We start from the raw sequence: 69,983 nt of genomic DNA, 5'->3' as shown, positions 1-69,983 counted from the left end.
ATCAGAAGGTTCCGAGAATATAGAGAAATCACTGCACGAAAGCGGCAAGGCTGAAAACCAATGCTTAAATAAGATAAGATAAGATAAGATATCCTTTATTAGTCCCACACTGGGGAAATTTACAGCCTCCAGCAGCAAGAATGTAGGCAGAAAGAAGAAGAAAAAACAAACAAACACCGTCCAATTAAGTGCAATATAAATACAAAATGGATAAATCGCAGTGCTATTTACAGTTGTTTTCCACATCATTCAATTATTAAATATTATTGTTGCTATTTTTTATTCAGCAGCCTGACAGCAGTTGGTAGGAACGAGCGTCTGTATCTCTCCTTCTTGCAGCGCGGGTGTAACAGTCTCTGGCTGAAGAAGCTACCTAGTGCTGTCAGGGCGGGCTGGAGAGGGTGGGAGGGACTGTCCATCATAGCTTTTAGCTTAGTTAGCATCCTTCTGTTGCCCACCTCCTCCAGAGTGTCAAGGGAGCAGCCCAGGACAGAACTGGCCTTCCTGACCAGTCGCTCCAGTCTCTTTCTGTCCCGGGCTGAGATGCTGCCTGACCAGCAGACAATGCCATAATGGATGGCCGAGGCCACCATCGAGTTATAGAAAGTCTCAAGGAGCGAGCCCTGAACCCCGAAAGACCTCAGTTTCCTGAGTAGGAAGAGTCGTCTCTGTCCTTTCCTAACCAGGTTGTCCGTGTTTGTAGACCAGTCCAGTTTGTTGTTCAGAAGAACACCTAGGTACTTGTAGGAGGTCACCCTCTCTATGTCCATACCCTGGATGTTCATCGGTGCCGGTGAGGACTGTTTCCTGCAGAAATCCACAACCAACTCCTTAGTTTTCCTAGGGTTGATCTGGAGGAGATTCTGCTGGCACCAGTCCACAAAGTCCTTCGTCATTCCCCTGTACTCCCGATCGTCCCCCTCTGTAATAAGGCCAACAATCGCAGAGTCATCGGAGAACTTCTGAAGGTGGCAGGTTGGAGTGGCGTGTCTGAAGTCCGAGGTGTAGAGGATGAACAGGAATGGAGCCAGAACAGTCCCCTGCGGCGCTCCAGTGCTGCAGAGAAGCCTGTCCGACTCACAGCTCTGCAACCTCACGTACTGCGGCCGATTTGTGAGGTAGTCAGTGATCCAAATGCGCATGGCCTTTGACCCCCTCAGGCGGCACTGCATCAAAGACCAAAATCAACGTGTAAAGGTTATCCTCACATGGGCCCAGAAATATTTCCCCAAAAAACATATCAGTAAATACAGTTTGGTGCTACATCAGTAAGTGCAACCTAAAAATTGGGAATTTCTCCATTGCGAGACTAATAAAGGGTTTCTTAAAACTCTACGATGCAAAGCAAAAGCCATTTATCAACACCAAGAAACACCGCTGTCTTCCTGTGAGGAGTTAGCATGTTCTCCCTGCATGAGTTTTTGCTGGGTACTCTTTTACCCTCACACTTCACAAACATGCATGGTAGGTTTATTGTATGCTCCAAATTGTCCCCAAGTGTGACCTTTCCATGAGTGGCTCCTGAATGTAGGCGGAAAAATGAGTACGATTTTGCACATCAGAAAACAGGAATTAGTTAGCAAGGGGCTAAAGAAGTCTTCTGAAGGCTGCACATCTTCCTCCACCTGTGGTCATCCAGTGGTTAGCCACCATCATGGTTGTCTTCCCATTTTCCCAGAGCATCGAAACCCTGTATCACCGGTCAGTGTAATCTGACATCTGACTTGACTTTACTGACTGTCAACCGAAGGGACGAAGAATGCATCAGTACGTGTGAAAAATTAGACTTATATGAATAATGCTTAGAGCACAGGTGTCAAAGTCAAGGCCCGCGGGCCAGATCTGGCCCGACACACCCTTTTATGTGGCCCGCAAACGCAAATGAAGCATGTCAAGTTCCATGATGTTTGCTAAAGTCTGAACCAAAATTTCAAATTGTCATATGTAATCCGCAATAACAGTCATTATTATTGACTTCCGATTGGAAAAATAGTTATTGATCAATTTAATTTTATTGTGTATGCAATATGGGGAGGGGATTAAACATTTATATGGTTTCCCAAAATTCATAACGGCCCTCCAAGGGAAAACGTAACTACATGTAGCCCACGACAAAAACGAGTTTGACACTGCTGGCTTAGAGAATCGAAAAAATATATTGTTTGTCTTTGACTCTCATGGCCGAGGGATTTATACGACAAACGGTTGCCTTATACACACACACAGACACACACGCACACACACACACACACACACACACACACACACACACACACGCACACACACACACACACACACACACACACACACACACACACACACACACACACACACACACACACACACAGTGTTTGAAGCTTGATAATGAAAGGTCAATGGGTTAATAAATGTGCACACTAAGATGTAAAAATGAGGGTCGTTTCCTCTCTCCCTGCCATCGGACACCAGTGGGAGTTAACAGAACCGCATGGCCGCAGAGCAAAAACACTGCATTGATATCTGCAGTGAGTGCAATGCTTTTTTTGGCCAGACTCTCTAAAAGGAAGAACCACGATGGAGTAACACAAGGGAACAATCAAGGAAGTGCCTGTCCCTGTCCAACAGAAACCTGGGTGGAGATAAAAATGGATTTGAGGGAAAGGAAACAAAGTTTAAAAGGGTGGCTCCTTCACCTCGTGCTGCAGCCAAGAAAGTCCTTCTGTGCACACACGTGGAAATACAATTACCATACACTTCAGGCGTAACATCATGGCGATAGGCCCCGGTCATTAGTCATAATTCCTCTTAAGGGTACAAGCCCAATTCCAATGACGTTGGGATGTTGTGTTGAATATAAATAAAAACAGAAAACGAATGCTCTTTAAATCCTGTTTAACCAATAATTAATTGAATATACGACAAAACATGATATCTAATATTCAAACTGATACATGTCATTGTTTTAGCAAATAATCCTGAACTAAGGAGACTGCAAAATTGGTCTTTTGGAGGGACAAGTAGTCCACCTTACCAGCAATACACTAACACACAGTGGCATGGCTCAGGTGGTCAAATGGCCGCCTCCCAACCTGAAGGTTGTGGGTTTATTCCTCAACCTGTGAGTGACTAAAAATTCTCCTTGTAAAATTTACTTAGAATTTCTGAGTGAAAATTTTTTTCCTGCCTGGTGATTTTTATTTTTTGCAAATACACTCATTCTGCAACCTGTGTACGACTTTTGAATGATGTCAAAACACCGTGGGGAAATCAATGCATTGAAGTTAGGCAGGAAGAATAAGTGGCAACGTAAGATGGCCGCCGGTATTTTCAATTCTCCCGATGGCAAGTGGCATTGTTCGTCTGTGGACGAGAGAGGGGTTTAATTCAAGTGGTGTGTCACAGTTCATTTCCAACCACAGCCTGTTTGCGACCTTCAATTTTAATTGCACTTGTGCATGAAAGACTACAAACCTGTTTTTGTTGTAATTCCTCGTTTTCAAAAATAGCATCGAAGAAACAAGTTTTTCCTGAGTTTGGGTAAAAATTGCAGCTGTCGACTAGTGTGGCAACAATGGAGAAATGCCAGTATTTTGAGGGTAATAGCCTGTAGTAATGTCTTGTAGAAAAAAAAGAACCATGAACAGATTTAGATTGAAGGAAAAATGTATTTATTATTATTATTATTTTTTTTTATGAACAATGAACAAAAAAAATTGTGAACTGCACTTTAAACTAATTTGTGTATAAAATACATTTCCCAACACTGAAGCTAAATCATGCTTCCCCTACAACGAGCACCACCTAGTGTCAAAAGACAAAACAGTACAATAACAAACAGAGTTCTGGGTCAGATATTGCACGTCCCTCAGGAATGCTCTTTCATCTTATTCGGGGAAGAAAACTAATGATACAACCATCAAAGCTGTTTTGCCCACATTACGCCACCCCCCAAAAATGATTCAACATTAGAGTCAGACTCTGCACTACATCCAAGAATGTTCCAAATGAGGTTCAGCTGGTGCTCCTCCTATCTCTTGGACTGTATTTGTCCGAAGGCGTCTTGGACCACGTTTAGTGTTGCCAGAAAGCATCCTGCTTTCATTACCCACATGCCTCTGCTTTATTTCATCCATTTCTCTTTCCTGCCCAAAGTCCACTGGGCTGTCGCTCCTTTTGTCCCGCTTTTCATTTCATATGGGCCAACACAGCACTTTCAAGTGTTTCATTTAGCCGATGTGTTGATGGTGTCATCATTTATCGGTCTGTGGTAAAATTGCCATAATGACATGACTTTGAGGTTGGCCATGTAACTTGCGTTGGACTGAACGATCACAAAGTTGGGATTTCCCTTTTTGTTTATTCAACTCCTGATACCGTCTGAGATTTATGGTCAACTCACGCACACACATCTCAGAACTCCATTGATTTGGCCTTATTGTTTTCATCGACGTGTGAATGGCCAGTGGTCCGGCGGGGGAGGAGGTCATCAAGTTCTCTGGAAGAGGGCCGTTAATTCCATCAAAAAGTAAATTAATTTTTACCACAGGGCGTCTGACAGGGAATTTGGCATGAAAAAGTCCATGCAGGTCTTTGATCGGGTGCCAGGGGAGAGTTCATTGAAAAAAAGCCATGAAACCCGCCTACTGCAAGAAGACGGCTGGGATAGGCTCCGGCATGCCCGCGACCCTCGTGAGCATAAACCGGTTCAGATAGTGGATGGATGGGAAAATTAGACGTCAGTCAGTGTCACTGAACTGATTGAAATTGACCTAGGAGATTCTAATTGTCTGAATTTTTAGATTGATCTTTGATTTTGTATTCAGGCTTACACATTGTAATTTGGAGAATTTGTGGGCAGCACAGTGAACTTGTGGTCTGCCCCACAGTTGAGAAACTCTAGCTTCGAATCTTGGCGCAGGCCTTAATGTGTGGACTTTATGGTAGGTCAATGGACCCCATGCATTCTTGGAATGAGTCTGTGTGTCTTATGTGATTACTCTGATCAGTTTCTAACCTTGTGTGATGAAGAAACTGCCCAATTGCTTGTTATCCCTGGAGTGTGTTTCTGTTGAACTTAACTTATTTTTTGCTACAATTTTCATGTATATTTTACATTTGTAACTTCTTTCGCACGCCACCCGTCCACTGACATGAATGTATACTCATTGCCCCGTGATGGAGTTTTTGCATCAGCTTGAAAGGGGATGCCATTTTTTTGTTGTATTTGTGCCCTGCTCATGTCAGGATTTGGTCTTAAGTTTTCTGTGTTGGCCCTGCTTTCGGGTTCAAAGTTCTGGGCACACGATTGAGACAGACACAACAGAGTTGGCTGGTGGAGCGATCCCTTTCTCTTTAAAAAGGCACAACGTTTGATGACATTTCCACCTGGAAAAGTGCCAGCACCAAGGAAATAAATAGACCAACAGTATTACACAAGCCCACATTATCTCTCATTTAAAGAATGAGACTATTTTTGCTCCAGATGGCACATCCCAGTAGCTTGAAACGAGGAGAGACTGGAAACATGTTCCGTACCTCACCTATCCACCGGAAATGCTGAATGTGTTGCCGTGCACACGGTCCATTGAAGATTCCAATTCAGAAAGTGACGGCTACTTCTTGGGTACTGAAAAATGTGAACAGCTTCATAAGTGTTACTTCTGAAACAAATTATTTGCGCAAATTACCTTCAATTATGTTATTAGGTGGCATGGAGGTTGACTGTTTAGCACGTTCGCCTCACCAGTGCAGCGGTCTAAGGGTTCCAGTCTGGCCTTCGTCTCCATGTGTGGAGTTTGCATGTTTTTTCTCTCTGTGTCTACGTGGGTTTTCTCCAGGTGTAAATACTCCGCTTTAGCTTACCCGCAAACCTAATGAGGAGAAGCGCTGCAGAAAATGGATCAATGTTGCATTTGGTGTCATGCGCCTACTTGTATAGCATTCTCAAAGCCCCTCTTTGATAGTCTGAATGATTAGAGTTGACATACAGTATTTATTCACATGATGACCCTTTGTTTTGTCCTGAAGACTTCATTTGCGATGTAAGATTACTTCAGAGTTCCCGGACTCCACTTGCACCTCTGCTCATAAAACGCAGACTACATGAGACCATGCATTTGTTTTAGTACAAGGCTTTTATGTGATTGAACCCCCCCCCCCCCCCCCCCCCCTTTCTATGTAATTAGACATCTGGAGATTATCTTTAGCCTGGCATCACAAGGCTGCTGGATGTGATTGAACGGACCCACAGCCAATTACAGCAAGAGCACATCTTGTCTTTTGCTTTCTTCTTAACCAGAAGAGTTTCCCATTTGTTTAAAACCGTGATAGCAGTTTCAAAGGTCTGTCTTTGAATTGAAACGAAAGGCTGTCTGAACAAGAGGGGGTCCAGATCTGACTGTGAGAGTCTGGTTTCAAGGCCAGATGACCTGCAACATCAGGTCCAAATGCTGACAGAGCATCTTGAGCATTGGGACATTGGAAGAGAGGCATCATTTGGTTCTCGACGATTCCGGGTGATGGTTGAGAAAAAGTTGAGCTCTTTTGAATGTGCCGTATGTGTTTGTGCACTTTGTCCCAGATTGCTTTACTGTGCAGTAAAGTCAGCATTGCATGCCAAACTAAGTCTTCGCAAACATTACATCAGGGTTGTGTAAATGCGGCTGCATGTCCTCATCTCAAATGGAACTATAACTTCACTGTGAGGACACGTTTCAACTCACTTCAAGTATAAACTCTCAATTTCAGAGATAAACGCTTAGCAGACCTCAGAAATCTGTAAAAATGTTCTTTTGTGAAATTCCTATTCCTTTTGACCTTCTTCCTTTCTTGTGCCAATGAATTGGAATGCTTAGTGTCTTGGTGGTCTTTCATTGCCAGGTGGGCGGTTCCACTCATTCAGACGTCAAACTGACTTGAAAATATTATTGGACTATTTTCCTTTCGAAAAGCTCCCACAACTTCACCCAACTGCCAAAATAGAAACAGTCTTGAATGTTAGATCTATTTCCCCCTGCAGCATATCTGTCTCTCTGGACTTCTCTTTCTTCTGTCACCTTCCCCTCTCGCACCCTGGATGTACAATGATTCTGTCCAGAGGCCGCACTTTGTTTTTCCTCACCTCCCTTTAAAGTCTTCTGATACTCCACAGCTGTCATGATCACGTTCCCTTTCTACGAATGCTCTCTACAGTCTAGATGGAGTGCAGAATTATGATTGTTTTTTTTCTTTTTCCCCCTAGTTTCATCAGATAAAGATGGATTGGATGCATTACCTTTTGTGACACCTGTCTATCAATATGTCAACCTTTGACAACACCTATTTATTGCGCTGTTTAAGGGAGAGTTTTTTTTCCCTATAAACTCTAAAGAGTGAGGATTGGTAGGTCAAAAGTTAATCTGGCTCTCGAGGTTTGTCATTTCTGGCAGAGCTCGGCAAGCCACTGGCTGTATTGATTCAAGCTTTTTTTTTTTTTGCCTTTTGAAAAGGAAAACATATGAATCCTTGAATGACTCGAGTGAAATGATGCGTACTGAACTGCAGACGTGTCTTGTATAAGAGGGCATGAAACATTGGCATCTGTTGGCTTTAAGATTTCGAGAGGGGAACTAAGTGCACTTCGTGTTGTGTTTGATGGAAATTGACCTCAAGGCCCAAGATCAACCTCTATGGGAATGAGTACAGTTGAGTGCATGTTCGCGAGTGCACTTAAAACTAGTCTTTGAACAAATGCCGTTTGTGGTTTGGGCAGACACGCTTTGAAATTATGTTCTTATTGTCATCCAAAGATTGATGGCAGGAAGTTGCCAGCCGTGTCACCCAGTCATCCGAAAGGAAGTGGCCTGGTGGACTCTGACACACAGCCACAAAATCCCACCTAACCCTAACCCTGTGCACGCTCTGACCGAAAGAGTGGAGAACAATCTTTTGGAGATGTAGGTCAGTGCTTGGGGGCAGTGGCCCGATCTGCTCGCAAAGCACCATAACTACCTAAAAAAAAAACACATCTAATTAAGCACCAGTTGACCATTGGATTAGATTAATTGAGAGCAGTTTTAGACTTCCTGTTGTTGTGGCTGTTTGTTCCTCCTGTTTCATTTGGTATGCATATATATATATATAATATATGCCACAACAACAGGAAGTCTAAAACTGCTCTCAATTAATCTAATCCAATGGTCAACTGGTGCTTAATTAGATGTGTTTTTTTTAGGTAGTTATATATATATATATATATATATATACTGTATATATAGGTGTGTGTGTGTGTGTGTGTGTGTGCGTGTGTCAGAGTGGTAGATTTATTCTGTCATCTAGGCTTGATGTCTCACAGTACATAAACTTGGATTACCGGTACTCAGTAACATGTTGTCAGTACATCGAGGTTTCTCCCAGAGTGTCAGCTCTCTTCCATGTCTTCTGCATCAGCCCTGCTCTCTGTAATTACTTTGTATTTTTGTAGATAAACACTTTTACTGTTTAACTTCTGTGTCACTTATTTGTCAGGGTCTTAATCCCGCCCCTCACGTGAAACCTGTCTTACAATTTGAGATCAACAGCATCTTTTGACAGACCAAAACACCAACGTCCAGTCTAATTAACATTTGAACTCTCACCTTGCTGTGCTGAGAAATTGCTCAGAGGGTTGAGGATGATAAGGCATTGTGTGCCTCAAACCTCTCTCTCTCTTCTGCTCTATTTTTCATGCCCACATATACACACAAATGTGAATTAACTGTATTTATGGTGAAGTGCCAGCTGGTGCGGAGGCCCTTTTGGAATTGTTTGTTGTTCTTATTATCATTCGTATTCGAAGTCACTGTTGACCATTTTGGGATAAAGTATCCCAACCTAATATGTCTGGTCACGCCCATAACCCAGCCCAGCTCATCCAAAATAACCAATGGTTGGTCCCAATTGAGGAACGTGTTGAGTTACCCAAATAAACCAATTTGGGTGGATTGTTTTTAACCCAGCATTTTCAAGGGTGTATGATCAATTGAATTGTTTGCCGTGTCCCATTTATTTCTTTTGTGCTGCCCTATGTGAAATGATGGATTAAATACTTGTATGGTGCTTTACATCAGCTGCATTCCTTTTGTAGGAGGAGGAACGTATATTGGTGGTGCGTTGTGAGTGGAACACACCTTTATGAAAAAAAAAAAGAACAAAGAAAACTGTGAGACGTCCTTCTCTTTGACCGTCTCTTGACCCATCTGACTTCTCCTTTGTTTCACTCTTTCCATTCCTCCATCCAGTCTGCTGTCTACATTCGGTGATCACGAGTGACTTGAGGCTGGAATGTGTTTTTGTGACCTATATTCCGGAACATAACGTTTGAAAGTTGCTGACTTGTGATCCCGTTCCATCCATGAAGTGCACTTTGAAACTATTTCCAGACCCAACGGCACCCTCCTCAAACCACCACCATACATTCCTCCCATCTACCTTTCCTTTATTTTCTTTTTGACCAAGACTCTCAACTGCCACTTATCTATCCAGCGCCCCGTGCAACAGGAAATCTAATCAAGAGGGAGTGTCTTAATAGACAGTTGAAGGTGAACCATGTGGATCATGGTTTCACCTTTTACACAAACGGCCCCTGCTGAATCTTGGTCAATTCTTGACAGATGGTCACTCCAGTGTGCACGCCTGTTCTCACCTCAACTGGGATGGGCTCCAGCACCCACATGTGACCTGGCCTCAACAGACTAAACGTTACAAAAACTACAACACTGTCCTGTCTGTGATGTGTTGTCACACACCCTCTTCCTTCTGTGTTTTTATTATGGCTTGCTCATTTATTTTGGCGAGTCCACTTCCGGGGACTTTCTGTCTGTCTCTTTCCTTGAATTATCAGGCTGGGCCGGAGGGTGTTGCCACACTTGCAGCTGATCAACAATCACCTCCTGCGTGTAAGACCTCTGCTGATATGCAAGTGGGTGCCAGATGATGATTGGTATGTAGGCCGTTACTAGTGCACACCCTTGCCGTTTTGGATTTTTATGCAGAACTAATTGATCTTGATTGTCTTTTTCCAGTGCCTCCCTGCCCAGCCTGGCTATGTGTTTTCCTCCACAGACCACTTGACCCTGCACCTATCCTCCTTCCCGTTTGCTTTAGGATCCATTGACGCCTTTACCTTTGCTTATCCTTAACACTGTCCCAGTCAAGGTTAGGAAAGGTCTCATGCAATTGCACAGACTTTTGGATACAGCTTTTATTGGACCGCACTAGCAAGTGACTACAAACCTTTGCCTGGTTCCTTTTGTCACAATAACTCCACTTTTGGAGAGAAATCTCATGAAGGTACAGTTTCAAAGAGAACATTCAGGGTTGTTTTGTTTGTTTGTTGTTTTTGTCATTGTACAAATACAAAACACACAATTGATTTTGATAATTGGAGTCACCACGGTGGAACATCCACCTCCTAAAATCATGACACTATCCACCTTCATCATCATCAATGAACCGGGAGGGAGCCTACAGTTTTATTTTAATTTTGTTTGCCTTGGTGGAGGCCTGTGTTCCACTGAGTGACTTGTAGTTAGATATGTTCATTGTAGAAACAATACATCTAATGGTACCCAATAATTTTGTGTAGTACTGTACTTACCGGTTGTATTTTTCCTTTTGTTTGACCATCGCCAACTGTAGCCAAATGAGCATTGAAGCAATGCTTTTGTGTGTCAAGGCAAACTTGGACCGACAAACCTAAGTCGCAAAATGAATTTCGATGCATGTACATGAACATAGAGCAGCCTGGTGGTCGACTGGTTAGCGTTTCGACCTCACAGTGCAGAGGTACCGGGTTCGATTCTAGCTCCGGCCTTCCTGTGTGGAGTTTGCATGTTCTCCTCGTGCCTGCGTGGGTTTTCTCTGGGTATGCTTGTTTCCTCCCAGTTTCCAAAAACATGCATGCCAGGCTGATTGAACAATTGTCCCTAAGTGTGAGTGTGAGCGCGGATGGTTGTTCGTCTGTGTGTGCCCTGCGATTGGCTGGCAACCAGTTCAGAGTGTCCCCCGCCTACTGCCCGAAGACAGCTGGGATAGACTCCAGCACCTCCAGCGACCCTTGTGAGTATAAAGTGGATCGGAAAATGGATGGATGGATGGTATATGATCATTTCTGGAAGTGATGGTATTTTACATTGATGTTACTGTCCTCCACAGGTCCTGCCAAAAAATTCCTCCCCACCTGTCAGCAAAACCCCAATAATTCCATTGACGCCCCCCCCCCATCTACACACACACACACACACACACACACACACACACACACACACACACACACACACACACACACACACACACTTGTCAGCACCTTTGATGAAGGTGCACGTTGGAATTCAAACCAAACATAAACTTCTTTTTTGATAACAAAGAGAGAGGGGATGGAAAAGATGACTGAGCACCATTCTCCACATTGGAGCCCGCCGTTCAAGTATGCCTCGCTGGAACAAAACAAGGAACGAAGCCAGGCAGACACACAGCAAGGTCACTTCATGGAGTGTGAAAGAATGCAGCCAGAAACTACACATCTCTCCGAATGAATGGCAAATAAAAAGGCAGGGATTGATGCGAAAGCACATGAACGTCTCTCCTCTTTGCGGGGACAGGTGGCAACCCAGACCTCCCTCCCCGATGCAAGCAGTGTGATCTTATTACTCCAGGATATATGACATGCTGTATTTGTTGACACACAGTTTATGTATTGTGGTCAGATGATGTCAGGGTGTGTGGGGAGACTAATCCAGTGGGAAAAGCTGTCTGTCTCTCTGAGTAACCTGAGCAAAAGTTACGACTGTGTTTCCCACTAAAAGCTGGGGAAAATGTGTGTAATTGAGTGTGTGTGGGTGTCCGTGTGTGTGAGTGTGAGACAGAAAGAGAGAGCCGAGGGTGGTGAGTGGCGGGAGAAAACCATAGGTCTGTCTGGTGGCTTTTAACAAATCTGTAGGATGAAATGATTCAAAGAGAGAACTTTGCTGGTGTAGCCCGTTTGATGTGAGTCCATCTGGGCAGGTGATCACTGTCAAGAGATACAATTTAAAAGCGCTATATTTATTGAAATAATCATTTCAATAGCTCCTGTACTTCCTCACATTTATTTTTACTTGGCGGTCTTTCTCAGTTCCCCTAATTATTTTCTGGGTGATACAGTCTACTGACTGTCAGAAGATCAGCGTCTTCTCATTCCAAGTCACAGAAGACAAACGTGATTATTTTCCAATTTGGTCTAGAGTCATTTGCAGTATGAATGTCTTCCCGGTGGCTGGAAATGAGCAAAGAGCTACTCATAAGTGTTGTGTTTGGTGGAGGAGTTTGGGAAATTCCACAAGAGTATTATTTCCTGCCTGCCTTGCTGTAGCTGCTCTTCTACTTAACTCTACTTGGCCTCCCTGTGGACAAAAATCCAGGTCTCTCCCAGTTTGTTTCAATGTGTGGCATCTAACATGATGTGTACTCTCTTGATTGATATACATTCAAAGCCAAGCAATGTAATTGCATCAAAAATGTATGGGAAAAAAAAGACACAGGTCCCTGAATGGATTGCATTTCCTTGGACACAGTTGTACTCGTGTTGGCTAAACGTCTGTTTAAGTTAGCATTAGGATGCAGCAGCCTTGCAGCCAGGGTAAGGGACAAGCTATTTTTTTCAGGCATACTGTTTGCGAAAGAAGCCCTCCAGAAAGAGAATTTCCTTTTTTACATAAAGAGTTGACTTGGAGGCACTGTGCGTTGGAACGCCGACTTGAATTGCATCAAGTAGTTACGAGAGTGGCTCGTCTTTCATCTTCTGGCTTTTACAAGCTGCTTTACAGCCGAACCCCTGCTGCGGAGACATTGGCCTCTCGAGTGGAAGGCTCCATGCAGATAGACGTACACCGCTCAGTAATGTTGATCAAATGTTCCGGAATCCAGAACTTGACATTTGGATGTCACTATGATTGCACTTGTTTGTGAGGATTTGCTCGGTGTGGGCAAGGCATGATTTGACCTTGCAAAGCTCGGCTTTTCATAAACAAACCCTGGGAGGGCCACTGCCTGCAGTTTCCATCCCCTCATTCGAATCTTAACTTCAATTAGTAAGGCCATATAATGAGTAAGGTATGAAATAAATTCTGGAGTGGGAGAATATGAATTGACTCTCACCTGACTATATATTACCTTTCCATTGGAACTGTGAGACCCATTCCGTTGTTTTTTGTTTGTTTATTTGTTTTGTGAACATATTTGGCTTTGACGTCAATAGAGGAAAATGGCTCGAGAGCAAACTTTTGGCTGGATTGGATACAAAACTTTTATATGTATTTTATATGTCGTCAAACAGCACATTTTAGATGAGCAAAAGTATGAGAACAGACTTGAAATAGATTCAAGTGAATAAAACTGAACTCAATATTTCTGGACTAGTTGCAAATGCTTTGCTTGCACGAACTACATCAAGCAACCTTTTGCAATCTTTTTTATGATGCTTTTCCAGGCTTTAATCGCAAGGTCTTTCATTTACTGTTTGTTTTGCAAACCTTTCTTAACGCTTTCCATCGTTTTGGGTGGGATTCATCTTTGTGCTGTTGGTACATTAAACTTTTTGCCAGAATTTTCGAGAATTCTTTCTCTCTCTCCGTCTTTAGTTTCTATAATGTCTTTCATGTCGTTGTTGAGTAGTTTGCATCCTCTGGTGTCACTTCTGTCCTGTGGGTTCATTAGGTACTCTTACAGTACATTGTGAAACCTTCATGAGAGGAACTGGGTTCAATGGAGCCTCTGCCATAGAGGGTAAGACATAAGCGACTCAACATGTTAATTAGTTATGACACGGCCGCTTGGCCATCACTGGCTGCAGATGATCGCATTACTGTACATTGCTTGTGTCATCAGTGCAGCAGGAAATTTAGTTCGCTCAGTCGTCAACGTGTGACCGTCGTGTGATTGTTTGAAAAAAACGTTTTAATACATGCTAACCATGTCAAGCAAAGAAAGAAAGTGGTCAGACGAATATGTACCACATGGATTAACATGCATCACAGACCGTGATGGGACTCAGCGTCCTACCTGCAAGATTTGTAATGCCAAATTGAGCAACTGTAGTCTCACACCGGTAAAACTTAAGGAACACTTCTTGAAACTGCATGGAGATTCATTTTGTTCACAATTTAAAAAATGTACAGGTACTGTATGTCTCTTTCTGTTGTTAATAAAGGCGTTTTTTTATGTCTTGAATTTGTAAAAAATAAAATAAAATAACAACATTTTAATTTTGCTCTGGAGGTTTCTGTTCACCAAGAGAAGTTGGGCCTTGTTACACCACTCAAAAGGTTTTACTCTTATTATACCTTGTTGCATCCATCCAATTTCTAATCTGCTTATCCTCACGAATGGCGCGGGTGTGCTGGAGCCTATCCCAGCAGTCTTCCTTCGGGCAGTAGGTTAGGTACATCCTGAACTGGCTGCCAGCCAATCACACATTTACAAACAACCATCAACGCTCACATTCACACCTAGGGACAATTTGGAGTGTTGCATTTAACTGCCATGCATGTTTTTTGGAATGTGGGAGGAAATCGGAGTACCCGGAGAAAACCCACACAGGCCCAGGGAGAACATGCAAACTCCACACTGGAAGGCCAGAGGCCAGAATGGAACCCCAACTCTATGCACTGTGAGGCCGACGCGCTAACCAGTCGGCTACGGTGCTGCCTCATGTGAAAGAAAGGTGCGTTTAAATAATAGGTGGCCTCTTCTCATGTGTGTGTCACGCAGATATAAATAATTCATCTTTTGATGTCAAGTTCAAGTGTTTTCAGTCTACAGGAAAAATGAGTGAACTTATGTGAGCTGAGTTGACAGCTTTTCCATCACATACATCCAGTTAATTGTCTGATGGAATGCTCGGTGGTGGCGTAATCGCTGCTCTTGCCCACTCGAGACAGGATTTCTACTTTGCACAGGAAACACATCTGCTTGATGGGTCCCTATTAACTCAGAGTGGAAGTTGTTACTGCAAACAAGACAAATTTGAATTAGTATGAGTGCATGAGGTTTGAGGTCTGTATTATTGAAACAAAACAATACAACACATCTTTATTTATATCGCACTTTCACAACAAAGTGTGTCTCCGTGCAAGGTCATGAGGCTGACGATGCACTGTTTCACAAACTGTTCTGCTCGAAGACCATTTAATGTTTCTGAAGAGCCCAGCAAAAGTTTCAAAATCTCCAAAATACGACATCCTCACAAATGTTCTTGTATGATTTACTCAGGCGGCCGCAGTCATCTGTTGTCTCTGCAATCAATCAGAGGACCAAAAGCGACTGACAGAAATGGTCACGTGTGAGTGCATCGGAGTGTAATGTAATCTGGTTTAACGGGCAACTTCCCACAGAGCAAAGTCAAAGCTAGCAGGTGCATAAGATGAAAACCAGAAATGTTACCCCATTAGGCCGTGATGGCTGATTGACTTTGAATGGTCCTTGGAAGCAGTTCACTTAAAAAAAGGCAGAATTTATTTTCCTGTTTGTTTTCTCTGCTTACAGGTGTGTTTCGAAAATGCTGCTTGGTCAGAGTGGGGATCAGTTCCACACCTTTGCTTGGAAAAATGCAATGTTGGTTGTCGCCTTGTCAAGATCAACGTAAAGAGCAAAACACGTTTTATGCAAAGTCATAATTGTTGTCTACCTTGGTTAAGGACAACCAATTGTTGATCTTACACCCCTCACACCAGCTGGTACCTGACATTGACATTCAACCTTTTGATTCGAATGTGGTTTGAATTGGCTGGTGACCATCCTTGACTTTGGCTTTAGTTTCAAAGTTTTTATGGAGCAGGGAGTCCACTCACCATGGAACTTTAATCCAGGCCCACGTGTTTTTGTTTTTTTTCCAGTCGCTCACCTCAGGTCAACCCAAATCTATGGGAATGTGATGTGGAAAATAAAAGTGTTTATTTTCTGACACCAAATGAATGTCAAGTAAATGGCTCATCTCGAATACCTTGGGTGGTTTCGCTGGACTGGCAAGGGGGCTGATGTCAACACGATAATGAGTGTAAGTCATAGTATTCAGTAAATGTTTACAGTGTTGGGAAAGTTCATTTTCTCTGTGAAGTCGTTCAAAGTTCAGCTCACAAATTGTCAAATGAGTGCAGTTTAAACTTTGTCATTGAAAGTTTGTTTCAAAGGTTGACTATTCAATGGGCCCCCAATTTTACTAATCAAAGTCAGGCACACTCAGCAGTTCCTGCCAGACTTCTGTGAAAAGTTTAATCGATCGCCCAAATACTTAATTCCAGTGTTGCACATTTTCATGTTATTTTTATCTTAGCAATTGGCATGGCTTCTCAATCTTCTGTTTACATTACGGCTTGTCATCCCTTTGTCGGAATGGCACTTAGAAGTGCAGCTTCTGCATTGCCATGGAGGCTACGATTACTGATTTAGGAGTGACTCAGTGACCTGTTTAGCCACCTGCAGCTCGTTGCTAGCTAACTGGTATGGCGGAAGCAGCACCAAGCTTGCCTCGATAATATCCGAACAGCATTAAGCAGTGAGGATGGGTGACTTTTATTTATTTATTTTTAAACAAGACTGTGTTGATTTGATCACATTTATTTTACACTGCTGCGATTGGCTGGCAAGCAGTTCAGGACAGCTGGGATAGGCTCCAGCACCCCCCGCAACCCTAGTGAGGATAAAAGCGGTTCGGAAAATGAATGAATGAATATTTTACACTGGCCCGTTTGGGCCATCCAGATGTAACATCTGGATGGCCCGACAAAACACTGTACTGACATTTGCTTCCGCCTTGTACCTCTCACGCTTAGATGACAGTCATGCTTTTTGGGAACATCTCTGCGGGACGGAAAATGATTCCAATTTGCTATTCAATGTGTTTTAAAGAAGCACAAAATACAATTTTGGCCAAACTGTGATGCAGAACGTCTTATTTTGAGCTTTGGTTTAAAAAGACTCAAGTAAAACATCGTTTTTCATTCTACTCTCCAAATGTAGAGGAGATGGTTTTTCAGAATGACCTACTCTCACAGATCTGGTCCATTCATCAGGTCGGGCCCCTCGTGGTCTGATCCCCTTCTGTTTTGTGGCATGAATTTGCAGCAATTCTTGGTTTTGCATCATTTTTGTGTTTACAGCGTTTGACTGTTTGCAGCCTGCTTCCCCCTCACAGAAACGTAGCCACCATCTTGCCTTGTTGTGTTTCGGAATTCTACATCTGACACCCTCAGGACATTCCCTGGCTGTGAGAAACTGGCTCATCTATAGGGAAATTAATCCCAGCCGTTTGTTGTGTTAATAGATGGTGGAGCCAAGTTTCTCAGGGTACAAAGTGTGTGGTCCGACGTTTCAATTTCTGTGTCAGGTGTGGTGTTGGCCCTGTAACTCTGAAAGCCTTTGGCACTCCGGTTTCCCATGAGAAATGCAGACTTCTATGCGCAACAGCGGCACTAATGTGCAATATATGCACAATTGAATGAGGGACAAGAAATAATGGGGGAAAAAGACTTTTCAATATGATTCATGAAGTCATCCAAGTCAGAAATGAATATTGAAATGACTCCACTTTGACACTCATGTTCAAGAGATATCAAAGGCACTAATAGGCAGACAGAAGTGCTAATTACCATGTGATTGGAATGGATTCAAAACCATTTGGGATATTGTGTTTGTTCAAAATAAGTGAATTGTACTTGGCATTACTGTAGGAAGGGCGGCCCGGTAGTCCAGTGGTTAGCACGTCGGCTTCACAGTGCAGAGGTACTGGGTTCGATTCCAGCGCCGGCCTCCCTGTGTGGAGTTTGCATGTTCTCCCCGGGCCTGCGAGGGTTTTCTCCGGGTGCTCCGGTTTCCTCCCACATTCCAAAAACATGCGTGGCAGGCTGATTGAACACTCTAAATTGTCCCTTGGTGTGAGTGTGGGCGTGAATGGTTGTTCGTCTCTGTGTGCCCTGCGATTGGCTGGCAACTGATTCAAGGTGTCCCCGCCTACTGCCCGAAGACGGCTGGGATAGGCTCCAGCACCCCCCCGCGACCCTAGTGAGGATCAAGCGGTTCGGAAAATGGATGGATTACTGTAGGACTTTGAGTGTGGCATAAAGGTGGCCGTGTGAGGCTGGTTTGTTTTGAAGGCAGCTTGATGGGTGACATATGTCCAGACTGCAGAAGTCACAAATACATTTTATCTATGTGTTGCTGTTAGTCGAGGTTGCTAAAAGCGGTACCAGCACCCTGAACAAACCTTAAAAAAGGTGCTTCCACTTGCTCTTGTGGTGTGTGTGTGTGTGTGTGTGTGTGTGTGCCTGCGTGCGTGTGTGTGTGTGTGTGTGTGCGTGTGTGTGTGTGTGTGTGTGTAAGTGATTATCTGACACAAAGAGAGGTGGTTCACACGGAAGTACCAGAGGAACAATTCTGGCTTTTATGAGAGGAAATGAATCTCTATTTAACACTGTCATGATTCGGTTTAGGGACCAACAGGACTCCCAGCCCGAACATTCAGTGTCGGGTCATTGTTGCTCTTGCTACTGTCATGTGTGTTGCTTTTTGCTACTGTCATGTGTGTTGTTGTTTGCTTCTTGCTACTGTCATGTGTGTTGCTGTTTGTCGTGGTTTTGTTTTGCTACTTTGGATTAGTTTTGGTTGTTTTAAATACAATTCTTCAAATACACCCTGCTCCTCCCTCCTGCCTGCTTTTTGGGGTCCACCAACACCTCACAACGTGACAGAATGACCCGACCACCTGGACCCCGCAGGTACTAAGGACTGGTCCCTGTTCCACCATGTGCCTGGCGGAGCGCGTCTGCGGCCGACACCCCTTTCCCCTTTCAGGCAGCGCTGGGGATGCGGCTGTCCTGTTTTCGTCTCGTCAAGCCACGTCTACGGTGGGCCGAGCCCCGTCCGCATCTACGTTGAGCCGAGGCTCGTCACGTGTCTGTTGGAGCTGAGTCGCATTCACGTCGACGACAAGCCGTGCCACGTCCACGCCCACGTCCGGCTGTTCCATGTCCCCCGTTACGTCGAGCTCCGTCCACGTCAGGCCATGCCCAGCCAAAAGGATTGCCGTCGCTTTTGTTCCTGTTCCCTGGCGAGGTGAAGGTCACCGTCGCTTATTGTTATTGTATTTCGGCGAGGCGAAGGTCGCCGTCGCTTTTGTTCTTGTTCTGCGGCGAGGCAAGGGTTGCCGTCGCTTTTAATTCCTGTTCCCCGGCGAGGCAACCCTTTTGGACAACTTTGGGACGTCTGGGATCCGTCCCTTGAGGGAGGGGTGCTGTCATGATTCGGTTTAGGGACCAACAGGTGGCACTGTAGGGCTCCCCCGGCAGCTGCACACCTGTTGGTCATTTGGTAATTAGTTGTTTAAAAGGACTCCCAGCCCGAACATTCAGTGTCGGGTCATTGCTGCTCTTGCTACTGTCATGTGTGTTGCTTCTTGCTACTGTCATGTGTGTTGCTGTTTGCTCTTAGTTTCTGTCATGTTTAGTTCATTGTTATGTTTTAGCTTTAGTCGTTTGATACTTTGGACTTTGTTTGTTTTGGATGTAATTTTCTTTGTTTTAAATACAATTCTTCAAATACACCCTGCTCCTCCCTCCTGCCTGCTTTTTGGGGTCCATCACCACCTCGCTACGTGACAAACACTCTTTTTTTTGGATGGTTCATGAGAGCCACTGGGAACAACACGCTGTTCAAGAAAAGCTGAAACTGTTTTTATTCCCAGCTATGTATCCCGCACACAGGAAGAAACCCCACCCCAATTTAATGTTGCTTGCAAATAATGGGAATAAGTGGCTTGTTTACTGGGTCCACATTACAGTAACCATCAGAGTAAGGTAAAAAAAAGTTCCATTGGTGATAAATTTGACTCCTTCTTAAATATAGAATTATTAAAAGGTAAACTCATGAATAAAACTCCTCTGCATCAAGAGGAGCCAGATGAGGTGGCTCCGGCACCTTATTAGCAGCCCTGCTGGACGTTTCTCCCTGGTGAGGTGTTCTGGTCCACGTCCCGTGTGGGGGAGGTGCCAGAGACGACTGACGAGAGACACAATCTCTTGGCTGCCTTGGAAAATTCCTTGGGAAACCCCCACCAAAGTAGCTGGATTAAGTTGCTGAGAAGGGTGGAAGTCTGGGGTTCCCTGCTTAGGATCTTGCCCTTGCAACCCTGACCCCGGAGATGTGGAAGAAAATGAATGGATGGATAGCGACATTTCTGTCAATTGCTGTCTACATGTGTCAGAGATTTTCTCGGACAAAGTTAAAGAAATGACTCGGCACACAGGAAAATTGTCTTCAATATCGGCGGAAGCGGATCTCTGAGAGCGAACGATGGTTAGTTGCTCCGCGATCACACTCGAGCTCCCTTCCCGCCAATTCAGACTTTTATTGTAACATACAAGGAAAACACTGCCCCCGATATTTGCATATCGCACCCCCGGTCCGGCCCCTCTGTAGTGATTGGTTACCTGTTTTTAAACATTGAACCACCAGTACGTTGGCGCCTTTTCTGTCTGGTCTACATTCAATTAACATGTTGCAGACTTTGCGGATGGCCAATGTCGCCTGGGCGCGACGGGTGTTCTCAACTCGTCTTTTGTTGTTCAACCGCTGTTCCCGAATTATTCATTCCCCTTTTGTGACCGAGTTTCGCCCTCTCCCCTGTGATCGCCCACCTGTATTGACGTGCTAATTGTGGACTTCAACAGCCCTCCGGCTTTGTGCACAGGAATTTGGGGGTGCTGGATACGCACCCAAACGTTTAGATGTGCCCAGATTAAATGAAACTTTAAACATGATAGAATTTTGCTCATAGATTCCTCTAACAACATGCCGGGATTTGGTAGCTGAAGCAATGTCCACTCAAACTGACTTTTTAAAGGATGAGAGACCCCACACATGATGAGGGAAAAAAATGGTGGCTTGTGTTCTTAAGATCAAGATCATGTTTCACTGAGCGGTCAAGTTTTGCAAGCAGATGTTGCTTTATCGTTAGGGTTCGTTCAAGGTTGCCAAAGGTTGAAAAGACATTCACCAGACATTCGTAAACAGTTTTTCTTGTTGCAATGAAATTTTGAATATGTACACAATTGAATGGCTGCCATTGAGAGAGGCAACATGTTACAAGGGAGGCACCAAAACATCTGGAAAATACAGAAAGAAGAAAGCAGGATTAGAAGAAAAAGCTAGGCCAAATGTTTCTCTGGTACATTGCAAAGGCAAACTCTTCTCCCTGTCATTTTCATTGAGTTGTATGACATTTGAAACACATTCTACAAACGCTCAACACAACCAGTTACTGTTCTATCCATGTTCGATAAAAGCGGCAGCTCGTGATCGTTTCTTAATGTACAGTCACAGAGTCCGTGTTGACAACACTTAGAAGGGTTTGCCTTCATAAATACTGAACAGGTTTTTAACATTTACGGCCTGCTCATTTCCAGATCAGATTGGGGTGAAATACACCCGTCCCCGCAAGGTCAGGACAATCTTTTAGAGAAAAGGTGGGAAATTAATTTGATGAAGAAACTGGAACGGTTGTCAAGGTCTACGCCGACAAGCGAACCATGACAGTGTTCCATAAATGAATGCGAGCGGAGTGCAATCTGTCTCCCCGAACACCTGCAACTTTCAGAGTAGTGCACGGGCGTCAGGGTGACTTTCCAAACACGCCAGTTACGGGTGTATTACTCATGTACAGGCTACAGTGAAGGACCCTCTGTGTTTTTGCATTCACTTTTTCATTAATAAATACATCAATTTCATCTCAATACCGTGCTCATAAAGGAATGCTAGGGAGACGGTGCAAATTGCAAAATGTCACATGGTGTTGTTACGTCGTGTGGACCTGATGTGGATTGTTTTCAGCATTTCGGGCCACGATATTCGTCAAAGAAGAAGAATCTGTGCTTGGCGGTTGCACCTTCTCGGGGGCACGCGTGTACCAGCACTGATTTTGATTGGGAGGAATGTCGGCGCCATTTGACCGTCGTCGCTGGACGGCCCTGGGGCGCTTGTGTTTTGCACCTGTAATGGGCAGCATTTTCACAGCCCCGCTTTGTTCAGCGAAAAGGTTGGTGCCGATGGACAGCCTGCGGCTGGATGGATGCATGGCTTGAGGAGCCGACGATGAGAAGAACGGAGCGTCAGCGCAGAGCGCCGATGCGTCTGTGGAACTGGGAGTCGCGGCTTGCTTGGAATTGAAGCCGATTTACATGGGACAGGAGATGAGAGCCAATCTCTTTTTCGTGAATGGACGCGACAGCTTCTTGTTGCTTTCAAACTTAGCTCGTAGCAGACGTGTGCACATTTTCAGCATGACATCTTTGATCCACTGGTGAAAATGACACTTTGATTCGCTCCTCTTTCATCTATAACTGCTTCAAACAACTAAGTGTATGCAGGAAAAGTGGTTATGATTGAACGCCTGTCTGTGTCTTATGCATTGTGTTGTATTATTTTGTCATTTTATGTTAACTGTTCTTTGGATGGCAGCGTGGGCACACTCAGCGGCTCCTCTTGTCGTCTTGTTGTCTGGTTGAGAGGGAAGACATTTAATCTGCGCTGTATGTTGCACATACAGTGCATTTGAAAATAAAGTTGAACTTGACTTGACTTGACTTGAATTGAGAGTTGACCAGCTTGCCAAGCAACACACTGCGCGCGTGGCATATCCAATACCAACCCCCCAAATCTGTAATTTGTGGCCCATTATTATGATGAGCATAATGTTTGTAACCGGCAGTTCAACCTATAAGTCCCATTAGCATGTGAAAATACTCACAGTTGAAGAGGAAAATCCGCAGGCATTGAGCTGGCCGATAACTCCTCGGTGCGGAATGCATCCTGTGGAGAAGACATGAAGAGGGACGAAATGCTGAAGTAAAGTGAACTCTTGTACATGTTCGTTAGAAAAGAAATGTATTGATTGAATGATTCATTGATGTAGATTTATGTAATCCCATGTACACCGCTTTGTTTCAGCTGTGTGTGTTTTTTTCAGTGCTCTATAAATAGAGTTGAGTTGAGACATTGAACACAAAAGTGTTGCTCTGACTCGCTTGTAGCAGCTAAACACGTGTACACCAAACGAAACGCATTTCAAAATAAAAAGTGCCACATATTTTTCATTCTATTTTGACCTCATAAAGACTGCGGGGGCCAGTCAGAGACTTTAGGCTTTGTATGTGTCCCACGAGCTTTACTTTGCCCTTTGATGTGTCTTAAATTAATGCACACAGGTGCTTGATTTCTCCAGTGACTGATGCTTCACCTGACTTGTTTGTTTACTGTAAAATCCAGAGTCCAGTTCCTTTTCTTGTCACGGAATATAACACCATCGCCAACAAGGCCTTTCCAAAATACCTCATTGTTTCTCTGCGTTCTCTGACAACCTTGATCGGAAGCCAGCTGGTTCCAGTCATGCCCAGGTCATCTGGTGTGAAGGAGGGCTCGTGGGTGGGGCTACATATGCTGAACACAGAAAAACACGGGGTGCAGAGTTCAGTGTTACAGCCGGTGAAGCTTTTTCCTCGCTCCTTGCCAGACGGCCTTTTCAGCGAAGTCAGGTCTTTGTGTGAGCATGTGTTTGCACAATCGTGATCCAAGGCTGTGTTCATAAATATACCTCTTCGGGGTGTTTTCGTCTACTTTGCTTTATCGTTCCCTCCTCACTTTAGTCGTTCTTTCTTCTGTCCTGTGGTTTGACAGAAATGCATGGATCCGACTCACTGGATTTCTTTCGTATAAATACAAAACACGTTTTTCTCACTCAGAGGAAAATGGGAGCAGGCCCACTTTTGTTTCTTCTTCTTTTCCACCTTACTGTGGACACTCTAAAATAACAAAGCATTGAAAGCTATAAATGTGCTAAACGGACAAATTTTCACTCTTGCCATGTTTTCTTTTTTCTTTTTATAGCTGGATGTAGTAAACAGACACATTTATTTTTGTGGGCACTCTTGTTGTAGAAGAACACACCACTGAGTTAGGAACAGTCCAGTTTTGTTTTTTTTTTAGCATCGAATAGCTTTCAATTAAATCACAAAGGTCGTCCATTTGTTTGACAGTTAACTTCTTAATATTTCAAAATGCTACATAAAATCCATCCATCCATCCATTATCTGATCCGCTTGTCCTCACAAGGATTGCGAGCATGCTGGAGCCAAGGCGAGCTGACTTTGGGCAATAGGTGGGGGACACCCTGAACTGGTTGCCAGTCAATCACAGGGCACACATAAACGAACAACTGTTCACGCTCACACTCACACCTCGGGACAATTTAGAGCGTTCAATCAACCAGCAATGCATGTTTTTGGAATGTGGGAGGATCCAGAGTAGCCAGAGAAAATCCACACAGACACGGGGAGAACATGCAATCTCCACATAGGAGGACCGCAGCCCGGATTCCAACCCAGGACTTCGGCACAGTGAGGCAGACGTGCTAATCAGTCTACCACCATGTCACCCTACATAAAATCAACCGAGTAAAACTACTGCAATGCTCACTAATGGAGGAGGGTTCTTACAGCCGTCAAGTGCAAAAGTGAGCGCATAACCTGAGTGCAGCGAAGGGTGAGATGATGTAATTTCCTCACCACAGCAAAGACTTGTCACATTCACCCCACAGCTGCAGAGAAAAGGGTCTATTTACAGTAAATGCAGTGGAAAACACACCACACAGCACAGTCTGCCTGTGAGCTTTCTGACCTCACTCGTCTTTATCCAAATGTTCATATGCTGCTTAATATACTGTATCTCAACGACGACCTTGAGCAGCAACTTTCTTCTCACGGTGGGATTCGGCGGATAAAAAAGCAAAACTGCCACAATGGTTTCATTTGTGGGTGCGGAGGTGGAGGAGTGTGCAGCTCAGACCTGTGTGAGACTACCACAGGTTGTGAACTGAGGCTAAGGCCAGGTGGTCCCAAGTCCTGCCAGATGTGAGGGTGTAGCAGGCTGCACTCGGTGATCCTGCACAGCAAATGTGTTTGTGCTTCAAACATGTGCAAGTTTTCTTCTGTTCTGGGGAGGTGCACACAAGCGCTACATGACATGGAGATTTATTTATTTATTTATTTATTTACCAAGTTAGATTTGCCAAGAAGCATATGGACAAGCATGCATTACGCATGGAGTGTGTTCATTACAAGCCAAGCAGACAGTCGACCATGGGCAAGTCGTTGAATGTCTGTGAGCGTCAATGGCCTCGTCTGTCCCCCCAACATGTTGAATCAGAGTTGGCTGTTCGTGACAAATGATCACTTTGATTGGCTATTGTCTAGTGAACAAGTGCATGAAAAGGGAAAGAGAAGTGACAAAATCAAGAGGCAAAGCTAAGAGGATATTCATGCACTCTTTTAGCTCAGTCTATTGAATAGTGATCTCAAAGCATAATCATCATCATCATCATCATCACCACCTTTTGCTGCTGTCTGCAGCCATTTAGGCCATAGGTGTCAAACTCAGGTCCTGGAGGGCCGCTGACCTGCATGTTTTCCAAGTCTCCCTGTTGCAACACACCTGATTCAAATGATCAGATCATCAGCAAGCTCTGCGGAAGCCTGACATTGAACCTGTTCATTTGAATCAGGTGTGTTGCAAGAGGGAGACTTGGAAAACATGCAGGACAGCGGCCCTCCAGGACCTGAGTTTGACACCTATGATGTAGGCATTGTAAGTGACAATCTGTTCTTAATAGCCTTATAGCAGGGGTGCCCATGGCGTCGGTTTGCGATCGACCAATTGCTCGCAAAAGGGGTGTCGTCGCATGTCGCATGCTAACTGGTAAAACCATTTTCTTTCTAAACTTAATCATAAAGTATAAAAAGCATTAGGGAACGGAGTAAGCCAAGTATTTCCATATAGAGTAATGGGAGGATTTTTGTTTTGCGGTGGGCTCGAAGGCAGGGCATCTCCAACTTGCCACAGAGCGGGCAAGCTGGGGGAAAGCGGACATGGCACTTGGGCGTATGCGCGCGTTTTGCCAGAGACTGGAGATCGACCTCTGGGATCGAAGAGCCATCAACCGGCAAGATGCCAGGAGCCGTTTGGTGTGTTGGTGGTGGTGGTGAGTGGGACGTCCAGTTGACTGGTGTGAGCAGCATGAAAACATTGCAGGCCTAGGACCTTACCAACATAACTGATGTTCATTGGGTGGTGTGTGTGCATGGCTTGTCATCAGCAACTCTTGACTATACTCCACCCCTTAGCTGATTCCATTCAGTGATCAGAGTAATGTCATTCATTCATTCCCCGATCCGCTTTATCCCCGCAAGGGTTGCGGGGGGTGCTGGAGCCTATCCCAGCTGTCTTCGGGCAGTAGGCGGGGGACACCCTGAACCGGTTGCCAGCCAATCGCAGGGCACACAGTGATGAACAACCATCCGCGCTCACACTCACTCCAAGGCACAATTCAGAGTGTCCAATCAGCCTGCCATGCATGTTTTTGGAATGTGGGAGGAAACCAGAGTACCCGGAGAAAATCCACGCATGCATGGAGAGAACATGCAAACTCACACAGGAAGGCTGGAGCCGGAATCGAACCCTGCACTGTGAGGCTGACATGCTAACCAGTTGGACCACCATGCTGCCCTATTGTGTGTGTGTGTGTGTGTGTGTGTGTGTGTGTGTGTGTGTGTGTGTGTGTGTGTGTGGAGCGGCTGGATAGCTCAGTTGGGAGATGGTGGTTCGAATCCTGCTTGGGGCAAAAAAATGAGCACATAACACGATCCAGTGTGGGTCCTTGGGCAAGACCCTTCACGCTAATGCCTACCTCATACAGTGATGAGAGACAATAAAACGTATGGCATGCCGACTCAGACGTCGCCTGGCCAAACAAGGTCTGTGTCAGGTACTGGGGAACCAGAGCACCTTGATGAAAAATGGGCTACTGCAGGGGTGTCCAAAGTCCTCAAGGGCCACTGTCCTGCCTGTTTTCCAGCTCTCCCAAGAGCAACACACCTGATTCAAATAATCAGGAACTTTCTAATGCTGCTTCAGAGCTGGCTGATGAGCTGATCATCTGAATCATGTGTGTTGCAGCCGGGAGAGCTGGAAAACAGAAAGGACAGTGGCCCTCCAGGCCCGGAGCTGGACATGCCTGGGCTACTGGAACAAAGTGGAGATGGGTGAGATGCGATAACATGGCTCTGTTGGAATGCTACTACTCAAGCAACCCTAGTCAGAGGGGTTACATGCAGAGAATGTGGGCTAAATGGTTACTTCGAAACCCACAGTCACGGTTGACCACGAAACAACGAGTAGCTCAGTGTTCCAACATCCACAAATGGCAACTGCTGTCACAACTTGAGATTGATGAGGTACAACGCAGGTTCCATGGTAAAGGGCCCCAGGCTGCCAGATCAGAGGAGGAGGTCATACCAGAGATTGGGAGGCAAGCCCCAATGAATGCAGATGATGAGATTGGGAGGCCAGCCCCAATGAATGAAATGCTGAGCGAAGCAGCAACTGACCTGAAAGCTAAGATCATGGCGAGAATGAAAGCTGGGCAACCTAGAAACCGATTACAACGGCTATGTGAAGTACCACCTGAAAGTCTCATGGAAAGTGTGAATGCAGCACTGAGGACGATCCCAACCGTAACGATCACGGAAACCAATGAGCTGACATACGCTTCAGCATCAGTGATCCTAGAGATGCTTGGCTAAAAGAGCAACCATGAGATACATTACCAACCATGGAAAAGAAGGTTGGAGGCTCAGATCAAGGCGGCTCGGAAAGATATGAGTCAATTGACGGAGGCCCAGAGAGGTGTGATGAAAAGGCCAATACCCGAGAGGTACATCCAGATGACCATACCTGAAGCACTCGAAACTGCCAAACAAAGGCTCCAAGCCTTGTTCAGCCGCCTAAAGCTGTACACGAAAGAGAATGAGACCAGACGAATAAACAGGCTGTTCACAACACAACCTGCGAAAGTGCACGCTCAGTGGCAGGGTCCTAACAACAGAGTTGACCCACCAAGACTGCAAACTGAAAGGTACTGGAAAGGCATATGGGAGAAGGAGGTTGCACATAACAGCAGTGCACAATGGCTGGTGACCCTGAGAGAGGAGCACAACAACCTCCCTGAACAGAACCCAGTTACCATAACAGTGGCAGACTTACAGGAAAGAGTCTCAGATATGAAAAAACTGGACAGCACCAGGATCGGACATGGTCCACACAGGACCCTAAGAGCCTTCGTTGCAAACTCGATGAGGATGTGGAAAACCGCACTTGAAGCCAATGGCAAGCCACTTACCCAAGTGTCATGTGGCATATACCAAGGTGATGCACTCTCCCCACTGCTGTTCTGCATAGGACTGAACCCCCTAAGCCAAGTAATCACCAAGACAGGCTATGGATACCGCCTCAGAAATGGAGCTACGATCAGTCACCTCCTCTACATGGATGACATAAAGCTGTATGCTAAGAGCGAAAGGGACATAGACTCCCTGATCCACACAACGAGGATCTACAGCAGCGACATCGGGATGTCATTCGGGCTTGAGAAATGTAGTCGGATGGTGACTAAGAGAGGAAAGGTAGTCCGCACTGAAGGGGTCTCACTCCCTGAAGGAACAATAGCAGACATTGAGGACAGCTACAAGTACCTCTTGAGATATATATACAGGTATATATATATATATATATATATATATATATATATAGATAGATAGTATATACTGTATATACTTCTTGAGATAAATATACTGTATATATATATATATATATCATTGCTACATATACATATAACATATGTATATAACATGTTTTTTCCGGGTACTCCAGTTTTCCTCCCACATTCCAAAAACATACGTTCCCCCGGAAGAGAGGAGAAGGAGGCGACTACGGCAGGGTCCACAGGCCGAGGAACTGGCCGATGCTCGGCCAAGTTGGCTGTGCATTGGCATGGTTATTTAACGGCTTTAACTACCCTCCTCCCCAACACACACACACAACCAGACTATGTTATTGCAGCTGTAACTGGACAACTCCCCACCCACCTCTTCATCCTTGCCTGACTTACCCTTTAAGGTGCTTTCCAGCTTCCTTTACTTCTTCCCCAGTCTTCTTTTGCTTCAGTTCCTAATTTTGTGTTCACAGACCATCTCACACAGGGTTTACATTCTTTGAATTCTGGCCAGAAAAATGACTGGAAGCCCCTTGTGGTTACCTTCTGACCCCCTCATTAACCCTCCACTCCCTTTGGTCATTACCATGACAACAGCTAGACTGAGTGGGCCCACATACTTTGGCCTGCTAAGCCAACATGCAATTTCAGGGTGTGTTTTGTGAACCTTCATGCATGCCTGTGACTGTGTGTGTTAGCTAACCAAGAAGGAGAGGCCACTTGAACTCTGGCTTGTGTTGATACTGCTTTAGAAAATGGGCATATTTTCTGGAATTCTCAGTTGAGGAATTTGTTTCTGAAGATGTTATTTTTTGCATTGCATGTAAAATATTTGAAGTTTCCTGCTTTTCAGAACATCTCCATTGCAGGATGTTCATTATATCCTTCTATCAATGGCCATAACTCACTCACTGGAGGACTTCTACTAGAGCTGCACATTTTTGTCTCACATTTAGACGGCCAAAAGCCACACAATAATTCCTGACCAAACCAGAACAATTTCAAAACTGTTTTGAGCAAAACTACTGGCCATGTGCTGCTCCGCACCAGAAATGCAAAGACTGCCTGAGACATCCCATAAACCAAACTTAGATCTCCAGACAAAACTTTTTCTTTTTGTTCTTATCTTTTGGTTGGAAGTGATTCTCAAGTTTCAACCAGTCTTCCTTTTCAATGGCCCTGGATGGATTAAAGCCCCCAACCAGGGTTTGATGCTATGCTGGACCTCCGAGTGATAAGTACCAGGCGTACCAGGCATCAAGTCATGTTTTATGTTATATTGCAGAGAGAGAGAGAGATTTTTTTTTCTCGACATGCTTCTTGAAAGAGACGCTCAGTGTGACTCCATATAACGAAAGGAAACTGGCAACCAGACAAACATACTGTATTGTCCCACTGACCCAGTGTGCGTGAGTGTGTGTGAGCTTGTGCAGACTGTGGAATGTGAATGTGGGGGCAGATTTGAGCACACCCAGCTCCAAGCTGCAAGGCCGCAATGACAGACGGAGGCCAGACTAGCTCTGCGTGACTCTGAGTTGAACTACAACTTAAGGCATATTTAATAGGTTTATGTTTGCATTTTTTGAAGCTTAGCCACTGTGATGAGGTCACATTACTGTAAAGCAAATTTATCTGTGGCATTATTTCAATCAAATTCAACATGTTACACACACACACACACACAAAACTGTTTCCATTACTAAGTAGTCATGTGTTTCTCATTAGCTGAGATAAACGTGCAAGTGAAGGCATTTCTCCTGTTTACCAGAACTTCATTCCATGCAATCATCTCGCAGTGTGTTGTATGTACCAGCTCAGTCTGTGAGATGGAAAATACTGGAGCATATTTATTTTGTGTGCACTCAAACCAAAATAAATGACAAATCGCCAATCAGGGGTTGAAAGCACACGTGGCAGAGCAAAAGTGTGTCATCGACCTGCTTCTCATTTGCTCAAACACATTGCCTCACGCTTCATCGCACAGATGTTTTTGTAGCACAGCATGTGTGTGATGTTTTAGAGTCAAAACAGAGCACTTCTAGTTGGCCAAATAGGAAATCAGTAGGTATGTAGTTGAACCAAATTCTCTTCCAAATGCATCCAACAGGTAGGCTCCTCAATTTCCTGTAACTTCACATGCTCACATACTGTCTGTGTGCTTAGAAGCTTTTGCAAGTGTTAATTTACTGTGTACTGATGTACAATATGCTTTCAATGCTAACTGCTAACATGTGGGTCTTGAAATTTTAGTAAAAGGGAAAAACAGAGTCATTTGGGTCCCATGACATTTTCAGGGCTTGGATATATGCTGGTTTGGACCACAAAATAGGTCAAATATTCCAATAATTTGACCATGAGTTTGGCCTACAATACGTCACACTACACGAGGAACACATCTGCACACACACAGTTCAGTCTTTAAATTTGTGAATGCCTACCTCTTCTTTTTAACCTAATTCTACAGTAATCGCAATGTGTTGCCGTACATACACATTCGGAGTGACATTTTCCCCTTAGCATACCATCAATATTTGTCCTGATGACACTCACATGTATATCACAATTCTCTCTATCATAATCAAACATTTTATGATTAGTTTAAGTGATATGATACAAGGGACATCATATTTTTCTCTTTCCAATCTTTTGTCATGCTGTGTTGGCAGGCACGGCTTCAGGATTTGTTTATTCCCCCCGGTGGCTCAACGGGGGCTTGTTGACCGATGCACAGGGGCTGAAAAAATAATTCTTACATATATTTAGGAATATCATATAAATTCTGGAGAATCTTAACTAGGGCGTCAGAGATTTCTGACGACGTTATAACACCCACAGTCCCAGTGTAGCGTCATCCCTGTGCCCTGGCCAAATAAATGTCGTATCATCCCACTTGTGTCCTATCCAAGGCAACTTTGTGGGAAAACATTTTGTCATCGTGCTACTTCAAGTCAATCTGAGAAAGTAAACAAGGCAATTAAAGGGATGGTGGGGTGGGGGGTTAACCAGGGGCAGTAGGGGAATTTTCCCAGAATTGTAACTCTGGCTATGGCGCTGACCCGCGAGCAATCAGTCTGTCCAGTGTGTACATGCGGGTGAATATGCTTGTTATCCTGCACTCATGCATGAGGAGGGGCCATAGGTAAAGTAGGGCTGACAAAGTGCCAACTGTCAGGCGTGATCAAAAGGAGGGGGGTTCACCAGTAGTTGCCATCAATGTGAACCACCTGGGTTTGTTTAGTACCCATCTTGCTACCAGTTTGTATCATCCCTAAGTGCGCAACTCCTGATGGTGGCCTCTTACTTTGTACAATGCAGTTAACAATTCAATTGACTGCCTCACTTTTAATGAAAACAAATCTGACTGATGGGGTTTCTTAGCTTCAATGGTTTGAAGCCACTTCATCCCAGCTGCAGTATTTGAAGTCCAGTTGGACCTCCCACTTCACGATACTGTATGTATAAGTCCAAACCACTAAAACAATGACGACAAAAAAGTGAATATAGTTCAGGATCTGTGGTTCTCTGTGCCTGATCATTCAAAGACTCTCCCCACCACAATAAAGAAAAATGTTGGACAGTGTCAGCCTCTGTGCATCCCCCACCCCATTTTTGTTTCCACAACAGCGTCTTTTCCAAAAATGAAAGCAATATGTTTCACTGTGGAACACGTTGTCTGGCTAACATCCTCTGCAATCAAATACTGCTGCAAATGGGGATGGAAGAAAAACTCCCTGATAAAACTTTTATTGTGAATACGATAATGCTTACTAAACGATACTGATTTGTAACCTTGGTGTTATGATCCCCTCACTGTGCCAGCACGAGTCGTCTTTGCTGGAGATAACAGAGGCCCTTCGGAGCGTCTCGTCCAGTGTGGACGTGGGGACATAGGTGGATCTGACCTGTTCCCAGCCAGCTGCAATTGCTACCCTTGCGAGCACGAATGCCACTCCATCCTCCTCTGCAGTTTCTCCAATGCAGCATCTCAAGGCACATTCAACCACAACAGGGAACCTGTCATTCCACACCGAACCAGGTACTCCAGTGAGCTAGGCACCTGAGGTACCTTTCACATCGGTGTTGTCATGGCGACTTTGGTTTATAGGGGAGCTCGGGACTAAAACACCAATGGTCACTGTAGATTCAAAAAAGCAATCATTTACGTACTCTGAGAATGAAGTGAAAATCACTTTAATTATGAGTCTTCTATCCAGGAAAGTGGCCACCAGAGCCATGAATGGAGTTGAGGGTGAGTTCGAGAGAAAATATCTCCCTTCTGCACCCCCTCCACTACACTTTTACAGTCATTAAAACATAAAATTCCTTTTTAAAGAGGAAAGGTAAAAAAGTGCAAATCATTACAAACAGTCTGATTGATGCACCCCACTGGTCTAAACTCAGTATTCAGATTAAGCAGAATAATCCACCCGTTTTTATCCATCTCAACTGGGTTTGCTCTTGTGACACTCATCAGATCAGATCCCCGAGGCACTCTGATATCATTTTCAGTCCACAGCAAGTATCAGCACAAGGCAAAATCACAAACCCTTGGAACAGATGGATTATCATTTAATTCTTCAAGGGTCACACGCAGACATGAACAACTGAGGTGGAAGGTGGTCACCAAGTGCTCTCTTCACCATGGTGATCTGTGATCACCCTGGCCAACTTTACATCATCTTCTGTAAGTGGAGATCCTATTTTAGTTCATTATGAATTCACTATAAACATATTTTGCACTGACTGATCTCCTGCTTGAAATTCAGCCATGTAGACCACGCACCTCTCATGCACCGAATTTAAATGGTTGGAGAGGAGCTGCAGCTGCCTGCAGTGGTCACAAAGCAAGTTGGCTTTGTTTTACAACCACAATGGCGCAAATGTCCATTTCTAACTCCACGTAGATGAAAATACCAAAACTCGGGCCTTTTGAGTCAATTTCCCTTGACAACATTCTGATCTTTGCCAAGTCACTTCATGAACATGTTCATCACATCAGATTAGTCAGATTAGCAAAAGTGTCGACTGGTCAGCAATGTTTCCAACCCTTCAATATTATTTATTAGCTGACTTCACTACTGCCTTTGATGAGGTCAGTCATAGTTTACGACTTGATCACCTTGAAATGTATGTCTATATTAGTGGCTCAGCACTTTCCTGGTTAAGAACAGGGGTGACCAATCAGTCGATTGCGGTTTAACGGTGCTCCGCTGACTGGTTTCACGTCAAGGGTGTAGGGCATGGGTCCCCAACCACCGGGCCGCAAACTGGTGGTTGGGGCGGGTCATTTGGTGCCGGGCCTCACAGAAAGAATAAATAACTTACATTCCTTCCGTTTTAATTCATTTCGGAATCTGAAATATGTTTTATTTTGAAAAATTGCCGGTTTATCTGTTATACCAGTCGACAGTATGTCACTCTTGATGAAGGTGAATGCGCGCTTCTCGGTCACGTGATAGATTACCGCATAAAAAAACATTTTTCGGGAAGGGGAAAAGTCCAACCAGGAGACAGAAGAGGATCCTACAACTTTCAAGAAAGAGAAGGCTACATTTAATAGACAGTATCAGGAGTCCTATTTCAAATACGGCTTGATCTCAACGGGAGATTCACACGCACCAAGCCTACTCTGCATAATAAGCGGTGATGGTGAGTTGTAGTTTTCATGCACTTTTTATTTGCGGCGTATCTTATTTTGAAGGCAGGTTTAAACATTACCATAGCGACCAGCGAATGTTGCAGCCAGATACGACGTTCCTCATCAGAATCAGAATCAGAATCATCTTTATTGGCCAAGTATGTAGAACACACAAGGAATTTGTCTCCGGTATAAAACACTGCATTAGTATCATCGTAAACAACAAAATCATTGAACCATTTTAGAGTGACCAGTAGCAGTATTTGTTCTACAAGAAGAGTGACTACGTCAGTGACTGTTTAAGGAGTTAATGGCTAGAGGGAAGAAGCTGTTTAAGTGTCTACTGGATTTGGTGCGCATGGATCTGTAGCGTCTGCCTGAGGGGAGTAGCTGGAAAAGGTGGTGGGCAGGGTGCGGGGGATCCAGCAGGATTTTCCGTGCCCTTGTCTTGATTCTTGCAGTGTGCAAGTCCTCAAGAGTGGGTAGGGCGGTACCAATGATTTTTTCCGCCGTCCTAACTGTCCGTTGAAGTCGGATTTTGTCCTTTTTTGTGGCGGCCCCAAACCAAACCGTGATGGAAGAACACAGGATTGATTCGATGACTGCCGTGTAGAACTGTCGTAGCACCTCCTGTGGCAGGCCATGCTTCCTCAGCAGCCTCATGTCATGATTCATGTTTATCATTATGTTTTGAAAATACCAGACTTTTCGTGCAGGTCATATATTATATTGTTGTATCTATCCGGCCTTAAAGGCCGGTCCCTGAAAATATTGTCTGACATGAAACCGGTCCGTGGGGCAAAAAAGGTTGGGGACCTCTGGTGTCGGGGAACTGGAAAAAAAAAGTTTCTGTGTGCACGTTATTAATATTATATTTTGTTGTGTTAGTATTAACTGCACCATAAACATCTTTTCAGTTTAACTTTCACAAAAAAGAGAATTTAAAAAAAAACTAAAATAAAGTAGGTCACCTTTAAACTATGGTGGTGCATGAAGTTGTGAGCAGTCAGTACTCTGCAATTGCAGCTATTGATCAGAGCCATTGAGATATCTCTTTTTCTTTCTTTTTTTTTTTTTTAGTTTACTCCCACTCAAAGTTTGTTTGATCTGCAATTCACTTCTGGCATTGTCAAAGAATGGGAATGTGGAGCGCCAGGAGAAGCATTTTAAAACAGTCCACAGGAGCTACAATTGTGATGTTTCTGCACTTAACACGTCACTAAAGTGTGTCTCTGCCTCCTTGTGTCAGGTCTCACACAAAGGCGGGCAGCAACTTCTTTTTCACAAACTCAGTCTTGTTTTGTCTCGAGTTTATTTTTCCATTTCGCCCGCGTTAGGGTACATTTGGGCTGTTGCTCATTAAGGCATGCGTGTGTGCGTGCGTAAACGCATGCATGTGTGACGCATGCGTGCATGTGCGTGCAGTAACGGTCGATCCTGGGAGGTTTGCTGCTTGAAAAGTAGGTCTTCGGTCAAAAAAGGTGTTGGGTACCCCTGGTTTAATCTTATCTGTCAGAGAGGACGTGCCATGTAATTCATCCCAATGTGAACTCTGAGTATTGTAACGCCACTTGCGGAGTCCCATAGGAATCAATACTTGGCCTTTTATTGTTCCTTATTTACAGTTGCTGCTTCCACTTGGCAATGTCATACGCAAATACAGCATCAGCTTTCACTGTTATGCCGACAATACCCAATTATATTTGCTTTTCAAGCAAACTAACCCGGGTGATCACTATAATATGGACGCATGCCTCACTGAGATTAAACAATAGATGCCCTTCAATCATTTGCTCCTTAACCCTGAAAACCAATTGTCCATTCCAGGGAATTGCTGTGAAGAATTCTGCATCAGCCGAACAGCCTGGATTTGAGGACGATTTGAGGACTAGCTAATATTGTTCGCACCATTTTAGGAGTTAAATGTTGCCCACTCTGCATCCTTTGCAGCCTGGTCAGCCTGAAAGGCGGATTCCTCCCATTTGTGGTCCTTTCTCAAGATTTATTCTTTTTTTTCTCCTTATGGGATTTTTGAGTGTTTTCTTGTCCTCTTGGGGGGGGGGGGGGGGGGGGGGGGTTCCAGAGGAGAAGTTTGTCAACCCCTCTCTGGAACCCAAGATGTGTGTGAAGGCTAGCCCGACTATATCTAGTCAGAACCTCTCTGCCTCACACTCCAGCTGGGGCTCCTTCCCCACCAGAGAGGTGAAGTTCCATGTCACTCCAGCTAGTTTCTGTACCTCATAGGGCACCCGATCCCTTTGGCTCCTCCCAAAAGTGGTGAGTCCGGGGGAAGCGGGACTCGGGCTGCACAGCATTGGAAAAACAACAAAATGCGATATGGGTGTTGAACATATTATTGCGATATTTACCATGTACCTAAAGAAGTGACATTTTTATTATCTACTGCTTTTTTTTCATTCAACAAAATAAGGAAGGTTTAGTTACAATTTTTAGTTAATTAACATTCATGCACTGAGATACTGTTACCTATTGGGTGGCAATGTACATTTAAGGATGCATTGGACTTGTCAAATTCACATAAACGTATAGAATTCTATATGAGACTTATTGCATGCCTTTGCAATATGCATATTGTATGGGCCATTAATGCAATAACAATCTTTTTTGATATACAGTATTATGCAGCCCAAAGGAGAACCCACTTTGCCTTTTCTGGCTGTGCCCGACCCCTTTCCCGTGGGTGCAGGCCTGGCCACCAGTTGCTCGACGATGCCTGGCTTCAGAGTGTGGAGTTTGCATGTTTTTGCCGGGCCTGTGTGGGTTTTCTCCGAGTACTTTGGTTTCCTGCCATATTTCAAATAACATTCATGGTAGGTTGATTGAACACTCTAAACTCTATCCTTAAGTATGGTTGTGCATGCAGGAAAGCATGATGGCAGAGATGGCTGGGAAAGTGCATTGGACTCCGGTACTTTGAAGGGAAAAATCAGTCCTGCAACTTTTATGACATGCCTTGTAAAAAATTAGCCGCTGTAATAATAACATGTTCCAAAGGTTCCTCTCTTTCAACACTGTCTTCAGATCAATGATTAGTGTCTGTAAAATTAGTGACACAAAAGAGTACCGGTAGTTAACTCCAAATATTTTCTGTAAATGAAAATGTAAGGTCAGTTAATGTATAATCAAGATGTTCAGGATGATCAAATTTTAATGAGATTTCAAATTGTACTATATACTTTGGTGACATTTATGAAAATAGCATTTTTTCATTCATACCCATGATTTGGCTTTTTTCACAACAGGAGTTTCCATCGGAAGGCTCTCAGAGTGACACAGGGTCACTTCATTCTTCATTCATTCATTGTGATCTTTTGACCCATTCAGAGACTATACATTCGGGTTTGATGAGACATTCCTTCTTGATGCAGTATGACTTGTCTCTTGCACAGTTTTTTTCTTTTCAATTGGGTCCGCTCAGCAGCCTAAGATTGATTGCAGACATGAGCCCAAAGTGATTTCCATCCATCCATCCATTTTCCGATCTGCTTTCTCCTCTTAAGCATCACAGGGCGTGCTGGAGCCTATCCCAGCTGTCTTCAGGCACTAGGCAGGGGACAACCTGAACTGGTTGCCGGCCAATCGCAGGCAAAGTGATTTGACAGAACCAATTGCTATGTCAGAAGTCAGGGATAAAACCTACGCCAAAAATAAACCGACACGCATGAAGAGCAAATTGAGTGTCAGCAGCGACTATGCATGGCATACCTATTGCAACTGCATACCTGCTATACACACACACACACACACACACACACACACACACACACACACACACACACACACACACACACTTTTTCCTACATCAGGAGGCCAAACTGAGAGTCATAATTTGAAAAATTTACCTGGAAATAGTTTCCTTCACTCCCCCTCGATTTCTCTCCCAGCCTTTTTTTCACCCCTCTGGACTAGCACGCTCGTCATGTTGGCATTTCACTTATTTGCGTGTGAGTCACAGCTCAGCACTCCCGTTAAATACTTCAAAGTAGCCTTGCAGCCCAGAGTCCCTATGCTGCTCTGACATCATTGAATGACTGTTTTCACAGCTGCTGCTCTCATTGCCATAGTGGCCCACTCCTCACCACTTCTCCCTTTCGTTTCAGTGTATATATATATATATATATATATATATATATATATAGAGAGAGAGAGAGAGAGAGAGAGAGAGAGAGAGAGGGGTGTGTGTGTGTGTGTTGGGGGTGTTTATGTCTGAGGGTGAATACAAAGGTGTGTTAGTTGGCATTCTAATAGGCAGACCTTTGTCTGGTATTTTGCATGCCCCTCACAAGAAAGTGCTGTTTTTATGTGTTCGTGGTGGAGGATAAGGTTGTTGTATTTGAAAATTGTGCCCGAATTGTAAGATTTCCCCCGTTAATCATGAGAGGTATCATGTCCTCTTCCTGTATTTTTCCTGGAATGCTGAAAGTTCACCTAGATGTGTGAGTTGACAGTACAAATGTCATCTTTTCTGCCCTGTCATGGCAACAATCTTTGAATGAACGCAGGTCCAACGCGGGGATCCTTGGCAGCATCGTGCAGGAGCTGTCATTCATGGTCTCCCAATTCACACATGAGGAAAAATCCATTTATAACCATACAGCATCAAGCCACCTTTTTTTCTATTTCCAAAGGTGATTTTCAATCATGAACCCCCAAACTCTGGAATATTCCATCAAAGGCTCGCCTCAGTTCTCGCACAAGCCTCAGTTACGCAATTGTGGCTGACATGCATGTGCCTCATGAAAAGTGGCCACATGGACTGCCGTAGTTAATGTTTCATGTTAAAGTATCACGTGTATTCACAGTGCATGTGCATCTGCTGCTATGTATAGTACGTTTAAAAAAAGAGAAAAACAGCAAGCACATTTGCTGCGATGTAAGTTCTTTCAAGTACAAATCTAGTCTATGGTGCCCACGAGAAGAAATGTAATTGTTTCAGTGGAATGACCAAGGATGGCTATCTTATGATTGCAAAACTGAAGACTGTTATCCGAATTATATTGCTGTCGTCGCAACATATGGTGCTGCAGTCACTAGTTGTTGGAGGGATTCGTGTCTGGTTACTGCTTGACTGCCCTTGAGCAAGGCAGTTCCACTCCCCAAGCTTCAGTGGCAGGCTGTATGCAACACTCTTACACTAAATCTTTCCCTACATGGCTGCATGTGGGTAATCTGGTTCTACATGAAAGCAGGCCAAAACACCGGCAAGTACCATATTTTCTGCACTATAAGGTGCACCTAAAAACATTAAATTTTCTCCAAATCTGACAGTGTGGCTTATAATCGGATGCTCCTTATATATGCATCAATTTTCTGATTTCTTGGACGTAGTATTTTAAATGTTCTGTGCAGCGCTTTGTTCAAGCAGTAGTGGTTGTGAAAGCTCTATATAGATAAAGCTGTATGGTATTGTATAGTATATCCCTTTAGCGCACTATCGTAGCTTCTATGCGCCTTATAATGCGGTCCACCCTATATTTGAAAACAGTTTTAACATATGCCATTCACTGATGGTGCGCCTTATAATCCAATGTGCCTTATAGTGTGGAAAATACAGTGATTTGAATACATGTTATGTAATATTCAGGGCTCCATTTTTTGGACTGTATTCCATTACATTTAGAGAACAAAAAACACACGTAATCACAGGTGCATATATGGAAATTGTGGATTATTTTGCAGAATTACATTTCGAATGCATGGAGAGAGACCGCAGGCAGAGTTGAGTCCTCGATCACCCGCTTTTAACTTGTCTAATTTCTTACAGTTGCTCACAGTATAGTTCAATGGTCGTCTCACGTGAAGGTTTTTCTTGGCCAGTGATTCAATGAGACAGGTCACTGGCTTGGTATGTGTTGGTTTTAACAGGGTTAATTTGGAAAGTAACCCAAGGGAATGGTTCTTGACTGTTTGGGATTGTAATCGCTGGAGGGTATATTCATAATTTTAAATAACATTTACAAAGAAACGTGTCAGCAGGCTAAAACCACAAACACTACTTCTAGGTAAATACTGTACTTAACAATGACCCTTCACAAATGACTCACAGCTTATTATTTAAACGTCATTTTGCCAAAATCATCTGCTACATTTGTCACTTGGTGCACAAGTGGTTAGCGCATCTGCCTCACATTTCTTGTGCTTTGGATTTTAATGGCGGGTGCCCAGGCTTCCTCCGGCATTCCAGAGCCATGCATTGAACAACCGTGGGAGAGAAAAGACCAGACAAATATGTGAAACGATATATCACATTGATTTTTGTTCGTTTGTTTGATTTTTATTTTGTAACAGATTTGGTTTGGATGAATCCAAAAGTTATAAAAAGTAGTCATGTTACACTACTTTACTATTATGGTACTTTCATTCCATTACTAAATACATTTTATAACATCGGAATACATTTTTCAAGTAACCCCCCCAACCCTGCCTATACATTGGGGTAGACATCAGAGTTAAAGCTCTTATAAATTCTGTTGCATGCGAAAACAAAATCTCTACTGACAATTGTTCGCTAAACCAGTGGCCATACATAATGCCAATACTGACCTGTGCGTGGTGCCACAGGCCGTGCTGGAAAATAGAAATGTTGAATCTCAAGTCTCAACGTCAATTGCAATGTTCCTAGTAGTGCTGTCAAGCAATCAAAAAAATTGTGAGATTAATTAATTATGATCTGTAATTAATTGATCTAATTAATCTATATTTTAATCTCATCTAAAAAGTGCTGAGAAAACCCTATTTTCATTTTTTTAATTCATTACATTATTGAGGCAGATCAAAAGACAAAAAAAGTGGCATTATAAAGTCTTTCATTGTTTGTAAACAGACTTGAACAGATGCAGTCCTCACCATTCACTTGCTGCTGTCGTTGAGACTAGTCCCAAGTCCGACCTGCGACCTTTAGTTTCGACCACCAGGGCGAATATCACCGTTTTGTAAATCTCCAATTAATTACAAAATGAAAATAAAAATAGAACATCAAGTCCATAAAAAGTGCTTAGGTGAACATATCAAAAACAGTAAGAACACTTTTCTGAGCAATACAAGTACTCAACACTGAAGTTGCTTCGAATAATAAAAAAAATAAATAAGAGACCCTTAAATCACAGTGCTGTAAGTTAGCACTTCAGAAATAACACTGTTCATCATGACAAAATAAAGTGCTGAAATAAACATCAAACACTTCTGTTAGGCTACTGAGGACGCAGCAACTATGCTGACTTCATGCCTTGTACATGGGGTGTTCTCCTCGAGTTTAGCTTGGCCAAGAGCTTTGCTTTAGCTCGCTATATTGCTCACACTTTCGGTGCTAGCTGTAGATGCACTCGCGACTGGGTGCTTTGCATTGATGTAGGAGGCTAAACTTGAGCTGCTTCGGTGGTCAGCAAACACCTTACAAATTATGCACAACACTCTACTTATGTCAATAGTGCCGTCAGGGCGTTTTTGAAAAGTAAATTTTCCATTCATTGTGCCGAGAACTCTCACATGCTTCTCCATTTTCACCTCTCCTCTCCTCACCGCCGCTTACTTAGCCCTCCCAACTCCAATGTGAGCAATCAGCTTTTGCTAAACAACAAGCCCAAACATAATGACAGCCAATCAATGTCAGCTTCAGGCTTTGACTGACAGTTGTTTCCCCACCCTCAACTATTCAAACACAGGAAGCCAACACATGAAAAGGGAGATTAGAGAAAGGCAACCCACCTACAGAAACAATAAAGTTAGAGATTAAAATGTAGATTAACGCAATTAAAAAACATAACGCCCTAAATATGACGGTAATTAATTATTCGCAATTAATGCGATAAATTGACACCTCTACCTCAATACTTGACATTTTGAAATCACCTCTGATGCTGTTGTCATGCCACCATCGTGTCTCAATTCTCTTAATGCTAAAACAAGATGTGAGCACCAAGCATTGAGGAGGTTCCAGTGACAAATGAAAATGGACGTTCACCAGCTGGATCGTAAATGGAACAGAATTTAAGATTGCACGATTATTAATTTTTTTGCGTGGGTGTCATTCCTTGATTATTTTAATTTGAATATACAGTATGCATTTTGCTGAGTGGCTGTCCTATTTTGGGCAGTATTTAATAATAACAAACAACTTTAACTTTTGAGGTCTTTTTTAACATCAGAAACAGATTTATTGGCCACACACAAGGAATTGACTTTCCCAGTTACAACCTGTCCACAGTAACATAAACAAAACAATGACCAAAAGGGGGAGACAGAACGGGAAGCTTGGCGGTTCGCTGTTCCAACAATTTTGTATTATACTGTGCATTTTTAGGTTATGAAAAACGCGGAAAACAATTTTATCCTGTATTGGATGTTTTTAGGCAAAAAAGTATGTTGAGGGAGTAACAGACTGGGCCGGCCTGAAAAAAATGCTGACGATGATGGTCTTCTGGCTCCATCGCTAGCAAATGACAAAAGTTCACTGAAGCCCCCACCACTGAATTCAGCTTCAAGTCGGTCAATTCGTGAAACGTGTCTATGACGCAACATCATCTTTAACTGCCGCCTCCATAAAATGATGCCATCGAGAAACTATTGTTTCATTTTTGGAAAGATTTTGCGCTCCCCTCAGTGGGATCTCTGGTTGGAGAAGCTAACTTGTAAACAGAAGAGTGAGGACCGAAGAAGTTGCAAATGGAGAAATGAGATCAACCCAAAGTAGACCGAGCAATACAAAAAGAAGAACCGTAAGCGGCTTGCCTATATGTTAGCTTCTCTGGAAACAACACTGAAACTGCAGACTTTTCTTTTTGTGGCAAACAACTTGTGAGATTGTCTGGCAACGGCGCCAGTTTGTATACTAATTGCCTGTTGTTCTGTTCTAATCCTGAAGTCCATGGATTTGGCCAAAGTTGATGTCGATGACACTCAAAAGAGTCGCCATTGTAAATATTAAACACGTTGAATGTTTAGAATTGTTGGGTTTTACCTTTTAACAAGCAGAGCGGGGATAAAAAAAAAATCCATCTTAACACAGCCGACACCACGAGATAATCGCTCCGAATAATCTTTTGGAGACATCAGATAAGGACTTATTTTGACTGAAAGGAGAGAATCGGACTCAACATTGAGTCGGGCCATTTATCAGTATGTGTGTACAGGCCTGAAGAGGACCTTACCATCATTTGTCACACTTTTGTCCATTGTGTGAAATTTAATAAAGACATTTTTCTAGACTCTGGTCGTCATCCATGCCATTCTTTATTTTGTCACCGCTACACCATTTAGACACTACATCATTGTTGATGGAGTGCAAAGTGATTACAACACAGCGCAATGTGGCTGCTCCTGACATTCACAAAGCACAATGGTGAGAGTGGTCATATCTCCTGACGGCTTGGCGGTGACAAAGCGAAACTGTATCACTTTTTCTATTGACCGGCTGTCACCAAGAAGACAGTGGTTCATGACATCAGATGATGTATTTGAGTGAGTGAGGAAATTTTTTTCCAAATCTATGCACACCCCATTGTCCTGTACGGCACAAGGTGACAAATTGTTTAATTTGCTACATGCCAGGAAAATCCATCCATCCATCCATCCATTTTTTTGATCCGCTTTATCCTCACAAGGGCTTGCTGGAGCCATGCATGTTTTTGGAATGTGTGGGGAAACCGGAGTACCTGGAGAAAACCCACGCAGGCACGGGGAAAACATGCAAACCCCACACAGAGAGGCCGGAGCCGGAATTGAACCCTGCAACTGCACACTGTGAGGTCGACGTGCTAACCACTGGATCACTGGGCCACCGCCAGGAAAATTAAAGTACTATTTCATAATGTGTGCACTTCTAGTTATAAATAGCGCAGAAAACATCACTGCGGTTCATTATAACATTTAACATAGACTGAGAGAACTGCTTAATTTGTTGTCCTGGTGATGTCACACTTTTGCGTGGCAAATTAATGCTTATGGCAGATTTCATTGGGTCAATCATCTGGAAAAAAAGGTAGATAGCAATCATTCCCAGCAAAATGTTGGAAAGGCAAACTCAAAAGTCAGACGGAAACACACTAAATAAATGCCTGCCCAAACAGTGGAGGGGTAACCCCACAAAAGGGCACGGCTAAATACAAGCGTGCAAAGAAGGAAAAACAGCGGCAACACTCGATTTGGAGGGGCACTATTTCTACTTGTTCCTTATGCACAGTCACCGCCGAGCTATTTTTTTCTCCGACACCACAACATAGTAATTTCCAGTTGAGCACGCACAATGCAAATACAGTCACCTGATCTTGAATTGCATGCTCACTGTGTCCAGCAGTAGACAAAACAGTGGAAATTGCCCAAGTCAATATGCAATGCTCGTCTGTCACTAGGCCAGTGTAGCAATGGTCACAGGAAGTCGAAAGTGTTGACTCAGAGCTGAGATAAAAACCCACCTCCTCTCTTTGCATGACTCTACCAAGAGATCAATGCTTGTTTGTCTGAAGATTTTGCTTTGTCTTTGCTTTCCTGTGGACCGAGGAATGTCCACGACAGTCATTTGTTAATGCAATCCATCCCTTTTAAAATGTCTGAACTGACAAGTTTGGGAAAACATGAACGTTAAAGACGCTGACAAGAACTTTACTCTTGTGCATATCAGCGAAATTAGGTGTTCTACACATAAGGGCCTTCCACAATGAAACAAAATCTTAATGAATAGAAAAAACAAGGATGACTCCAGAGATTGCTTGTGAAATATGAGGAACTGGGTTGGAAATTGCATGTTCTGCCAAGCTATCCTCACTCGACTCAACCAGAAGGTCACACCAGGATGATGGCAAATATATGACGTAATGAAAAAAGAGGCAATGTATTTATTTGAATTGAAAAAGACGCACTTTATCTTATTTTGCTTTGCACGGCGGGACACATAAGAGAAAAGTCTCAGATGATAGGAGGAGAGGAAACGACTACTGATAAAAGAAGAGAGTTCACACAGTCTCGGTCTCGTCTTTTGAGTCGTGCAGTGGAAGGAAAGATGATGATTACACAGCGAACGAAAGCCAGAGTGAGAATAACCAGGAATTAAGGAGATAAAGAGTGGCAGCAAATTCCAAAGTAAATGAATTTTGAGGAAAGAATGACCAAGATAAAAAAGCGTTCCTGTGAGCCCAAACAAACTGAACTATCAGGCTCCGACGAACCGGGAGTTGAACAGCACCGTCGCACATTGACGAGCTCGGTTGCTTTTCAACATGAATATTCTAGATTCAGTTACATAGCGACTCTTTTCTTTGTATGACAGTTCAAAAACATGCACGTGTGGAGGTATGAATGGATGTAATGTGTCAATCCTGTTATTGGCTGGTGGTCGATTGATTGGTGATCAATCCAGCGAGTTCGGAACCCCCTTAAGGGCACCTCGGGTGGAATTGAACAGGTCAACGAGTTGGGGGACAATCGGGGATATGTTTACACTTGGCGCCACCTGCTGTGTAAATTCCAAACTTTCATCATCAGTCACGGGGTGCATTGCAAAGCTTTGCCTGCCTCCCAAATGTCAGCATTGGTACTGCAGCATGATAAAGTGTATTAGCCAAACAAACACCAGGGGGCAAAAGTGAGTCCACTGTTTAAAAGTAGGGCAGTCGCCTTGAATTCCTGTGCAGGAGAGGCTTTGTTTTACTCTCCATCTTCTACTTTCATATAAATGCTGACATATCTTGAACGTTTTCAAAATCAGCATCAACTCTGCAATCACTAATGATCATGAGGAATCGTCATTCATCTCTGCTCTTAAATGCTGCACTTTCTCCAGGCCAAATCCAAAAATGCAGCTAATCACACATGAAGATGCGTCTTTGTTGAACAACAGATTGACTGATGTAGCCTCACATAAAATGTGCACCAAAAAAGTGGACTGGTGGATTTGCTTAGGTGGCAGCAGAGGTGTCAAAAGGATTTAGGTTCATTGTTTAAGTAAAAGTATAGATATTGGGATTCAAAAAAAAAAACGTTCATAGAATTTGAAGTATCAACTCCAGCTTTTTGCTTAAGTACAAGTAGTAATGGTTTTAAAACGATTTCAAGTACAAAGTGTAAAAGTAAAAGTAATGCAAGGAGAAAAAAAATGCAGTGAGGCAGAAGTCAAGTCAAAATTTTCTTTTCACTTATGTGCCCTGATAATTTCAGCATGTTTTATTTCTGATTTAATTTTGCCTTTGTGGAATAATAATTAATCAACCTCAACCCGAATTTTGGACTTGACTTTAAGGACAAAAGCCTGGGCCGTGTCATAGGGGCAGACTGTGCAAGGTGAACAGTAATAAACTGGAATGAACACAATCCAAAATGAATGAGGCTTTTTGTGTGTCAAGCCGGGTAGCCACAAAAAGACAATTGGGTTGTTTTTGCACAATTGTGTACTTTCACGTCATTATTTGGGTAAACAAAGCAACATAAATGGAGCATTCTTTTTGCGCATAATGTTCACATTTGCCTCTCCGTGAGCCGTCAGGGGTTTGTGTGTCCCAATGATCCTAGGAGCTAAGTTGTCTGGGGCTTTATGCCCCTGGCAGGGTCACCCATGGCAAATAGGTCCTAGGTGAGGGACCAGACAAAGCACGGCTCACAAAGCCCCTTATGATAGATAAAATCGATGGCACTCAGTTTCCCTTGCCCGGGCGCGGGTCACCGGGGCCCCCCTCTGGAGCCAGGCCTGGAGGTGGGGCTCGTTGGCGAGCGCCTGGTGGCCGGGCCTACACCCATGGGGCCCAGCCGGGCTCAGCCCGAAGAGGCAATGTGGGTCCCCCTTCTCATGGTCTCACCACCCGTGGGAGGGGTCAAAGGGGTCGGGTGCAATGCGAGCTGGGCGGCAGCCAAAGGCGGGGACCCTGGCGGTCCGATCCTCGGCTGCAGAAGCTAGCTCTTGGGACATGGAATGTCACCTCTCTGGCAGGGAAGGAGCCCGAGCTGGTGTGTGAGGTAGAGAAGTTCCGACTGGATATAGTCGGACTTGCCTCCACACACAGCCTGGGTTCTGGTACTAGTTCTCTCGAGAGGGGTTGGACTCTCTTCCACTCTGGAGTTGCTCATGGTGAGAGGCGCAGAGCAGGTGTGGGCATGCTCATTGCCCCCCGGCTCAGTGCCTGTACATTGGGGTTCACACCGGTAGACGAGAGGGTTGCTTCCCTCCGCCTTCGGGTGGGGGGATGGGTCCTGACTGTTGTTTGTGCATATGCACCAAACAGCAGCTCAGCATACCCACCCTTTTTGGAGTCCTTGGAGGGTATGCTGGAGAGTACTCCTGCTGGGGACTCCCTTGTTCTGCTGGGGGACTTCAATGCTCACGTGGGCAATGACAGTGAGACCTGGAGGGGCGTGATTGGGAGGAACGGCCCCCCCGATCAGAACTCGAGTGGTGTTTTGTTATTGGACTTCTGTGCTCGTCACGGACTGTCCATAACGAACACCTTGTTCAAACATAAGGGTGATCATATGTGCACTTGGCACCAGGACACCCTGGGCCGTAGTTCGATGATCGACCTTGTGGTTGTATCATCGGATTTGCGGCCGCATGTTTTGGACACTCGGGTGACGAGAGGGGCGGAGCTGTCAACTGATCACCACCTGGTGGTGAGTAGGCTCCGATGGTGGGGGAGGATGCCGGTCCGTCCTGGCAGACCCAAACGTATTGTGAGGGTTTGTTGGGAGCGTCTGGCGGAATCCCCTGTCAGAAGGAGTTTCAACTCCCACCTCCGACAGAGCTTTTCCCATGTTCCGGGGGAGACGGGGGACATTGAGTCCGAGTGGACCATGTTCCGTGCCTCTATTGTTGAGGCGGCCAATCTGAGTTGTGGCCGTAAGGTGGTTGGTGCCTGTTGTGGCGGCAACCCTCGTACTCGCTGGTGGACACCAGCAGTAAGGGATGCCGTCAAGCTGAAGAAGGAGTCCTATCGAGCCTTTATGGCCTGTGGGACCCCAGAGGCAGCTGACGGGTATCGACTGGCCAAGCGGAACGCAGCTTCGGTGGTCGCCGAGGCAAAAACGCGAGCGTGGGAAGAGTTCGGTGAGGCCATGGAAGCCGACTTCCGGACGGCTTCGAGGAAATTCTGGTCCACCATCCGACGTCTCAGGAGGGGGAAGCAGTGCACCACTAACACTGTGTACAGTGGGGATGGGGCACTGCTGACTTCGACTCGGGACGTTGTGAACCGGTGGGCAGAGTACTTCGAAGACCTCCTCAACTCCACCAACACGTCTTCCTTGGAGGAAGCAGAGTCTGAGGACCCTGAGGTGGGCTCTCCTATCTCTGTGGTTGAAGTCACTGATGTGGTTAAAAAGCTCCTCGGTGGCAGGGCCCCAGGGGTGGATGAGATCCGCCCGGAGTTCCTCAAGGCTCTGGATGTTGTGGGGCTGTCCTGGTTGACACGCCTCTGCAACATCGCGTGGTCAACGGGGAGAGTGCCTCTGGATTGGCAGACCGGGGTGGTAGTCCCTCTTTTTAAAAAGGGGGACCGGAGGGTGTGTTCCAACTACAGAGGGATCACACTCCTCAGCCTCCCTGGTAAGGTCTATTCAGGGGTGCTGGAGAGGAGGGTCCGTCAGGAAGTCGAGCCTCAGATTGAGGAGGAGCAGTGTGGTTTTCGTCCCGGCCGTGGAACAGTGGACCAGCTCTACACCCTTAGCAGGGTCCTCGAGGGTATGTGGGAATTCGCCCAACCAGTCTACATGTGTTTTGTGGACTTGGAGAAGGCGTTTGACCGTGTCCCTCGGGGAGTTCTGTGGGGGGTGCTTCGTGGGTATGGGGTACCGAACCCCCTGATACGGGCTATTCGGTCACTATACCACCGATGTCAGAGTTTGGTTCGCATTGCCGGCAGTAAGTCGGAATCGTTTCCAGTGAGGGTAGGACTCCGCCAAGGCTGCCCTTTGTCGCCAATTCTGTTCATAATCTTTATGGACAGAATTTCTAGGCGCAGCCGAAGCGTTGAGGGCGTCCGTTTTGGTGGTCTCAGTATTGCATCCCTGCTTTTTGCAGATGATGTGGTGCTGTTGGCTCCTTCAAACGGGGCTCTCCAAATGTCACTGGAGCGTTTCGCAGCCGAGTGTGAAGCGGTTGGGATGAAAATCAGCACCTCCAAATCTGAAACCATGGTCCTCAGTCGGAAAAGGGTGGAGTGCCCCCTCCGGGTCGGGGGAGAGATCTTGCCCCAAGTGGAGGAGTTTAAGTATCTTGGGGTCTTGTTCACGAGTGAGGGCAGGAGGGAGCGAGAGATCGACAGGCGGATCGGTGCAGCGTCTGCTGTGATGCGGACGTTGTATCGGTCTGTCGTGGTGAAGAAGGAGCTGAGCCAAAGGGCGAAGCTCTCAATTTACCGGTCGATCTACGTTCCAACCCTCATCTATGGTCACGAGCTATGGGTCGTGACCGAAAGAACGAGATCCCGGATACAAGCGGCCGAAATGAGTTTTCTCCGCAGGGTGTCCGGGCTCTCCCTTAGAGATAAGATGAGAAGCTCGGTCATCCGGGAGGGGCTCAGAGTCGAGCCGCTTCTGCTCCACATCGAGAGGAGCCAGATGAGGTGGCTTGGGCATCTGATTCGGATGCCTCCTGAACGCCTCCCTGGTGAGGTGTTCCGGGCATGTCCCACCGGGAGGAGACCCCGAGGAAGACCCAGGACACGCTGGAGTGACTATGTCACCCAGCTGGCCTGGGAACGCCTCGGGATCCCCCGGGGAGAGCTGGAAGAAGTAGCTAGGGAGAGGGAAGTCTGGGCTTCCCTGCTAAAGCTGTTGCCCCCGCGACCCGGCCCCGGATAAGCGGTAGAAGATGGATGGATGGATGGATGTTCACATTTGGGACATTTCTCAACGTCAAAAACGTCCTTCTCAATGACTCTTTCTGTCTCCAACAAACTGCCATTTCGCACATTTGAGAATGCAGGAGCCAAACTGACCCGGAAGTACATAAACGCTCACTTTAAAAAATAAAATGCATTCCCTTGTGAAAAAACACAAAACAAAACATTGCATTATCTCGCTGACTGAGAGAGAATGCAAATGTTTGCGAGGAAATGGAAAGATTGCAAGAGAATGTAAAGTTTTTTTGCAAGGGAATACAAAGGGTTTTTTCACTTTAAAATCCAAATAGTATTTGAAAAGTAATAAATAAAGTACATGAATAATACAAAACACGAGAGAGCTCTGGATGTTGGAGTCAAGCATCCCAAAACGCCTTGCGCCAAAATGCGAACAAGGCCATTTTGGCAACCTAGGAAATTAAGAAAACGTTAATTTGAGGAAAACAGCACAACAACAAGTGGCAAAAGAAGGAGCAAAAATTCTACAGACTCCAAAAAGAAGAAAGAAGAACGAATTAGTAAGTCATAGCCCTGGCGTTCGGGCAGATGGTTCCTCCAGCCCGCGGGTTGGTCTCCAGCGCCAGGGACGCTGCGAGCGCACGCGCCAGCGCCGACTGCTTCCCCATCTGGTGTGCCCTCTCCACAGCGAGACCTAAATGCCTCACGTCGGCTCGCCCGCCTTGCCCACCCACAACGGCAGAGGCAGGATGCTCCGCGGGCCTGTGCTGGGCCTTCCACTGAGTGCCGCATTCATTTCCCACGCCTGTTGAGTGAGGTCAGTAGTCACCGTGGCAGGAAGTGCGGGGAAATTGTGCACGGGGGTGCCTGGCCTGTCGCCAGGCCGCCCACCGCCACCGCTGCCCGCCAGCCAGTCTCAAACCTTAAAGCTATGCAATTCGAAGTACATGCGGTTTATAACCTACATTTGTACCCTTACCAGGCATTGTATGATCACAAGGTCTCACCAATTGTTTGAGTTCTCCCCATCTTACGTTGTGCAAGTTGTCCAAAGCATTCCTGGAGCTTGATAGGATCTTTGATTTCCAACCTCTCCAGCTTGCACATGTATCTCATTAGGTCCTTTTCATTAACGTGAGATGTGAATTCACTTGGACATAATATTGACTGATATATGCAAATGTTATCACTGCTCTCTTTCTCCTCTTGCCACTACGATCCTTTCAGGTTGGCTATGGGGATCAGTCACGCGACGTCCGGAGTCTATCGAATGGGTGCATGATTGGTCCAGGAATGCCGCAAAGATATAATTGACGGATGAATAAACAAATGGCAGAACCCATCCATTTTCAACACAGCTTATCTTGAATTGGGTCGCAGGGAATTGCTGGAGCCTATCCCAGCTGACTCTAGGGGTGTTCACACGGCACACATTTGCTCCGGCGCTGCACCGATGTATTTTGTTGCGATATATTTTGCACCGCAGCAAATTGTGTGGAGCGTTCACACGTACAAAGCCGCTGAGCGTGTCTGCACCGGCACAGCGTCGGTGCAGCTCCACTTGCGTTCACACGGCAGTTTCTGCAGCGGAGCAAAATGACAGAAAACAAATGAGCTGTCGTGTTGGTTCTTTTTAAAACGTATACACAACTCATGCGACTACTGGACAGGCACGTCCTTCTCCTTCTCGGTCTCCGTGCCTTCTGCTCGAGAGTGACCGCCCCCGAAAACGTAAATCAACGATGACTTCAATGACACTCAGAAAAGCAAATACGTAATGCGCCAAACAGAAAATCAAGAGAGGAAAACACAAAATAAATTATAAGGGAGGCGGGGAGTTGTGGACACACAACAAAGGAACAAACTACACAAACAACTCCGAGACAGTCCAGTCTCCTACAAAAGGAAAGATGTTACCAGCCAAGTCTTGTGTCGTTATTAAACAAACACATGACGGAAGTCCGACAGAGCGCGAAAGCAACGCATTCTCGCCGTACGTAAACTCTTCACAAGCATTTGCTCTGGAGCAAATTTAACCCAGTTGCGTTCACACGTGCAAATTTACACCGGTGCTGTTTCGCAAACAAGCATTTGCGACGGAGCAAATTTTTAAACCACCTCCCTGAGGTGGATCAAATTTGGTCCGGTGTAAGCTGTTTTCCGGGGCTACGCCGGAGCTAATTTGCACGTGTGAACGCTCTACTGGGGCAGCCCCGGCGTAGCACCGGACCAAATCTTGCCGTGTGAACACCCCTTCTGAGTGCAAGGCAGACTACGACCTGAACTGGTCGCCAGTCAGTCGCAGGGCACATATCGAGACAACCACCTACACCCACAATCACACTGTCACTGAGTGGGAATCGATCCCACGCTGCCCGCACACAAGTCAGGCGAGTGTAACACTACACCATCAGTGACTCAATGGCAGAATAACGTGATAGGCCCTATCGCTTCGTAGACATGAAGCGATAGTATCGCGTATCGGCCTTCTTCATTTCATTTGCAGCAGCAGAGTACTGACAGAAATTTCAACAAGTGGCAGAATAGTATGAACTATTCAAACTATTAAGTGCCTCTCTTAGTAGACACAATATTTTGGGCCACGGCACTGCACAGAATTACCTGTGGTTTGGTCATCTCATGCCAAGAATAAAGTGATTGACTTCAAAATCAACAAATTCATGTTTTTGTTTTTTGTTTTAAAATTTTTCAGTATGTAGGAACACGGGCCCCAGCCCAAGTAAACCCATTGGTAAAGGCAGGCTTGTCAGCAACTATCGGAGCATACCTGAAAGAGCCCGTGAAGCCACAAGATAGTGTGAGAGCTCTCCCTCGGAGGTCTGGATTCTTGGCTTATGTTGGAAGAGAATTCTTTACTTGTGTGGAAAGCCGATTTGAGATTATTTGAGCACCCTACATACAACAATATGCCCAACACTCTTAAATGCACAATTTTTTATCTTTATGTGTGGAGTTTCACAAACATTGAAAAAAAAAATCAATATATACTTTTTTTTTTTTTAATGAGAAAAATCCTTGTGTGTGAGGAGCAGCAAGTACAGATATTAGCATGAAAATGTCATGAGTAGAACTGGCTTGAACAAAATATAAAGCCCAGAAAATTTCAACTGTTAATTATTCAGTTTTACACGGCAAAGGAAAACATAACATGAGAAAGAAATAACTACCCAGAAGAAATATTTTCTTAAAGGCTTAAATAATACAGTATAAAGACACTAAATATGAAAAAGAAAAAAAAATCATTGAAACTGATCGTATTTCATCATGAATACAGGCAGGGCCACCACACGATGGCTCATGGTGGCTGAATGTAGGAACCTGGTAGGTCTCAATTTCTGCCAACGAAGATACGATCTACACAAATGTGCCACAGAGAAGGCGTCACTGGACTGAAAGGGAAATCCTTATACCTTTTCCTGGCCCACATAATCACAAATTCTATACCCCATGAAGTGCAGGTTTAAATTCAACTTTTGGCACGACTCTCAGACTCTGAGTTGGTCATGCTTTTTCTCTGCCCTCACACGCTATCGCTCACTCATATTTGAATAAGCTAAAATTTGAATGGCCCTTCTGGGGAATTCGGGCACATGGTCATCTTGCATGACACCAAAGTAAACAAGTCCTCTTACTGACATCGCACAGTGACAGCAGGTGGATGTTTGGGGAAAAAGAGGTTTCCAGCGCTCACTGGCTGAGGCTATAATGACTAAAGCAGATCAGATTGGAAAACCACACCCACTGGGGACACGGGAGCTTGGATGGGATCAAAAGTGATCGAATGACAGAAACGTGTGTGTGTGTGTGTGATTATTTTTTGTGATTTTGTTGTGAACCACAGAGGGCGGTGGAACCCACTGGTAAAACAAATTCATTTTACAGGACATTGGTTGCCTTACGATTTTGTCAGGCATGGTGGTGGGAGGGGCATGGACTTTTCATTGGAGTGCCATCAGAATGAAGAATAATGTGGCTCGGAGAGCTGGTAGGTTGTTATGGGAATTGTGTCATCAATCAGTCTTGAACCTGGAAACATATCATAATTTTTAACATTTTAACCAATTTTTACAATATGAGAGACCCCATGATGAGGAAAAATACAACACGCACGTTCTTTAACACTAGTTGGGAAACAAAATACATCCAGAATTTGTTCCCCTCGCGCTTGATTTTCCTTGACTCGGAAGATGTTCTTTTTCTGCTGCTTCCACTTCTTCTATGCTGCTGCTGCTGTTGTTGTTGTTGAGCAACCTCCAATGGGATCCCAAAGCGTCTCCTAAAGCCGCAGCGACCCGGGTACCTGCAGACCAAGTTGTCGGCTGATGACTGGGAACTGTTCGCAGCCCGAAGGCTGAGTTGGGCCGCTGCTGCTGCTGCAGCAGACAAAGCGAAGAATGTCTTCTACCCAAAGGCAAAACATGCTTGAGGATAAGTTTCTCGACTCATGTTCAATAAACACAAAATAGAAAATCAGATAAAGGCTTGTTTTTCAATTTCCAGTTTTAAGATGAGAAACGGGAGGTGGCTTGATCCCATTGAATGGAGACAGCAAGACAGCCTTCTCGTGGACAGAGGAGTGATGGCCTTCCCACATGTGAATATCTGAGACCCGTGTATGTGAATATCTTGAAACGGTGTGATGCCTGTGTTAGAAAAAAAGAAAAAAGTGTTTTCTGATCAATGCATATTTGACAATTTGAAAAAGAATTGAATATTTACAAATGATAAGTTATAATAAATGTACAGACAAAACACACATATACTGTATGTTGATCTGAAAAACGTGAAAATTGTGGCTAAATTTGTGTGAATAATTTTGAAACAAATCACTCCCCTTTGCAGAGGGGTGGCCGAGGTGCCATGCGACACAATGCGTTGGTCATATGATGCCACGAGGCCGTTGTCGCCCGCACAATCTTTCTCAATCCGGAAAGTGTTTTCCTTTTTAGTTGAAAATGGCTTACCTTAATTATAATTCTGCATCACATTGTGGAGATTGTGGCCAAAGGTCGAATCCTTATTGTGCCTTCTTGAATGTTGTAAATAGCAGTCCTTGTTGTGGTGGTTACCGAGTGATACATCACACATTTGTTACCATGACTATGACGTTGTCTTGTCCTTCTTTTTTTTATTCCATTTCTTCTTCTACTTTCTTTTGGCGGTTGGCAAATACTTGTTCAGCATGCGGCAAATACCTTCTTCCGCCACAACAAGGATTTCCTATTTACTGCACCAAAAGGCATTGCAATGTCCGACCAGGATTCGACCTTTGGCCACAATGCATCACAAGATCCTAGTTAAGGTAAGCCTTTTCAAACTAAAAAGAAAAACGTTTCTCTAGTTAGAAACAGAACTTTTAAATACAACCCTAACTCGTTTCCGTCAACATGATTAAAGAGCGGGGATTTTGAGTGCGAGCCCGATGCCAATTGTTGTTGTTGTTTTTTTCTTTGTTTTTGTAAAATAAATTTCCCCCTCAAAAATGCAGTCCAGTGGAACTTGCAGGAAATATGTTTTTTTTTCGTCTTCACTATGCATTTTTGGACTGGTGCTCCTTGCACTCTGGAGCAACCAAGTGTCCGAAAAACACAAATTTGTTGCATTTACAGTGTTGTTTCACGTTGTCTTTGAAATTGTGTTTTAATGGCATCAAATACATTAAAAGCTCTCCTTTTTAAAAAAAAAAAATTATTTACATGGTCTCACTATAGCATAGTTGTTTACAGATGTGTCTGTCTATTTTTTCCCCGCTGTTAATGACAAATCAAGATTTGGGCGTGAGACGGATGTTTGAGTTCAACTTTTCAATGTAGAGACGATTTAAATGTGAATGCTTACAAATAAGTTGTTTTTTAAAATTTCTGATTTAATTAAAAAAAAAAAATGTTAGCTGACCCGGTGGTTAGCACATTGACCTCACAGTGCAGAGGTTGCGGGTTCAATTCCAGCTCCGGCCTCCCTGTGTGGAGTTTGCATGTTCTCCCCAGGCCTGCGTGGGTTTTGTACGGGTATTCCGGTTTCCTCCCACATTCCAAAAACATGCATGGCAGGCTGATTGAACACTCTAAATTGTTCCTAGGTGTGAGTGTGAGCGCGGATGGTTGTTCATCTGTGTGTGTGCCCTGCGATTGGCTGGCAACCTGTTCAGGGTGTCCCCCGCCTACTGCCCGAAGACGGCTGGGATAGGCTCCATCACAACCCGCGACCCTCGTGAGGATTAAGCGGTTTGGAAAATGGATGGATGGATGGATAAAAAATGTTGTTAGCAAGGTCTGATTTTTTTAGGCTGCTCTTAAAAACTTTTTGGTACCTTCTCCGAAAAATGTAATAGACACAAGCATACATACACCCGCACGCACACACACACACACACACACACACACACACACACACACACACACACACACACACACGTGCACGAGCGAACACACAGAGGGAGGCACACTTAAACTGCTATCAAAGACCTCATTGTTTCCCCCCTCTCACTTTGCTCTGCTTTTTTTTCACTTCCTGTACTCTTGTCCACACTTATCTTTTCCCTCTTTCATCTGAGGTGAGTCCTCAAAAGCATCACATAGAGAGCAGCTGAGAAGGGAAGGAAGAACAACAACAAGGGGGCATGAGAGGAAACAAAGAGGAGGCCGCCTCATTATCAGTAGCAGACGCGCGCACACAGGGGCCATTGTTGGGAGGTTTTGCCGCAGGGCCACTGTGATCACAGAGGCAAAGCCTGGCCAACGTGTCGCCTCTTTTCTTTCTTCTTCATAGCACCTTTCATCTCTTACGATTCAAAGGAGTTCCCTCCCAAAAACACAACATAAGTAACAAAGTAGCCCAAAATTTAAGCATCGAAGCGTTGTTCTCCTCTAAATGCTGTTAGTGTAGCTGTAAATACGTGTTGTTAAATCTTATGGTGCCAGGCCTCCATCCTTCCAATTCCAGTTAGTTGACTTACGGCAAAGTGAGACCAATGAAAGTTCCTCACGCATGGTTATGCACGCTAAATAAACAAAGACACATTTGATTGTCTGATTGGTTTTCTCTGTCTTAACTTATCAATTATGTTATTTTATGCTATGTATTGTATTAATGTGTAGTTCAATGTAAAGTACTCACACAACTTTTGATCTTATTTATTTCAATATATGGCCCGGTGGGCGACTGGTTAGTGCGTCGGCCTCACAGTGCAGAGGTCATGGGTTCAATTCCAGCTCCGGCCTCCCTGTGTGGTGTTTGCATGTTCTCCGCGTGCTTGCGTGGGTTCTCTCCGGCCGGGTACTCCGGTTTGTCCCCCACATTCCAAAAACATGCGTAGCAGGTGAATGGAACACTCGAAATTGTCCCTAGGTGTGATTGTGAGTGCCAATGGTTGTTGGTCTGTGTGTGCCCTACGATTGACTGGCGACCAGTTGAGGGTTTATACCGCCTCCTGCCCAAAGACGGCTGGGAGAGGCTGCAGCATCCGCCGCAACCCTTGTGATGATAAAGCGGATTGGAAAATGAATGGATGGATATATGCCAGAGGACCTGCCGTTTACCGCTGTACCAATATTAGGTTACGAAGGCATACAAACCCTAATTTCAATGAAGTCGGGACATTGTGTGTCTTGCGCATAAAGATGGAATACAGTGATTTTTCAAGTCCTTGATTTGATGCCTGCAATGCGAAAATGCTAAAAAAAAAAACATCTGTCTGGAATGTTCCATCAATGAACAGATTCATTTTCAACAGGTGAGTCATGATTGGCTACAAAAGGAGCATCCCTGAAAGCAAGGATGGAGCGAAGTTCGCACTTTGCAAATAACTACCTGAACAAATAATCTCGACAGTGTAAGAATGATTCTCATACAGTTGGAAGGAAATGAGAGATTTCTTCACTTACGATCCATCATATCATTAAAAAATTGAGAGAAACTGGAGAAATGTCTGAATGTACGCGGCTGGGCCAACAACCAACATGGCCATTACCTTTGATCAGTCAGGCAGCAAAAACAAAAAAAAAACCCCCAAAAAACCCTGCATAATTGTGTAAAAGATATTGCCACTGGCATCTCATTATGTAAAATTGAGTGATTTTTTTTTAAATCGCTTGACAGCATTCATGTTTACATTTAACACAATGACCCAACTTGATTTGAGTTAGGGTTTGTACGGGAAAAGAATACATGTTCACACAGCACACCTGCACAAAATGTGTTACCTCTTCTCCTTACCATTTCTCATTTGATTGTTTTATTCCCTATTTACAACCAGAAGTTTTCACCCAAATTCTTTTTGTAATCGTGACTTTCCTATTACGACCCATTCTGACAAAGGTTCAGTTATGGCTTATGTCACCACTGTAGGTGTGTAACTCTGTTAAAACAAACAAACAATAAACATAATGAATTCAATGACCAGTGGCAGGGGTCTGTGTTTGTGCAATATTTTTACAGCGACACCACTGATGGAGCACATCAGTAATAAAGCGGGCAGAGTGTATTTTTTGACATTTGAATTGAAAGGGTTGCGAAAGTGATACATACCGGGGCTGAGAAAATAATTCATAAATATATTGTAGAATACAGTGTCAAATAAAATGCTGGAGGAGCTTAAATAGGGCTACACAATTTTCTGACGTGGCTATAGCAAGCCCGAGCCCGGGTGTAGCGCCCTCCGTAACCCAGGGCTGGTCACCAGCCAATTACAGGAGACGTATAGACAAACAATTATCCACACTCACATTCACACATCTGGACAATTTTGAGTCTTGTTAACTTGCTTGCGAACATGCATGTTTTCAGAATGTGGAAGGACGCCGGAGTGCCTGTCGAAAACAGAGGCAAGCACAGGGAGAACATACGAAAACCACACAAGTAATCTTAAAGCCAAGATTTGAACACTGGACCTCAGAACTGCAAGTTAGTTCTGTGAACCAATAATTCACCATACTGTTTATCCAGTCAGACACATTTCTTGTTGAATCAATTAGGACGGACATTCATTGACAATTTGTTCATGCCTGAATATGGTGTTTGGCGCTTGAATGTTTTGAGATTTGGTTGCCAATGTTACCCTAGAGACAGTAGCAGTCACTGTTCATCCCTGCTGGCTGTCGTTGTGATTGACGCGAAGTGAGGAATGTGCAAAGGGTAGTAGCACTGAAGTGTCCAACAACACCATGATCACACCCATTTCCCAGCAGCCCCTAGAGCCCTGGACTGTCACACCTTAACCTTTTGACTCCTCCCTGACAGAACATGCTTTCAGCGTTGTCTTCCAAATGACCTTGGGGCAGGAATGGGAGATTTTCTTTCCGACACAAAGGCCAAAACATCTCACGATAGATTGATTGAAAATTCCAAAATCAAAGTGTTCCTCTTCCTCAGTCTAGGGGCCATATTTGGAAGGTAAAGTATCATGGTTGCCCTTTTGAAGGTGAATTTCATCTTTGGATAACGATTGTTGCTTTGCTGTTTTGATATTTTATTTAATTCTGTGGATGATGATGAAAACTGTCCAAACTCAGCTCATTAAAGTACAAACAAAAACTGTGTAATCCATTTTCAATCCAAAGCATTAAAAAAATAATAATAAAACCATCTCTGAACACTGCCATTCAGTCAGCCCGCCCTCCTTTTTGATTGTCAGTAGGAATGTATCAAGAATCTTTGTACAATGTTTTGGTGGTAGACTTGGAGGAAAGAAAGTGACGTCGTCATGGCAAGCAAGGCCCAATTTCATCCCTATGGTCGATGGTACAAGGTAGCACTGCTTATTTAACAAGTTTGGAAAGAATGTGTGAATGCATACTGTGTGTAAAGGCACACCGTCACCATGGAGACAGGAAAATGTGTGTCCTGCAAGCTAAAATGGGAGCCATCCAAGATGAGGTCATCATGGTGTTTGACCTCTGACCCTGAACCTAAGCAAACTGGAAGCAATTTTTTTGGGCCACATCGTTAGCCCTCTAGCTGGGAAGTAAGTCCTTTTTGACCCTTTGAGCCCACAAGCGTTGCATACACAATGGGACATAGAGCAGGGTAGTGATGTTACAGCACCAGGTGAAGCGGTACACGGCAGACAGTGATAAGCTTCCTGGAGATCGCTGGGATGAGTCTGGGCATGTCTATTTGTATGTGGCCATGCATTCAGCCAGTGATTCCCAGCGGGGGTGTGCGTACCCCTGGGATATGTGAAGGCATTTCTGGTACGTGAGTTTTTAAAATGTATTTCAAAGGTAGCAATCAATGCAAAATAAAAAACCCAAAACGTCATCATCAACAGCAGATGCCTCCATGCCACCAAGAATTATAAAGATCCTCAGTGAAGCACAGGCCCAAGTGACTGACAAAAACACGCGGTGCAGGGCAACAATGAAATATTCACCGTTGGCCGTTGGTAATGTTGTTAGCCTTCTTGGAAATGAGTAAATTGATATTTTAAGATTATTTACCTTTATTTGTATTCACAGAAATGGGCATTTCGTCCCTGAGCCCGTTTTGGGGACAGAGGACTACAGTTTAAAAAAAAAAAAAAAGGACGGACTAAGTAGGGATGGAATATAACATATAAAAATATATAATGTAGAATAATGTTGAGTTGATTCTCACTAAGCCATTAAAATATAAAGAAACATCGATGGAATTTATGTTTGATTGACGGCCAATCTTACTGTATCTGCAACAGCCAATCACGGCGTTAGTGAAAACAGGTTCAGTACGCAGGTGTATACACGACCAAAACATCAACGTTTGCATGCGAGAGTCCTGCACATTTTTCAAAGTGTGGAATTGTGGAATGTGGCAAGACCTGTCATATATTTTGTATTTTATGGACGACATATTTTCTCTCGTGAAGTAAGCTTTGTAGTGACCACCTCTATGAAGGGGAAAACACCTTAAAATCCCTAATACTTGGGCCATCATTCTAATATTTTCAGAGGTTGATGTGAGAATAAGATGTCAACATAGATTCTGCCATATTGCATGTGGCTTTAATATTTGCCACAAATTCAGCAAATAATATCGTAAAATTGAGCTAGATTGACATCATGCAATCCAAAGCAATAATCCCACATTGGTTATTGCTTGATGATACATCTCCAAAGAGCAAGAGAAGAAGGCAACTTCACTATTTGCTTCACTTTGCCACATCCGACACTGCTCCTCCGTCAATGTACTCGAAGATGGCGCCTTTGTAGATGTAATGTAAATGTTGTCTATGATAATACTTGTTTGCAGTTGTTGTAGAAGTTGCTATACAAGATGGGATCGGCAGTGCTGCGCGAAGATATGGAGCAAATTAAGTGCTGTCTGTCAGATGCTCATTTGGTCCCCCCCGTGCATTTCAGGATGGGCTCTGGTGACTGGTCTTCCACTGCAGTTAACCTCTCCCCTACGGCGTGAGGATGAGGATGGGTGGGGACGGAGAACGATTATTATATGAATAAGGAAGGAGGGATGATGACAGAAGGGTGCCCAGGTCGCGAACAGAGGATGGATCGTCAAAACAGGCTCATGTGACCATCTCTGTTTATTAATTCGCAACCACTTTCAAGGTGTCCCCCGCCTGCTGCCCGGAGACAGCTGGGAAAGGCTTCAGCATCCCCCCCCCACACACCCTTGTGAGGAGAAGCGGATTTGAAAATGGATTGGGTGGATTTATTCATTCATCCATTTATTTATTTTTCAGTTTCTGCTTTCATATAAAAGGTATTGATTTGTATTTTGGCGACTCTGACTCCCCACAAACTCCCTCTTTTAGCCAGTGGGAAGAGTATGAAAGAGAGCTGAAAAAAGAATCAATCACCAAATATTTATATCTGTTAACTTTTGCCGCTGAGAAAAGTTTGCAGCAGTTGGCTAATGGCTTCGCAGCAGCAGCAGCGCGTTAACCGTACGCGTTCCAATGTGATTATGTTACCAGGAAATTATGAAGTTTGTAGACGACAAAGAGGTGCTTGCCTACTAGGTGTCTATATACACTGACCTTTCAGAGGCACCCCTTCCCAGAATCTCTTGTTGACCAGCGGGGCTGTCAACGGCTCACACATGAACATTTACACATACACACACACACACACACGCGCGTGCGCGTAACACACAACAATGCCGCTTCTTGTATTCTTTTGGAGCAATGTTGATGATTCTCGTGACAAAGTGTGAAAGTTGGCACCACTCAAACAACTGACGCCTAAGGTAAAATAGAACGCGCCCGATTGAACAGACCGCTGTGTTTCTGTTCTACGGGACATCTACTAGATACGTCGTACTTGGTTTTGCAGTGTTGAGATACATATTTGTACAAGCGGACTTCCAACACATGCTTGTGTTCATGAAAGTGAGCACATATGTGAGAATATCATATGTGGTTATTTGTGAGGGATGAAATGGGCTCTTTAACAAGTGCTACTACATGAAATGCTCCTCAAACAGAACGGTCTTGCAAACCTCCCTTGTCGACTTTTTTGTGGTGTTACCAAGAAACCGAGCTAGTGTTTGTCTAACAATGCTGGTCGGTTCCAATTGTCTAATTCTAAGGCTGATTGGCTCGAGCGCTTTTAAGTTCAAAATTACTACCTGAACTCAACTTACATGTGCAGGTCAGAAGTAAGTCTCAAGTCTTAATATTCAAGTTTCAAGCAAGTTCCAAACCGCTGTGGCAAAAATTAAGCAAGTTAAGCTGAATCCCCCTCAAATTTGAAGCGAGTCTAGTCATGGCTTGGGTTAACTGAGTCATATGGTACAGTCTTGCTTAATTTTAGTGTTTCAGTTTGGGTCGGATTCAGGCCTCATTGGCGTTTTTGGTTGTGTTCTGCTTTTTTTCCTCTCTTCCTTCAGTGTTGGGATCTGGCAAGCGGCGTTCCTGACCTCTATTCACTGAGCTGCAGCAAGGCACACTTAATTCCTATTGTCACTCATAAACTTCTCCAAAAAAGCCCCGCTCAAGACTCAGCACTCAGACTATTTTGTGGAGTTTGATGCAGACAACTTTTTCTGCAGGACAAAGAAAAAAAAACCCAGGCCATTTGAGAATTGAATTGATGCGTAATTTTTCGCCTGTCCCCGACGCCCCGCGCCATCGCCGCCGGACTTCTTGAGGTTGAAGGGATCGGGAGAGGGGGGAAACGGGTTGAGGGGGCAGGAGGGGGGGGGGGGGGAATCGCCATCCTGGGGGCTATGTAGCGTGAGGGAGGGGGACGGGTCGCAACCCCGCCCCTGCACTTCGACCCCGTGGCCAGGGTCCACGGCAGCGCGGTGGCCGACGGTGGTGGTCCAGGGGGTCTGCAGCACCCGAGGTTGGACCGTGGGTGCGCCGGGCCCTGTGTTTTATTTTGAAGGGTGGGCATTCCTTCATAACCCATGGGGATGGTCGGCTTGGGGATCCGGTGCGTAATCCGGTGATGCGTAATATCCATGACAAAAAAAAAATGTCGCCACCCTTTAAGTGAGAAATGCATCGTGAGCAAAATCTGCATTCATCCTATGTCCCTTACTTTATTTGGGTCTCTAACTCATTTGGGTAGCTTATTTAAAACCACTGGCTTGGTTTGTAATGACACAAATGTAAATTGTCCTCAAGCCAATATATCACTGTGGGGCGAAAATTGGCAAATCCTTTTCAACACACATTCAATTGACTACACAACAAAGAAGAGGTATTTAAGGTTCAAACTTTTTTTTTTTTTTTGCAAATATGTGAATTAGATGCCCGAAATATGTTTCAAAAACACTGACACAAGGGTACGTTTACCATGATGTTAAATCACCTTGAGTGAACTGAGAACACTAATTATTGAAGCTTCCCTATTTTTCATTGTCGTACCCCTTCAGTCCAGCTTGGTGCACCTGGTAGCACGATCATGGTGTCTGGCACCAACTCGTCCACCTGGGCTGCACTGGCTATTTTTACTCCAAGAAACACACACACACACACACACACACGCACACGCACAAAAATACACATCAAAGAAACTCACCTTGCCGGCCAAACATTCCACACCAACAAGTGAGCACTTTGAACGTGGCGCCATGCTGCCTTCTCCAACACTGGGAAGTCTATACGGACATCATCACAGTCTTCGCTGCCAATCTGACCACATCTCAAGGCTGACCCTGTCGAACTGCTGTCAAATGCAATGGGAACGCGGATTAATTTGGTTGAGCCTGGCCTCTTCTAAATCCTAATGCATTGGTTATGGGATCAAATCACATCAGTTCAATACCAGTTCAAAGGTTGTCAATTTTTCTGTTCTTATTTTTATGTTTTCACACATATTATGTCGGGATTTCAAACCCACCCAAAAAAACTGCCACTGTCCTGCATAACCATTGCCCCCCCCCCCCCCCACCCAAAGAGTATTGGATTCCGTGCTTTATTATATTGCTCACATGTGCTTTGATTTAGTGGATACCACTGAACAAGAAGCCAGACTGCTTTTAACAACAGATCATATTACATAAAATGTACGTCACTGGGATGACTCAACAGTAAGACAAGTTAATTTGAAACAACCCCATCTTGACTGACTGTAACCATCGTCCATCCGGCAGCGGGCTCTTGTGGGACGTATAATTTGCCCATTTTGGCAATAAGAGCTCAGCACCTTTAAACGATTATACCCGTGCATACCCTGGCTCACTGTTGCGCCAGTGTCTTCTTGAGCGCGAGTGTCCTGCTGTTTCAGATCATGCATATGACGCAAGCCAGCTGACGACGAAGAGAAACCCAAGACTTTATGTGCTGTACTTTCTAACTGGATGTTCTGGTGGTTTATTGTTATGGGAAACTTTGTTTCAGCTCAGGGTTCACAAGATACAGATAGCACCTCCAGGCAGCATCGTCATGGTTTCGATCACACTGTAAAAATGAATAGAGTTCTCTGACAGGGGCACTTGATTAAAGCCTATATTCTGTTGATAGTTTGTTTATTATGCACAGGGTCCGCCTGTATTTGATATTTGATCCATCTAGGATGGAGGAATACCATATTTTTCCAACTATAAGACGCTCTGGGCGTATAAATCGCTCTCGTCAAAAAACGCATCATGACGAAGAAAAAAAAATTGGTAAGACGCTCCGGAGAATAAGTTTTTGTGTGCGGAAATTCATTTTACAAAAACTGAGACCAAGAACTGTAGAGCTTGGATTTGCACCCATGATGCCCATTCCCTATCTGTGGGTGTGTTTGGAAATATCTCAGAGCGTGCACCGCATCATGAGAACTGCACGGAAACTCGGAGCATTGTTCAAATGTGCCATTCGGTTATTCAGAGTTCTCCAAAAAAAGGATGGCTGGAGCCCAGTGCATCAGGCAGTACAGACGGAAACATTTCAAGCATGAGCTGCTGATTGGTTTCTCACACTGGCTGCCTTTGGAAATTAATGGGAGGAGTGGAGTGGACTCTGCCTCTCCGAACACACGCTCTGTCAGAGTGGTGTGAAGGAGTCAGACTGAATTTCCAAACGCATTCCGTGTTGACGGCAGCAAAATAGCTCCTGTTGGATGAAACTTCCACTTCGAACTATGGAAAAAAAATTTTTGTTTGAATTTGCTTACCTTCACGACAGTCCCAGGTCGCTTTGTGGCCAAAGGTATAATCTTGGCCGGTTATGATTAGTGATAAATGTAAAGGCTTCGAAGCGTGTATCGAGTAATGAAGCACGTGTATCGAAGCTTGTTTCATTTAAAGCAGGACCCAAAAATGATGACGCCTTAAACCTCACGGCCGGGCCATTGTTCGGACAAAGATATTGTAGTTCGGGAAGTGACACAGGCCCGCGGAGAACATGCAAACACCGCAACAGGGAGGCTGGAGCTGGAATTGAACCCGGTACCTCTGCACTGTGAGGTCGACGCACAAACCACTGGAACACTGGGCCGCCCTGGAAAGTGTCCTATTGATGTATAATTTAGTTAGAAATAGGTAACAAATGTCAGGTCACATTACACATTCTTGGGAGTCCTTACAAAAGACGATGGTTTGGTGCTCGTAGCAAGTCAGAGGTTTAGTGTACTGGATGAGCGCATGACTTTCAATTCACTGAACAGGAGAGGTGTGAGTTTGCACCTCAGTCCAGACACTTATGTTGTGGTCGTGTTTATATTTTAATGTTCACCTTTCATTTTTTTCAACGGTGAGCCGTTTCTGTTCCGAGGAAAGTGAGTACACTAACAACACCTCGTTGGGAAGGAAGCATATATTGTTGTGAAATAACTACATGAAAAAAGTTGTCTTGTATTGTACCATGTTCAAAGTATGCGAAACGTTTACTCACACAGAATAAATATAACATATTAGGCCCACAAATGTTGGCGAAATGATTTCGTCATGTATTTTCTTTGTAATTTGTCATGCCCAGGAGTCAAAACAGACGCGAAAATCATCTCCGCATCAGTACATCACACATTGTGTGGGTAAGCAACAGCTGCCTGTAATTATACACATGGCCAGCAGATGCTTTCGTGTTTTCATGAAGCCTTGCTTGAACCAAATGGCTGAAATAGTGCGAAGGCTCCTGTGGCTTCAACTCACCATCACAAGTTATCCTGCCTTTTGATGCTGTAAAACGTTGTTGCGTACGGAAGCCACAACCTAAACACATTCATTGCCATGGCAACTTCTCCTTCTGCCTACATTTCTTCTTCGAATGTAGTTTGACAGTTGGCAAATATTTCTGGTGCACTACCACCGTATGCTATAAAGAAGGCGGGCAGCGACAGTAATGCGTGACTTCTTCTTCTTCTCGATTTTGGTTTCGGAAGTATCCTTTTTGTTAAGATATTTTTTGACTAGTTCTATGTTCGGGTATTTTCATTTTGTTTTCTGGTTTTTCTGGTTACCAATTTTTCCTTGCCGGGTTGCAATCGCTTTTTGTTCCCGATTGGGTTTCCTGGTTGTTGGTCACCAGCGATTTCTGTTTATTCTTTGTCTGTCATTCGCTTTTCCTTGAATAAAGATTTTTGTATCGCCATTTATCTGAGTCCGCATTTTTAGAATCCACTACCCACCTGGTCTTTGTTCGGACCTTGTCATTTTTGGCAATTGGCAAATATTTTTGGTACATTAGTGCCATTTTTTTCGCCACTGGTGATAATGCACCAACAGTATTTGCCAACCGCCAACAGAAAGTCAAAATGATTAAAGAACGGGGAATAGGGAAATTGATTCGTCTTTCAGCTCATCTGCCGTTTGCTACAGAATTATAAAGCTGCATGACTGTGCAAAAACGGCTACCAGCTTGCGCTGCCTGTTTCTGTTATCATAATCTCACTCCTCGAAGGCCTTCCAATACGGTGTTTGCATCTGATTTGGTGGGAAGGGCATTTAGTTACCTGTAAGCAGTCAGCGCTCTCCGCTTCCAAGCCAGTTGCTGCACGCTGGCAGTGCTAGTTCACAACTCCAGTCGGTGGATGCAGCAGGAAGCGTCACCAATTATGTGTCAAAGATCCTCTGCATATCTCTGTCCTACAGTGAAGAGAGAAGAGTCTTCAACTTTATTTTTTTCTTTGGTCCATCAAGATGTTAGTGGGTGTGCAGTGAGTAAGAATGTCACATATAGCTAAGAACACAGGATCTTTATATGAGCAACACAGGACCCCCCGAAGGCCCTTATTGAAAATTTCCAAGTGCATTTTAGGAGAAACACTTTAGATGAAAATGAGATTGAGGTGAGGATCTCAAATGTGTGTGTGTACCCAGCCACAGTAAAGAAAGGTTTGAGCAGAAAAATGTTCTTGTCATTTATGCTATATCAAGTCAGTGGATGTGGTGGGACCAAACGATTGGGACAAATTTGCCTGAAAGGAATATGTGCTGAACTCCCACCAAAATTTCCCCATACAAGACATTTACCTTTTGTGGAAGAGACTGAGTTACGCATTAGACCACAGCTGCCACACACACACACACGCACACACATTGCATAAAACAGAATATTCAAAAGAGACAGGTGGGAAAACAAAGTGTCTCTCGTCCCAAGATACCAATTCCAGACCAAAGTCGGATTCAGGTAATCTACAGTATGAGGTCAACCTCTGATTTCATCTTTTATTTCTCACACCATTAGTCATCCTCTTATGTGCATGTCGACGATTTGTAAGCAATGAGGCAGCACTAATTGACATCGTATATAGTACAAGTGGGGGTTTTTTTTCTGTCAGTTGGTGCGTAATGGCAAGCCTTTGCTGACGCTTACTTCCCTCTGAGTTTCCCAAGATTATGATAATTAGAACAAGAGGTTCTTCAATTATGAGAGTGAATCAATATTTTATTGTCATGGTTAGTTTGTGTGTGTGTGTGTGTGTGTGTGTGTGTGTGTGTGTGTGTGTTTTAATTTATTGCTTTGGCTTTGACGTGCAGCTGTTATTTCTCGTCTGTGCTAGTATTTTAGGCATTTTTCTGGAAAGGGTTTCTGCTTTTGCGCAACAGCTCCTGCACAGTTCTGTTCTTCTTCAGGCACAGCTTGATCTTGTTGTCTGTTCTCTTTACAGTAATGAAGTTATCACTGCCAACTACCCCCCAAGCCTCTTATTACACCCTCCGGCTCACAATCCAGCCATTTCTAAGAAGTAAGAAAGAGGTTATGAAATGTGGGTATGCCTCCACTGTTTGTGGATTGATCTGAGATGTAATCCTGGATGAGAAACAATTCAGTTACACTTTGTTTTTTCTGCCAGTTGAATCACAGATAGTCCTCTGCTATAGACAGTACGTATGCTCCTCATAAAACCCAAGTAATTAATCTCACTGCGCCCGCTCACTTTTTCTGTCCCAAATTGTCCCATCCATCAAAAATGTTTTGGTCTTTAAGAAACATCACAACATGCACTTAAAGAACAGCTTCACAAAGCGATCCATTCAACCATTTTATAGAGTGCTTATTCCGTGGGTCGCGGCTGAGCTGCAAGCTATCTCAGCTGACTTTGGGCAAGAGAGAACGTACACCTCGTCCTGGTCACCATTAAATGTCAGCGCTTCACAAAGCATGCCACTAAGGGAGATATATTACACATTTTTTTTCCTACAATTCAAAACCACTCCTAGGTCTTTTAATAACATGTCTGTGGCGTGCTTTCATCAAAATACAAGTGGCTTGTTTTGGTCAAGTGTCATGAAGTCATCCTGCTTCAATACTGCTGGGCCAATGGCAAGTCATGAAGGCGGACAACCGCTGGCCTAGAGGTATTTTTTGGGACGGTTGACCCTTTTCCACCTTCCTTGGCATCAAGGATTGATGATGGACTCTGCAAGCAGAAGCAAGCTTTGCAGAAGCCTGATCATTGAATCAGGTGTGTTGGCGGAGGGAAACACATAAAACAGGCCTGATTGGAGCTCCCGAGGACCAGACTTAGCCACACGTGCCCAAAAGTCAAAAATTGTATGAACACACTCCTGAACCTTGTGAAAAGACTCCTCAAAAATGTTGAAGCTGTTAAAGTAGCAGAGGGTGGAACAATGTCAAATTAAACACGTGATTAAGATTCATTAACAAGTCAAGGCAGGTGAGCGAGTATGAGTAGCCTACACACACACATATATATATATATATATGTGTATATATATATATATATATATACCTGTATATATATACACACACATAGATATATATGTATATATAATGTTTTGACTATCTAAATCTGTCACGGTTTGCGAGGTGGTGGTGGACCCCAAAAAACAGGCAGGAGGGAGGAGCAGGGTTAACTTGAAGAATTGTATTCAAACAGAGAAAACTAAATCCAAAACAAAGTCCTAAGAACAAAACAAATCCAAAGTAACAAAAAAAAACCATGGCAGAAACTAAAAACTCTCAATAACAAAAACATGACCGAAACATGACTGAACAAACAAAAATGACAGCAGCAAAGAAACAGCAACAAACAAACATGACAGTAGCGAACAGCAACAATGACCCAACAATGAA

The 69,983-nt window shown here is 44.3% G+C and overlaps 1 long non-coding RNA gene and 1 pseudogene across 1 annotated transcript; one reads left to right on the top strand and one right to left on the bottom strand.

Moving 5' to 3' along the window:
* Positions 1 to 22,415: 22,415 nt before the first annotated feature.
* On the bottom strand, positions 22,416 to 38,225 carry LOC147211541 (uncharacterized). The gene is made up of 4 exons (XR_015100731.1): positions 38,123 to 38,225; positions 23,350 to 23,457; positions 22,769 to 22,830; positions 22,416 to 22,518 (listed from the first exon to the last, which is right to left on the bottom strand). It is a non-coding gene; the product is annotated as an uncharacterized LOC147211541 (long non-coding RNA).
* Positions 27,426 to 28,182, top strand: LOC147211542 (uncharacterized; annotated as a pseudogene).
* Positions 38,226 to 69,983: the final 31,758 nt, after the last annotated feature.

The sequence above is a fragment of the Hippocampus guttulatus genome, chromosome 1 (assembly GCF_054856545.1).
Source record: "Hippocampus guttulatus isolate MCC_2025c chromosome 1, RoL_Hgut_1.0, whole genome shotgun sequence".
Taxonomy (NCBI): Eukaryota; Metazoa; Chordata; class Actinopteri; order Syngnathiformes; family Syngnathidae; genus Hippocampus; species Hippocampus guttulatus.
This window is presented reverse-complemented; position numbering and strand designations above follow the sequence as displayed.